This window comes from Mchenga conophoros, linkage group LG1, assembly GCF_057382185.1.
Source record: "Mchenga conophoros isolate Kocher_MC1m ecotype Shallow Benthic linkage group LG1, M_conophoros_male_GT1.1, whole genome shotgun sequence".
Classification (NCBI taxonomy): domain Eukaryota; kingdom Metazoa; phylum Chordata; class Actinopteri; order Cichliformes; family Cichlidae; genus Mchenga; species Mchenga conophoros.
In genome coordinates this window covers 33,330,556-33,402,644 of record NC_140526.1, presented here as the reverse complement: position 1 = coordinate 33,402,644, position 72,089 = coordinate 33,330,556, and the positions used below count along the sequence as shown (strand labels likewise).

Here is a 72,089-nt window from a genome sequence, read left to right as displayed (position 1 = left end):
CTTGGTTGGCAGTGAGAACTGCGTCAAGCAATGTTTCTTTGCAGAAGAATATCACAGTCCTGAAGCAACATCGTTCTGCCTCATACACAAACTGCCGCCACCGACTATAGGCAAGGCAAGGCAAGTTTATTTATATAGCACAATTCAACAATAAGGTGATTCAAAGCGACTATAGATGTCTCTTAGTGTGCATTAGCGTGCTGAGCTCTGTTAGCATTCAGCTATCAATCAACAAGTGCAACAGACCATCATACTAACATCACCATGTTTGGCGCTTTGGATGTTTTCTTTTTTTAAATTCCGAGTTAGTTTTACGCCAGATAAAACAGTCACTGCCAAAAGTCTTGGCAATCATCAAAATATTTTCTATTAAATGTGGGCCTTTGTATTATATTTGGTCAGCAGCGGCTTTCGCATGGGAACTCTGACATGGATGCCATTTTTGTCCAGACTCTGGTCAGTTTAAATTTAAATGATGAACACTGACCTTAACTAAAACAAGCGAGACCTTCAGTTCTTCAGATGTTGTTGTGTGTAGGGGCAGTTAGATTTGGATGGCTTTTTTTTTACCTTAAATCAAAATATATTTTAAGTTTTGTATTTTATATTTCTTTCTTATCTTTGTCTAGTATAAAAATTTGTTTGATCTGAAAAATTTAAATGTAACACATATGCAAAAACAAAAAACAAACAAGAAACAATAAATCAGAATGGGGGCAACTGCTTTTTTCACAGCACTGCCAGGTTGGTTATCAACATCACAGTATAACGTTCCATCTCAAGGACTCCCTGGCAAGACGCTACTTAGAGAGTATAGTTAAAAGTGGATTAGCGTGGCTCAGTGAAGATGATGAATTAATGAAGGCTTGACATCAGCTATGTGACTTGAGTAAATTTAATTGATGCAGAAAATCTGTGATGCCACAGATGTGAAACAAAACTCAGTGAAAGAGACACATCTGCTGTCATTTGTCTTTTTTTTATTTACTAATTAAAAAAGCTAACTTTTGTACTTTGATTTCTAATCAGAACATCTTTCTACCTGCTGTATATACTTATAATTCATTATGCTTCTTGTAACACTGCTTCTGTCATATTGTAGCATGTCATGAGATGCACTGACAGATAATTACAGTCCCACACACTGACACAAACCTCTATCCTAATGGGAACATACACAAGAAATTTCATTTAGTGTTTAAGTAGGAACACAAAGTCAACCAATAAAAAAGTCAAAGCACTCGCCACAATGATTCTGATGCAGAAAAGGATACAAACAGAAATGAAGGCTACAATACTACGAGGTCTGAGTGCTAATCACTGCCATTTTATCACCTTTTAATTGTGGTGCAAGAAGAAAAAGCATGTTTAACACTTTCTTTATTCACCCATTGAATAATTCACAAAACAACATACAGCGCTTTACAAGGTCACCCAATATAAGATTCATGCCAGAGTAATGATTTACCAAAACCCTTTTTTATATTTGTACAGACTGTTTAACCTGTTATCACCAAGAGGCTTTCTGAGCTTCCTGCTCAAAAATGACATGCCCAAAGTGAACGGAGTATTTCTCTGCAGTTACAAACTCTTTATGATTTTTTGCTGTGTCAAAGTTACTGAGACTGGAATCTAGAATAAGTAAGTAGATTTTTTCCTTGCCTCATTTATTTTTGGATTTTATTGCATACAGCCACTTTGAAAATATGACATTTAACTCCAGTAAACCAGTAATCACATGCAAGGATTTATGCTTTTGAAACGAAACAGTGAAAAACTACAGCACTTTTAATAAGTAGATAGCCAGGCATGATATTTGATGACAATGATATTTTAACCCTCTCGAGGCAGAGGTTGCCGATTTGCAACAGTTAAAAACTAACAATCTGATTACCCCACATACATATATTTTTTTTTTACTCAGAAGTACCACTGCAGGACTTGGTTGTGCATTAGCAACAAAAAGTTTAATTTGAGCCTGAGAGGGTTAATGCTAAAACTGAATTATTCTTGAACTTTCAAATGTAGTAAACAAATAAAAAGAGAAAAAAATGGTGAAGCACATTATTATTTTAAGTTAAGATTACAGTTTACAGTTACAGATATGTATTTGCATTCCTGAACAGAATAATTAATTTTAGTGGTTGTATTGACTAAAAGAAGTCCAGAGTTCCTGCTCAAATTTGGGTATAAAACATGAATTCAGTTCAATGAATACAGTAAATAATTTTTTGACATATTTATTACATATTTTTGTTTCCTTACTTATGTGACAAGTAATTGTATAAGGGTAAATATAATTGTTTGACAAGTGTGTTGTGTGATTACTTAATTTCTTGCAGTAATTATTACACTACTGTCATAAAAATGTAATTTGATTACAGAAGCAAGTTACAGTATCACCACCAAGTATCACCCAGCACTGTGCATAATTATACTGACATAACTGCCCCTAACACTATAAAATATTACAAATCAATAAGTGTCAAGAGAGAAGGAATTACATGTAATCGCTCATAAGGCCACTGGGCTCTCTTTACCTACCTTGATGTGCTTGTCCCTGTGTGTCTGGCCAGTTACTGCATTGCTCTGTCAACACACCAGAGGCCCTAAATAAACAAGCATGGAAAGGCTCTGTAGTGCAGAATTGCGATCAATATAATGTAGTGATATTCTGCCAGTTCAGCAACACCTTCTAGTCAAAGGCCATTTCACGAGAATCGATAGCTGTACGCTATGCTCCGGACAGGAACACAAGTACTGACAGTGAGACGTAGGAAATGATCTCTAAGAATTCTCAAAATTCTTTCAGCTTTACTTTGGAATATGTGCTAGAATCACTTACCAGCCTTTTTGACATCATTTGTCAAAAATATTGGTTTTAGTCTTGCTTTCTTAAAATTATACAGCTAAAACATCACAATTTGCAGAATGAGACTGGATAAAAAAAGAATGAGAGAAAATTTTCATGCCATAACCTTTTCTCAGTCGGTTACTCATGCATGAATAAGACAGTTTTGTCTTGTTCATGCATGAGTGTCTTGGCTCAACAGTAATGGATCCCCATCCTACTTATCCATAGTCAAGGCACGGGCAGCAATTAAGTAGTCTAAAGTGGAGAAGGCAAGGTGATGCAATTGCAGTAACATACAGGGCTATAAAACACTGTGTTTTATAGCCCTCCCGAGCTTAATGTGATGAGTGTGTTTTCTGCCTAGTTCAAAGTAGACAATCTGAAGACCATCTTAAAGATGCTGACATACAGTATGAAGCAAAACAGCATGCCCCAAACCTAATGAAGAGAAATCTGAAGACTTTATCTGATGAAACACACAGGAAATAGTAGAGTCCATGTGGAACATGAACCTTTTGAAGTTTATGAGTTCTAAAACAGTCTTGTCACTGTCTTATACAGAAGAGAGTCCAGGCTACCCAATGTATATTCATGATTCCAAATCCCTTTTCAATAATAGTGCTGATCTTTATCAGCTAAGGCATTTTTTTGCTGCTTGGCTTTTTTGAGTCACTGAACTTCAAACAGAATGCTCTTGCATACACAAACTTTCTCTTCTGTAATTACTTGCTGCCAACTATTTTTATTTCAAGGCAGGCCTTCTTTTGCTTGTAATTATATGCAGCAGGGCAGCTGCTATTATGCTTTAATTCAGTGGGGGTGGATACAGGTCATTCATTCTGCAAGCTGGCCTCACTAATGGAAACGCAGATTGCTAGAGTCAATAAGCTGAGATTTGTTTAGGATGGTAATTGTCAATAGGACGATAAGAAAAACACACACTACTGTATGGTATAAAGTATGATGATTATTAGATTGACAAGTCACTTATAATACTGCATTGGACAGAATAAAATAATTCAGAATGAAAGGAATATAACCTTTATGTATGAATGTGAGAACTTCATATTTTGAAATAACTACTTTCCTATTATTTTAAAAGTATATAAAACAGAAAGATGATTCTTTAACCCCAATCTTACCGACTGGGGTCCTTGTTTTTTTTGTCATACTTCACATGTTTATATTTGATTTTTATCCTTTTTAAACAACCATATTGATAGCTTGGCTTACTTTACAGGAAGTCAGATTTGTGGGTGTTGAACCGTTCTAGGGCTGCCCTTTGTCACTGATTCTGTTCATAATATCTTTGGAAATAATCCCTGCACCTAGAAACGTTTGGTGGTCTCTTGTCTTAGCTTTTTGCAGATGATGTGGTTCTCTTGGCTTCATTGAGCCATGACCTCCAAGTTGCACTGGGTTTGTGGCCTACTGTATAACAGCTGGGATAAGAATTAGTACCTTGAAGTCTGAGACCATGGTTCTCAAAGGGTGGAGAGCCCACTGTATGTTGGGAACGAGTCGAGTTTAAGGATCTCTGTGTTTGGTGATGAGTGCGCAGAGAGTGAAGTGGCTAATTGACACACAGGTTGATGTGGTAATGGCAGCGATGCAGAAGCTGTTTAGATTTGTTGCAGTGAGGAGAGAGCTGAGAATGAAAATAAAGTGGTTGTTCAATTACAGTTTCCAACTGCACCCTGTTGGCCCACAGCACTACAGGCCGTTATTAGTAATCTGGGTCCCAAATAATCCAGTATGGAAATCTCATTCTTGATGATGCCCATGTTTCATTTGATAAAGATTTTGATGCGCTTACTGATGTAACCCTTCCATTTTTCTGGGCTTGGGACCAGCACTATGAGTACACTGGCTTGTGGCTGAGTGTTTACAATAGGAATACAAATAAAGTAAAAAGCTGTGTAACAAAAAGGTTCAATGAATATCTAGAGTAGTTTAGGGCTTATCACCCCCCATTTTAATAGATAACACCAACTCTAAATCAATGTACACTTCATCTTTGGTCACAAAGAAATCCCTTCCAAAAGAAGCTTAAAAATGTAGGGGTGATGCACAATTAAAACACATTCAAGTCAGTATCTATTAGATTGCAAGTCTGTCATTTTGATTGTGAGTGCAAAATTCACTCTTGTCACTGTCCCTCCCCTGAAAATCAGCAAGAGACTGCTGTCTGTGCAAACAGATAAAGTTCTTGTCACGGGGCAGAGTGGCCTGTACTGAACAGGACTCAGGTGCAGGAACCCAGAGCAGAGACAGCAGATGATGTAACAATTATTTATTAGGCTTAAGTGCAAGAAACGTAGCAAGGACAAAAAAAAAAAAAACAAGACGTGGAGTTTGACGTGGCGTGGCCTGGGAAACGTGGCTAGGGCGAGGGAACGGGGCCTGAGATGCAGAGTGGAGCTGAGCAGGGAACAGTCACGCTGAAGAGAGAAGATAGTGGAGTTAGGGAGGTAGTGGAGGCAGCTCTGAAGTGGCAAGTTGTAAGAGTAGCAATTCTTACTTGCAGTAGGGGACATAGAGTGTTGAGAGGGGGGTGATGAGAATCCAGGGGAGGCTGAGTGGCGTGGAAAGGCTGACCCGAGATCCGGGGCTACAGATGGAGTGTGATGGCAGGAGGGCAGGCAGGTGAGGCACAGAGAGATTTTCAAAATGATGGCTTGGTATTCTGAGTCCAGAGGTGGAGCGTGAGCCAAGGTGAATCCACCAACTGCAGCACAAGAAAGTCTTGTTAACGAGAGACATCACCGCAAGAACTTGAAGCATAAGAGCCTTTTACCAACATGGGTTGATGACGAACTGGCAGTGAATGAACATCAACGTGTGGCTTAAATCCCTCTGACTTGATTGCCTGCAATAGGCTCCAGGCTTGCTCAAGCTGGAGGAGTTGGCCCTGCCCAGGGGCGGATCCCAGGTAAGTTCAGGAGCCTTACGGAAATTCCAGCCACCCACCGCAGACCATGACAGTTCTACGCTGATAAGGCTGTAAGAATATTGAAATATATTAATTTAATTTGCCCAAGTGTGCTGAAGCCTCATTTGCTTCATCTTAGCTATCGGACACATTTTTCTCTCAGGACTTGCCTGCTTTCACCTGCATTAAAATCATTACAGTGAGGGATCTTTTCATAGCTGGTATGGGCAGAAGAAACAATTGCAATGACAGAAACTGGATTTGAATGGTCTAAAAATGGACATGGTAAGACAGACCTGAAAAACCCAATCCTTTTAGAAATTGCATTTGGTGGCTGTAGCTCAGGTGGCAGAGCAGGTCAGCCACTAATCAGAAGGTCGGTGGTTTGATCCCAGGCTGCCTCCTGGCTGCATGCCAAATATCCTTGGGCAAGATACTAACCCCATGTTTGCCATGTTTGTCAGAGGGCCCGGAGGCACCAGTGTCCGGCAGCCTCGCCTCTGTCAGTGCGCCCCAGGGCAGCTGTGGCTACAATGTAGCTTGCCATTGCCTGTGTGTGAATGGGTGGATGACTGGATGTGTAAAGCGCTTTGGGGTCCTTAGGGACTGAGTAAAGCGCTATACAAATGCAGGCCATTTACCATTTCCATCATGGTGAAGCCATTATTTCTCCACTTTCTGGTTTCCAGGCACTACATTACAGTCAAGGTAAAAAGAAAGTTCATCCATTGTCAGTTTTATGGTTTGACATATCAGGATATACTTAATAAATAATATTTAGCAGATCCTTTGCTATACAGAGTTTGTTATTGACTCACTGACTGCTGGATGCCCAGGCCCTGTGGCTGTGAAACAAGGTCAAATGATCACCAATGTGCTTGACAGTTGGTATGAAAGTGTTTTTTGCCAGACGGGGTGCTGTGCATTAATCTACAATAGGGGTCTCAAACTTAAAGTGAGCTGTGGGCCACTGCTGGCACTGTCATCTCATTGGAGGGACTTTAGTGTTCAAGTAGTACAAAAAAAACTCCAAACAAACAAGAAAACACCCACAAATATTTCTGAAAATGTAGTTTTTTATTTGTTTTTTGTTTTTTTAATTCAACATATTGTATAACAAGGCAAAACTGAAAACATGAATGCAATTTTTTTCTCACTCTTAACTAACTGAAGCCTTTCATTGAACTACCAAATAAACACATTGGTACTCTCTTTCTGGCCAGACACGTGGCAGCACTTCTGCTATAAATTTGTTCATATTTACCAAAATAAAAATGTAGACATAAGTGCAAACATTAGTTTTTAACTGCTAGTGAAAATTGTTTTCTTTCCAAATAACTCTCTCACTGAACCAACACAGCCTATCTCTCAACATATTTGTACTCTCTGCTTATATTGCCTTCATATTAAATAATTTTTTGCTTTTAAAATATTTTTTTTTAACATTGCATTTTACAACAAACAAATCCTGCCTAACAAGAAAAGTAACTCCAATGGTCAAATTGCATTATATTTCTTCATGTTAATATAAGGGCTGCAAGTAGGGGTGATGTGGGCCACAAGTGGGCCCCGGGCCCACAGTTATTAAATTGTACTTTTCAAACATTAACACTTACAATACTAACAGCTGGTTAACATTCAGATTGCTGGTGTATATTTTTTTTTATTTTGTGTTCCTCAGTCATATGTTATGCTTGAGGGTATGACATAAGAACACCTACACAAAGAGAAACCTTACTACAAAGGCTTACAACAGAATTATAACAGCAGAGGAAACCAGAACTTGATTAGAAAGGTAACACTTTTATTTTCTGAAACTATGTTTGTGTACTTTGTACCTTAACCCTTTAGAGCCGATCGGAGCGGGAACGCTCTGTTATGCGTAACTATTTTTAAATCCCGGTAGCACTGCAACCACGTAAGCTAGCACAAAAATTTTTTTTGCATATGAAACCGGAGGAGTTGTACTTACATATTGTGCCATCAGCTTGTCCTAGGTCACGGTTTCCTTCCACATAAAGCTTTGCAAAAACTGCATAAAAAGCGCTTGCAGGAACAAAAACATAATATTCCAGAAACACGCTTTGCCGGTCCGATCAGCTGTTCAAAACACTTCCTACGTTGGAATAGACGTCAGCGCGAACTTTTGCATTTCCGCCATTACCTGGCCGAAACCGGAAGTGACGTCATTTTCGCGGAAATGTAGTCTTTTTTGCGATCAGGGCCTCAGGGCCTATACTGCTCTTTTTAAAAGTTATCTTTGACTTTATGACTTTCTGTGTCGTTTCTGGGATGCTTAGGACTCATATTGCACTGCTGGAAATAGTTTATTTTGATGCATATGCTGCTTTTTTTGCAAATTTGCAGTATAATATTTATTTTCGTTTTTCCTGCAGTGTATAAAAAGTGGTGTATTTCAAAAATAAAACTATGAAGACACTCAAAATAAATTTCCTGTGGTGGGAAACTATTTTGTGCAACTTTTTTGTATTTACAGTTTTGAGGGATAAGCCTCTTAAATTTCTCTAACTACAAATATATGTTAAAAAATCAAAAACGATTTTCAATTTTTTTGTAGTTTATTGCACTTTTTTGCAATTTATGTAATTACTATGCACTTAATGAATACATATTATTAAAATCTGGGCTATAATGGTTGTATTGATGTATAGCAACTTGAAATGCTCCCAAAAACGGCTCCACAGCATGTAAAAATATAATATAAGCTCTGGCGGACTTGGTTCTATGGTAGGTCTTAAAGGGTTAAATGTAACCAAATCCTAAGTGATCCACTGGTGACCTGGTGGATTTTAGGAACCTTTCAACACTGGCTCATTGTAGTTATTAAAATAGGCTCTAACAATAAATATTTTAAATGGGGCACAGCCTTTGACATGGTAAAATGGACATGGTAAGACAGCCATCAGAATTTCATGATCTAAATATCAATTTTTGCATCAGCCTTCAAGTTAGGAAAACTCAACAAATGATTATATGTGTATGATTTTGTTTAAAGTTATTACAAACAGGTATAGACCAAACTGAAAAAATATAATATTTTCATACTAAAGAAGCTTTTCCATTGTCAGCTCATGATTATAAAAGATTCACTAGGTCTCATAAAAAGATCCTTTATCTTTATTACAAATGAGACAATCTGTTCTCAACAAAGTCCTAATCAGTTCATCTGCTCTTAACACTGGTCTAATCATAGCTAAATCTAATGATGGCATGCCCAGGAGCACGCCATCCCCATGAAACTAGAAAACGATTGTCTAATGCACTGCGGGAACAGAGAGAATAATTACCCAGAGGTTACTGCTTCACAGTTGGAAACAGAGTTTGTCTGATGACATGTAATTTAACCTGTTACCCTGCAATCTGAAAACCATAAAACTGCCATACAAAAAAAGAATAACAAAGAATATCACATTAATGTTCCATTGGCTTTGTCAGCCCGAGACTTAAATGAAACTGGAAAATTACTTTTTTATTTGGGAGTTATTTTGGAAGGATGTAAAAGGGCAGTGGTTTCCAAAGTGTGGGGGGCACGCCTCCTAGGGGGGCACAGAGCCATTGCTGGGGGGTTGCAGTATAAATTAAAAAAAGAGTGCTTGGACACTGATAGCATAATGGACAGTTTTTTGACGGGGCTCCCACACAAACACAAAGCAGAAGATGAAACTTAGCAAAATATGCTTCCAAATCAATTTACAGAGGTTTAGATCAAATTTAACCATAATGGTGTACCATAATGGTGTATTTAGTTGCACATAAAAATTTGACTTTGGATTAATTTTTAGTCATCCTGTAAAAATGTCCTGATAAATAACTATAGGAATATTTTCCAATAATAGTAATTTAGAAAACATCCCAGAAACCTCTGAATACATAAACAGTATTCAGAGCAATTGGTTTAGAGATAGATATATTTATTTATGGCATATATGCATATTTTAGATTGTATGATGAAAATAAATATATAAGAGATAGATGTAGATGCAGGAGTAAGTATTTTCTTCATCCTGGTACTTTTTGAACTGGAAATGGCTCTCAGTATTTTAATGCTCATTTGGGTTTTTTTTAAGTGTAGTAAAGCTTGATATTAAGTATCTGGCCATGTAGTTTTTATCTACAAACATTTGTAAAAGAATCTTAAAAATGCTCATTATAATGGTACTGTAACAGGATGCCACCAGTGAATCAGTCAATATGTGAAGTTTTTTTCCTTTCTAGATATGCCACAGTCAACTGTAAGTGGTATTATTGCAAGGTGCGAGTGTTTGGTAGATGCCAAGAGAACATACTTTCCTGACTGCATTGTGCCAGCAGTAACGTTTGATGGAGGAGGGATAATGCTATTGGACTGTTTTTCTAGTGTAGGCCTGGAACTCCTGATGCTTCAGCTTACCAAGACTGCTCCAAAGTTGTAATAAGATATTTTCTATTTCACCATGACTCTGTCCCCTTTGCTGCACATTCACAGGCATGGCTGGATGAGTTTGGTATGGAAAAACTTGATTGGCCCAAAGCTGGGCCCTGATCTCAATCCTGTTGAGGAGCTTTGGGAAGAACTAGACTGGAGACTGCGAGCCAGGCCCTCTCATCCAACAGCAGTGTCTGACCTCACAGATGCTCTTCTGGATAAATGGGCAACAACTCCAACATACACACTCCAAAATCTTCCAGAAAGCCTTCCAAGAACAGTGGAAGCTGTTATAGCTGCTGAGGGGGAAACCAACTCCACATTAATACCTCTGGATTTAGACTCCTGTAGGTGTAATGTGTAGGTGGCCAGATACTTCTGTCAATATAATGTAAACATTATGTACTAAATACATGTTACAGAAATTTACAGGAATCTAAACATAAAAAAGATTTAGGGATTTAGAGAGAATGGCCTCTGTGCCTGTTTTGTCAGATGAAAATGGAAGTTATTTTTGCTACAAATCTGTGTATTAGATATTATGACCTTTTCTCCATTTGTATTCCAATATTGTTTTAATACTGGGATGGGCTAAAGGATTTATTTACATCAGTGTGTGACAAGCCAAGTGGGTTCATAAAGAACTTACTGATCAGAGACCAGTATGTATATTGCCTTTTAAAACACAAGACTGTGTATCAGAGGGGATGTGGAAATATGTAAACATTGTCTATTGGCTATTCTGATATTTTTTTTAATGTTTCATTTTAGTTAGTACACTACAGGTAAGACATGGGAGTTCCAGCTGAGAATATCAAATTGTACTTTGAAATGACCAGCAGCTGTTTTTCCTGGCTTTCTTGTGAAAGCCAACGGTACTTGTAAAGACAGAATCACTCCAGCTAAGAACAGGACAGATCCTTTGTCTTGTGATGGTGAAGAGCAGCCAAAAGCTACCCTCCCCCTCCCTTTTCTTCTGTCCCTATCTCCCTCTCCCTTCATCGTGCACTGTTATTTTTGCAGGTGCATCTGCAGTGATCTATTTTTCTCTTCACATCTTTTAATGATTCATGCTTTGGGGTTTCTCGCCCCCTCATTCTAAAAGCTTAGTGAACGGAGAGAGAGACAGAGAAGGAGAGAGAAAGAAAGGGGTGGGGGACTGATCAGAAGAATAACTGAGCAATCATAAGGGTATGAACAAAGCATAGGATTAGAAACACAAAGAATAAAGAGGGACCAAAATATTGTTTTAAAAGAGTGGCAGAAAAGAGGCATGTATTGTAGGAGAAATGATGAAATATGTGTTTTATTGTAAGGCATTTTCTGAAAATAGTTACTCAGCATGGAGCTGTTTGTCTGATATGACCAGTCTGTGATACATCAAGAAAGAGAAAAAAAGAAATTTCAGCACAAATAACTCAGTCAGTAAATGTATTCGTCATGTCTTTTTTGTGGTAGATCAATTATAGAAGGAAATGGGGAATTTCTTTGTCCAGTGCCTTTGTACTTGAAGAATATTAAGGTTTGAAAATGCAGCTGATATTGAATGTGCAATGTCAGTAGAAGAATTTAGCAAATTATTGCTAGAATTATTGTGGTCTAATCTGCCTGGGTTTCTGTTTCAAAGGTGTCATTTCTGTAATCATTTTAAATTGCAAACAAAAATGTTTATGAGGAAACATGACTGATGATTATGCTATCTAATAAAATGGAAATGTTCAGTGTATAAGTGCCAAAATGTGTTTATAATAGATGAATTAGTAAAATGACATTATATTCCTTATTGTTAATCCATTATATGATAATGGCAGGCATTTTTTTAATGGAATATTGGATTGTCCAACTTTTTTTACTTTAACATCACGTCCATCTAATTACTATGATCATGATTTTAGTTAATTGCCTTTTACAAATGTACACCTGGGTTCATTGATGGAAATCCTGTCTTCAGTCATCAAATGGTAAAGGTCGAGGTCCCTGTTACCTGATAACAAACAATTCTGTATATAAATGAATAAAAAGTGGACAGTTTCACTGGTCACAGAATTTCATGAACTGTCTTCAGATTTTGGCAAACATCAACTTTAACGTACTAAAACATTTTAGATTTTAGTGAACAAAAATCATGGTCACTAAACCTTCGTGAAAATTTCCTTTGTCAGAATGGATGCAACTGTGAGGACACAATTCTAGTACTTATCCAAATGCACCTGCTGATAGTGACATTTAGCAATGACAGTAAACCATTAGGTAAACTCCCCTTAAAAGAAATACAGGTGTTCCACAGGGATCCATTCTTGGAACAGTTTTTTTTTCACCCTTTATATAAACAATATTATCTCTTCCACTTACGCTATAATGTACTTTTTTGTTTTAAACTCTTGATAAAACGAAGTACATGGTATTCAAAAGGTCATATATCCAGTTGGAAGTCCATACCAGATGTGTCATGGTCTTAAAATTGAAAGTATTTTTCTCTGTATAACTACTTTAAAGTTTATCTGGATGCTGACTTCTTTTAAGTTCCATGTGGAATACTAATGAAAACAAAATCTGAATGCAAATTATGTTTCCCTTCAGCTAGTCATAAGATCAATGTACACTTTATTATTCTGTCTGCTCTCTGTTATGGTCATACTGGCTATATGCATGTTTCTTCATCCACCTTGAAATCTGTCAACCCTGCTAATCGCAAAGTACCACATTTTCTCACAGGTGATTCTTTCCAAATGCAAAATTGTTTCTTATATATTAAAATGACATGATCCTCCTTAGCAATTAGAAGAAAGAAGAAATTTATGTTTATTTATAAGGCTGTACTTCAAAAACCGACCAAATACCTCTTCTCCCTTGTTACACATAAACACAGTACTTACAATATCTAGTCAGGATGCTGATGATCAGTGATGGGAATAACGGCGTTACAAGGAACGGCGTTACTAATGGCGTTACTTTTTTCAGTAACGAGTAATCTAACTAATTACTACTTCTATTGTTACAACGCCGTTACCGTTACTAACAAGAAAATGCGGTGCGGTCATGTTACTATTTTTCAACAACCAGACATTGAAGCTGTCTTCAGCATACTGCACCTTACCGCATCAGTTGTACAAAAGTAGCTGTCTATGAAAGTAATCTGGGCGCTACAGCTGTAAGCAGCTGTGCGCTCTCCCGCGGACGGCAATCACTATCTGCCCGACGATCACTTTTTGGTACAACACCTGGAGCTAAGGGGTAAAACAATCGCATGAGTGCTGCTGTTTGACTGAGGAAGAATATAGCAGTCGTGGTAAGCCAAAAGACTTTTGGACTGCCTCGAAGAGATTCTGGCAAACCGTCAGGCGTCTCAGGACGGGAAAGCGGTGCTCTACCTGCACTGTGTATAGTGCTGGTGGAGCGCTGCTGACGTCGACTGAGAAAATTGTCAGGCGGTGGAAGGAATACTTCGAGGACCTCCTTAATCCCACTGACACGTCTTCCGAGGAGGAAGCAGAGTCTGGGGATGAGGGGAATGACCCGCCAATTTCCGGGGGCAAGGTCACTGAGGCAGTTAAACAACTCCTTGGTGGCAGAGCCCCTGGTGTTGATGAGGTCCGCCCCGATTTCCTGAAGGCTCTGGACGTTGTAGGGCTGTCCTGGTTGACACACCTCTGCAATGTTGCGTGGAGATCAGGGGCAGTACCTGTGGACTGGCAGACCGGGGTGGTGGTCCCCATCTTTAAGAAGGGGGACTGGAGGGTGTGTTCCAACTACAGGGGGATCACACTCCTCAGCCTCCCTTGGAAAGTCTACGCCAGGGTGCTGGAAAGGAGAGTTCGTCCGCTAGTCGAACCTCGGATACAGGAGGAACAATGCGGTTTTCGTCCTGGTCGCGGAACACTGGACCAGCTCTTTATCCTCTCGAGGATACTTCAGCGTGCATGGGAGTTTGCCCAACCAGTCTACATGTGTTTTGTGGACTTGGAGAAGGCATTCGACCGTGTCCCTCGGGGTGTCCTGTGGGAGGTGTTGCGGGAGTATGGGGTGTCTGGCCCATTGCACTGGAACGGTTCGCAGCCGAGTGTGAAGCAGCGGGAATGAGGATCAGCACCTCCAAATCTGAGGCCATGGTTCTCAGCCGGAAAAGGGTGGATTGCCCACTCCGGGTCGGGGATGAGTTCCTGCCCCAAGTGGAGGAGTTCAAGTATCTCGGGGTCTTGTTCGCGAGTGATGGGAGAAGGGAGCCGGAGATCGACAGACGGATTGGGACTGCAGCTGCAGTAATGCAGACGCTGCACCGGTCCGTCGTGGTGAAGAGGGAGCTCAGTGTAAAAGCGAAGCTCTCAATTTACCGGTCGATCTACGTCCCTACCCTCACCTATGGCCACGAGCTGTGGGTAGTGACCGAAAGAACGAGATCGCGGATACAAGCGGCAGAAATGAGCTTCCTCCGAAGGGTGGCTGGCCTCTCCCTTAGAGATAGGGTGAGAAGTTCGGCCATCCGGGAGGGGCTCAGAGTAGAGCAGCTGCTGCTCCACATCGAAAGGAGCCAGCTGAGGTGGTTCGGGCATCTGATAAGGATGCCCCCTGGGCGAGGTGTTCCAGGCATGTCCCACCGGGAGGAGGCCCTGGGGCAGACCCAGAACACACTGGAGAGATTATATCTCTCGGCTGGCCTGGGAAAGCCTTGGTGTTCCCCCGGATAAGCTGGAGGAGGTGGCTGGGGAGAGGGAGGTCTGGGCCTCTTTGCTTAGGCTGCTGCCCCCGCGACCCGGCCTCGGATAAAGCGGATGAAGATGGATGGATGGACGTAGATCGACCAGTAAATTGAGAGCTTCGCTTTTACACTGAGCTCCCTCTTCACCACGACGGACCGGTGCAGCGTCTGCATTACTGTAGCTGCAGCCCCAATCCGTCTGTCGATCTCCGGCTCCTTTCTCCCATCACAGGCGAACACGTCCCCGAGATACTTGAACTCCTCCACTTGGGGCAGGAACTCATCCCCAACCCGGAGTGGGCAATCCACCCTTTTCCGGCTGAGAACCATGGCCTCAGATTTAGAGGTGCTGATCCTCATTCCCGCTGCTTCAAACTCTGCTGCAAACCGTTCCAATGCGAGCTGGAGGCCCTCACCCGATTAAGCCAACAGAACCACATCATGCGCAAAAATCAGAGATGAGATTCTGAGGCCACCAAAGCGAAAGCCCTCCGCCACTTGGCTGCACCTAGAAATCCTGTCCATAAAAATTATGAACAGAACCGGAGACAAAGGGCAGCCCTGGCGGAGCCCATCACTCACCGGGAACGAGTCCGACTTATTGCCGGCAATGCGAACCAAGCTCTTGCAACGGTTGTATAGGGATCAAATGGCCCATAGCAATGGGCCAGACACCCCATACTCCCGCAACACCTCCCACAGGACACCCCGAGGGACACGGTCGAATGCCTTCTCCAAGTCCACAAAACACATGTAGACTGGTTGGGCAAACTCCCATGCACGCTGAAGTATCCTCGAGAGGATAAAGAGCTGGTCCAGTGTCCCGCGACCAGGACGAAAACCGCATTGTTCCTCCAATTTTCTCAGTCGACATCAGCAGCGCTCTGCTAGCACTATACACAGTGCAGGTAGAGCACCGCTTTCCCCTCCTGAGATGCCTGACGGTTTGCCAGAATCTCTTCGAGGCAGTCCAAAAGTCTTTTTCCATGGCCTCTCCGAACTCCTCCCACACCTGAGTTTTTGCTTCAGCCACTGCACGAGCCGCATTCCGCTTGGCCTGTCGATACCTGTCGGCTCCCTCCGGAGTCCCACAGGCTAACCAAGCCCGATAGGACTCCTTCTTCAGCCTGGTGGCTCCTTTCACCTCTGGTGTCCACCATTTGGTTCGGGGATTACCACCACGGCAGGCACCAACCACCTTGCGGCCGCAGCTCAATGCAGCAGCTTCGGCAATGGAGACGCTGAACATGGTCCATTCGGACTCAATGTCCCCAGTCTCCCTCGGAATGCTGTTGAAGCTCTGCTGGAGGTGTGCGTTGAAGATCTTGCGGACTGGGGCCTCTGCTAGACGTTCCCAGCACACCCTCACTACGCGTTTAGGTGCACCAGGTCCGTCCAGCGTCCTCCCCCGCCACCTGATCCAACTCACCACCAGGTGGTGATCAGTTGACAGCTCAGCCCCTCTCTTTAACCGAGTGTCCAGAACATATGGTCGCAGGTCTGGTGATACGATTACAAAATCGATCATCCCCAAATCCAAAGTGTAAATTATAAATGGCTAATAATAGCATATTTCAATAGACATATTCTTATAATGATGTGTTTGCTGTTGTATCCTTAAACTCTGTGCTTATAGTTAGAAATCTTGAAATGAGCAAGTTACCAATATGGATGACATATCTATGATGTGATCATCATTAACCCTTTAAAGCCGGTCGGAGCGGGCACGGTCTGTTTTGCGTAACTATTTTTAAATCCCGGTAGCTCTGCAACCACGTAAGCTAGCGCAATAATTTTTTTTGCATATGAAACCAGAGGAGTTGTACTTACATCTTATGCCATCAGCTTGTCCTAGGTCACAGTTTCCTTCCACATATAGCTTTGCAAAAACTGCATAAAAAGCACTTGCAGCAACAAAAACATAATATTCCAGAAACACGCTTTGCCGATCCGATCAGCTGTTCATAACACTTCCTACGTTGGAATAGACGTCAGCACGAACTTTTGCATGTCCGCCATTACCTGCCCGAAACCGGAAGTGACGTCATTTTCGCGGAAATGTAGTTTTTTTTTTACCATCAGGGCCTCAGGGCCTATACTGGTGTTTTTAAAAGTTATCTTTGACTTTATGACTTTCTGTGTCGTTTCTGGGATGCTGAGGACTCATATTGCACTGCTGGAAATAGTTTATTTTGATGCATATGCTGCTTTTTTGCAAATTCGCAGTATAATATTTATTTTCGTTTTTCCCGCAGTATATAAAAATTGGTGTATTTCAAAAATAAAACTATGAAGACACTCAAAATAAATTTCCTGTGGTAGGAAACTATTTTGTGCAACTTTTTTGTATTTACAGTTTTGAGGGATAAGCCTCTTAAATTTCTCTAACTAGAAATATATGTTAAAAAAGTAAAAATGATTTTCAATTTTTTTGTAGTTTATTGCACTTTTTTGCAATTTATGTAATTACTATGCACTTAATGAATACATATTATTAAAATCTGGGTTATAATTGTTGTATTGGTGTATAGCAACTTGAAATGCTCCCAAAAATGGCACCACACCATGTAAAAATATAATAATATAAGCTCTGGCGGACTTGGTTCTATGGTAGGTCTTAAAGGGTTAAAGACAGCGGCTGGAGTTTGTTTTTTTTTCTCCATGTTCCACAGATTCAAATTTACCTCAGTGTGCAGAGCATAAACCCAGTTATTCAGATACTCAGTCACACATATGAACATAAAACGGCTTTGCTGATCTACTTTTTTAAATTTTTGTTGAAACTGCCAAAAAAGGTGTTTATTTCACTTTACGCTTATTATTGATGTCATGGGTTTTATACAGGACTAGATTGCATTTGAAAGTTTTCCCAATATTTTGTCTAACCCATTACCATACATTATGTGCAGCTTCCTGTAGACAAGTCTCTGATGAGAAAGACTCTTGGGAATCTCAAGTCACAAGCTGTAAAATTGCATAATGCATTAGAGCATAGCGTACAGGGTCAGTTATTTTCCTTGAACAGCCTTCTCACCCTACATATGCCTACATAATGCTTCGAGAATATACTCCCTTTTAAGCTTTTATTTTAAAGCAAAGTCGCTTGTCCGAAAAGACGAATGTGCTACAACTCCTTGGCTGCATGCTTTTTCAGAGCAGTCATAGTCATTCTGAAAGTTGAGAGCACATTGGTTACACTTGGAGGAGCAATTTATTTCAAGGTTCATATGAGGAGGTTAAGCTAGTTCTGTGTATGAATAAGCAGCCCAGTCAGACAGACTCAAGCTTGGCTGCACTTACTGAGGAGCCATTTTCATTTTCTATCTTTCATACAGCCTTTTCCTGGCCATAAATACACTATGTCCAAACCTTTAGAATACTCAAATGTGGGGCGCATGCACACACACACACAAAACAGGACAATCTTATAATGTGAGCCAGACCAAAATGTCTCCCTTTCCCTTTATGCCCCTGTTCAACTCTCTCCCTTCATCTTCTCCTGAATTATGCTGAAAGAAGGTGCAATATAAAGCCCAGAGAGTGAGAGTATATGACAGAATGATTTGGTTCATTTATTCATGGAAACAACATCAAAGCTTATACATGAAAGATAAAATACCTTCCATGTGGATTATTTAATGTAAAAAGCAAACATTTAGTGAGTCTAAGTGGAAAGACAGCATAATACGTATAATGTATAATTAGGTAAAGAACCATCACAGAATTCCAGTCACAAACATTGCATTTTTATTCGTATCTGCCAGTATAACACTGCCTATTTCTAATTAAAATATCTAAATCCAGTGAAAAGGACATTTGTCTGCACAGTAGTCTGTTGCATTATTGGTTTTTCTGAACAAATATAGCAGATATTTATGATAGACTGAGGTCTGGCGTGTACAGTGCTGCTGCTCTATGAATCATTGGTCAGTTGCTGCTCCAAACCAGAGAGCATGAAAATAGCCCTGATGAGAGACGAGAGGAAATGGAAATAGTTTACCAGCAAACACAACACTTCTGACTTTGAAAATAAAACTGAATGTACCTTCAGTGACTGAATTTCTTAGTAATCTTAGTTTATCTGACACGCCATCAGATATTCTTAGAACAAATAGTTTTTAGTATGTATATATGAATTCAATGTCATATTTTTATACGATGTTATGCCACTTTTCCAAGGTTGAATATCACAAATCCTTTTTTGAAAGTCTCTGAAGAAACAAAATATATGAATCTAAGGAGCTTGGAACGAAAAGCCTCTGGACAGTGGGTTTACCCGAAACCATGGCTGATTGTGGGCTACACCCATTTTCACACCTTGGCTCGTGTGATTATGTAGAAGATTAATAACGGGGTCCGTGACCCTCTTGGGGATATTCCCACAGGGCTTAAAATCTGGGACTCTCCACCAGTTGCTCTTAGAATTGAAGAAGCTTCTCGGATGAGAGGTGAAACGTCTTCAAGGAATATTAAAGAAGCCCACAAGCTTTTTTTTAAGCTCCTAAGAATACAATGACCTGGATGACTGAAAAACCTTCACAGACAAAATATATGAATGCTTTCAGATTCAGAGATAGGGATTAAGATGGAAATTTTTTACAGTTTGAGTTGTTTTGATGCATGCTCAATCATCCAGGTAAGTAAATCTCCAAAAGTTGATTCTGCTCATCTGGACGTAGCATTTTGTGGGTGAAAATCAAATCTCGGGACGTACCACATTTCACGGATCACATTAACTCGGTGGACCAACACATCAAATTCACCAGGGAGGATATGAAAAGTGGCAGGTTAGCCTTCTTAGACTGTGAGATTTCCATCAGTAATGGGTGGAAATCTAAAAGCTGACGTGTACCGTAAACCTACACATACGGATCAGTATTTAAGGTTCAACTTTCATCATCCACTGGAGCACAAACTGGGTGTCATCAGGACGCTACAACACAGATCGAACGCCATCCCCACTGACACACCGGCCAGGGAGGCAGAAGAACAGCACATGAAGAAGGCCCTGAGTAAATGTGGTTATCCCAGCTGGACTTTTGTCAAAGCTGGAAAAGGGCTGTTTCTTAAAGTTTGTATCTGTCTTGTGTGAAACTTGTATGAAAAGCATACAATAGTGAAAACACATATAAGATCCCTTGAAAAATTATATAAATGAAACTTGTATGTTTTGGATACTTACTAAAACAATATATGAAAGTAATGAGAAAGTGGCCACTTTCATGAGTAAATCATATAAGCCTTATATGATTCACTATATGAAGTAGACCACATCTTATACAAGTCTCTTATAAGTTTTTTCTATTACTTTTCCATATGGGACTGCAGTCAGCTGAGACTGAAGAAGTCACTTGGATGAGTGACGAAATGTTTCTCCCACAAAATGCTACGTCCAGAATCAACTTTTGGAGTTAGCGTTGTTGTTTTTGGTTTTATTTACTGTTTAATAGTTTAGGAAATACCTATTCTGTAATCTAAAGTAATAATTTTGTTTAAAATAAGCCCTTTCACACTGTTAACCAGATGTTATACAGTCACTGGGAAACAAAGGCAAACATCTTCTGCTTCATATACAACGGGCTGCTCTGTTTTCTTGCTTGCATGTGTGTTGAGTCAACAATGGCAACTGTCTTTTATCCTGTCTTCCTTCTCTCACCCCAACCGGTCGCAGCAGATGGCCGCCCCTCCCTGAGCCTGGTTCTGTCGGAGGTTTCTTCCTGTTAAAAGGGAGTTTTTCCTTCCCACTGTCGCCAAAGTGCTTGCTCATAGGGGGTCATATGATTGTTGGGTTTTTCTCTGTATCTATGAAGCGCCTTGAGGTGACTTATGTTGTGATTTGGCGTTATATAAATAAAATGGAATTGAAAATTGAATTGAATATAAATATTTTACCTCCACATGTCTTTGGTACACCTCCTTAAATCACAAAACCTGCATTATCATGATTCTGGTGATGTGTTGTTGAACTAGGAAAATGCTCAGTGTTGTCAAAATATTTCAATGTGCCTTTTAATGCCCTAAGCTTGCCTACAGCCACTGACAACAACAAGTGGGTGTGTTGACAGCAGCATCTGGCACTTTATGTCTGTCCAGGTCACATAGGTTGAATGTCTTGACAGCACAGACATGTGCATTTCCTGGGATTTCTTTTGCTTTGCTGCAGATGACAGGTAATACAAACTGACATTACTTTAGTTAAAGACACACTTTTTGGCAAATATATTATTTTATTTATTTGAAGAGTCTTGAATTCCGCTTACCCTTGAGACAGTGACATCAATAGAAAAATGCCATCATTAGATTAAAAAAGCCAAAAACAAAGCAATGGTTGCTGAAGTCTTTCTTTGGTTAGGAAAGAAACCTCTTCACCACATGTAGCACTGTCACAGTCCACAATCTTCATAATTATAAATAGAGACACTTTTCAACATGGTGCAAACCACTGGTTACATCCATAGTTCTGAAAAATAAATGAAAAAATAAAAATTATACGTAATAAATAAATTGTACAGATGAAACCAAGATTCTCTTGTAGCACAGTTATGGCAGAGCATCTCATCTGGGTCAGAGCATGCTATGACAGCCAAGGAATTAAGACTTCAGGCAGCTAGAGACAGTTATAACAAAAATTTAAATGAAAAAGAAGTCCATGTATGAAACCTTCTTATCTTGATTTGATTGGAGAGACCTGCATGTGGTAGGCTCAAAATTGAGCCACAGGTGGTATAATCAGAACTGGGACCTTGGGTATCTGGAATTAAGAACGTTTAAGGACATCTGCATGTTTTCATGTCATTTAGTTAACAAAAAAAAGTCCATGTGAAAGACAAAAAAAACCTTCAGACCAAAAACAAGACAAGACAAAACCTAATGCTGTTGGTGAATAATTAACTAAAAAATGATACATTGTATACAGTTGCATTGAGAGCCATACTTCTTAAAAGCTTATAGTCAGACTCAGTCTGTAGGCCCAGGTGCACTGTTTGCCTCTACCTGAGCAAATGGATCTCACATACAGTACAATATTGCCTGGTATTACTCCTGAAAGCTGAGTGACAGAGTGACAGAGAGAGAAACCAGCAGCAGAACATTCAAAGGACAAACAGTCAAGGCTTGATTTGCTAAGAATAAGAAAAGCAGTGACGCCCGTCCAGCTTGCAGCACCGCTGCTTTCATTTTTAGCTGTACCTTTTTTGTCAGTAGAATAAGCTTTAAATGCAGAAAGTATGATGTGGTATGTGACCCCTTTAGGATCGAGTGTGTGAGCATTTAATACTGTAACAAGTAGTGTAATAAATTATTTTCTTTGAGATGTTTATAAAAAAACGTAATGCTTTAAATTTTATTACTTCATAAAAGTAACTTTTTCGTGTAATTGAGGTCGACATAACGCACGTGTAGCCATACTTTCTCCTTTATTGCACATAATTGCTGAAATAGCGTAAAGACTGGTTATATAGAGATAATTTAATTCACATCTGCAGCTAAAATATCAAGATGAACTTTGATCAGACTATGGAACTTGGTTTTTGTTGTTGTTCTTTTTGGTAGTTTTTTAATTCTCAAGTCACAAATCAATCAATCATGTCAGAACTCTAACTCTTGTTTTCTGTTTTTAATCTGTGACTGTAGTTATTTTTATTTATTACAAGTGTTAATCTACAAGCAAAGCAAACAAAAAAACCCATTACTAACAACTTTTCATTTCATGTATCACATGCATGTGAGGGTTGAGGCTGCTCTAGTAACTCAATACAAGCTCCGAAAAAGTTGTGTGACCTAGAATGTAATTCTGACATTTGTAAGTCTACTATTTGGATTTATCTGTGTCATTAAAAAGACAAACTACACAACTGAAAACTGTAAATTGCAGCAATGACAATGTGAAAGTTTGCAAAGACATTAAGAGAGACCTGACGTCTATCTCATGAGGTCCCAATGACTCCAGTCATCCCTCTTGCAAGTGGTGTGTCTGATTCTGTTTAAATAGACCTAATAAGAACAACAAAAACTCATCAGCAAAAATCATTCTGTGCTTTGAATGAAAGAACAAAAAAGGGAAGCTAGATAGGATTAAAAAAAAAAAAGAAGCAAAATAGTGTTAAATGGAGCAGATAAAACTCAGTATATTACCTGCTTAATAACTAAATGCTGCGAAACATGACTACCACTTTTTTTATTTACTTTGACATTAGTTAACTCAGCTAAAACAGTATCCTAATGTGTTTAGTTCTACTGGCTGTCATGTGAACAAGTCAAGTGAACAAAGGGGTCGGTGTCATAACTCGAGCAGTCAACTCGCTAGTCTTATCTTGTTTTACCTGTCATGAGTAACATTGTGGTGTCATATTATTTAGAACATAATGGTGATGAATGCTGGTTGGAGAGTCCCGCCCTGTGATTTTTTGCCTAGGGTGCCAACTGACTGCCTACACTGTGCATTTTGCTCCATAAAGCTAACCTCTATTCAGACCCTGACATTTGAAGAGATCCAGAAAAATTATGTCATAATTGTTTAACCTTTTCTGTTTATTTAAAAAATATTATCAACAACTCACCTGCTGCATAAGGTACAAGCACACTAAACAGTGCCTTTTACCATATTAGAATAAACTGCAGTCATATGCATATACAGTACATCGTTGGATTTTTTTTTAAAGGAAATTGGCAATAATTTAAGATAAGGTCTAAGGGATTTAAGTGTTTGCTAATTCACAAAGAGATAAACTGAAAAATGCAATTTTCTCTTTTGCACTTCAAGCAGGGTGGAAACTCTATGATGATGCCTGCGCTACAAGGCTTCCCGGAAGGGAGGGCAAATTAAAACACAAATTGCTCAGGGGAGGCTGGAGGTTGGACCACAGTTGTGGTTTGAGATAGTAAACGGGGGTATGAAAGTGGTGCCTTCTGCAGACAACCAGCAAATCAGAGCCACTTGCTTTGAGGAAATCTTCTCACTCACAACAGCCTCAAGGCCATGCGGTAGGTTTAACACTGCTGGTAGACCCAAAACACAAACGATAATAAACACACAGCCACATAAACATAAACATCTGTAAACAGACATTCACTCACAGCAGTCACTTCCAAATGGGTTGTTTGTCACTGCATGTAACTAAAGTTAGATTTTTTTGTTTTTTACAGTTGCTAATTACAGTAATTCTCCTTCACTTTGATATTTAGGTGTTTTTTTAATTATCTTACCAAGTTTAACTGGAAGGGTAATACCTATTGATTGATTCTGTGGAGATAGTGCTACGCCTAAAACAACAGATCAATGGTGAGCAGGGATAGATGTTGGGAGAAGGCTACACTAAAAAATAAGAAATATGATAATTGTAACTCTCAAGTTGTTTTTTTTTTTTTTTTTTATATTTTGTTGTTGCATTTTTCATCTGGTTAGTGGGCACATGAATGGATGGTTAGTGGGCACATGAATGGATGGTTAGTGGGCACATGAATGGACCCGTGTGCCACTGACTGTTGGAAACACCCTCATATCATTTTCCATGACTGCTGGGTTAAACAAAAAGTCTCGGTTTTGAACTATGTTATCTAAAAAAATGCCTTGAAGTCAGTGAATGATAACATACATTTTAGTTTGGAGAAACAGCATAATAATTAAAGGATAATTAAAGGAAATTATGATATAAGCTTTAAGCGATTGCAATCAGCTCTTTAAGTGATTAATAATCAGCAATTCACTTAAAATAACCTTAGGCCCTAGAAAAGATCAAAATCATCTTTGACATCATGAGTTCTGATGATTTTGTTACATGTAGAGCATATGTAAGGTTTATTCAATCTTAAATTAAAAGGACACAAAGAAAATGTAGTTAAAGCCATTAATCTCCACGAGCTCGGGATTTTGTGTCTCCAGCTGGAAGCAATTGTGTTGTGCCTGCTGGCCAAAGGACAGCACCAAGTCACAAGCTGTTAAGTGATGTCAGTGGATTGTTCTCATATTAAATTTCTTATCTGCTGCATTAGCTTTTCTTCCCTTTATCCTCCTACAGCTGGTATATGCCTGTCCAGCAATGAAAGGCATATACAGGGAGGGATGATTAGACTACCTTGTTTTATTTTGACCTTTATGAACAGAAGCACTTAAAAACAGAGAAAAAGATGCTGCCTTATTGATTGAAAACAATTTATGTAAATGTCAGACAAATTCTTGCGTTTGACATGTACAAATATGTGTGTGTGATTTAAAACAAAAGTGGTTTTTAGATGTGTTTGTTTTTCTTGTTAGATTCTATCCATATGCTTTAGACTGATAAGGAATTAGTCATTAATTTCTACATTTTTGGCAACTCCAACAATAAACCAAGTCCCAGTGCTATTTTGCACTTGAAATCTTTAGCCGGTCTTATGCTTTCAGTATGTTTATAACTTTTGTCATTTTTGTAATATTTCTCAAGCACAAGGGAAAATAGTACTCTTTGTACTCCGAACATGTTTGTTTTTTGGGCCATTTTCTGCAGTCACTATGATTATGTTCTTGCTCCTGACAAACTATGCTACTGGGAAGAGGACAGAGACGAGAACTTAAATATCATTGTTCCTAACATTAGAAACAAAAACTAAAGTAAATGTGAATACACTTGAGAGTTTGATGACAGCGGACTGGGATATAGAAAATACATTTTTAAAAAGATACAGTGACCTGTGCTTGTTTAATTTTTTTTTTACTTTCTTTTCTTTTGCCTGTTTTATTTTTAACACTTTGAAACACCCTTTCTTTCACTCTTCGGTGCATTTTACTTGAGCTGTGGGGGTTTTTTTTGACATTCTCTGGGTACATTTCTTCAAGGGAGAACCATTTCGAGACACTTAGTGCAGTACATCAAATAAATGTCAGGTTTTGGTGTCAGTCCCTCAGACCATGCAGTATTCTCCAGAAAAGCCCTTTTGCACCCAGTTTAAACAGTCATATTTTAAACAGAAACCCGAATAAACCCAACTGCAATGCAGCTCCAGTCTTTTTTTTTCAGTACATGCATGACTCTCACTCTTTCAAAGCTGGATACACTCCCACCTTTCTCTGTGTCATTGTCTCCTTTAACACTGAGAAGCTGATAGTAGAGTGATTTAGTCAACTTTGAAAAATCTAGGAAATCATTTACAAATGGATGAAACTGTCTGAGAAAAAAATACTTCTTTGCAAAATGTGCATTTATGCACATCACAAAGTATGCATATTGCATTTTCATTATTTTCAAAATGTTTCCCCATACACTGAAAAAAATATGTTGTTGGATTTACTTAATTCAATGGTGGACATTTGTTGCACACAGATGTTTTGCTTTGGCAGCAACTTAAACAATTGAGTTAAATTAACACAATTTATTCATGTTCAATAAACCTGTGCAATTTGTGTTGATAAAATGTGACTTAAACATGTTTTGATGAAGTAATTTGAGCTCTTGAACTATTTTAATCCTTCACAATTTTCTCACTTTATCCCAACACCATTCAATAACTTTTACCCAATACTACTTGGTCACTTAAATACTACATGTTATCTTCAAATTACATTTTGCTATTATATTCTAGTATCAAATACACAATTTTCAAATGGAGGCCTTATAACAGATTGTATTGTTCTCTTCCAAGATGGTTGCTGGCATCCACCAGTAACCTTTCAAAACAAAATGTCTAATTTCACTGCATTGACAGTAGGTAAAGAATTAAACTGACATTACTCCACTACTGAATCTATATAAACCAACAGTTAAATAATGTCAGTTCTTCCGTGTTCTCTGGAATCAATCACAGCAAAGAAATTAGACTCTTTCTTTTGAAAAATGTTGGGAAAGAACAATACAAAACATTCTATTTAAGGCCTCTGACGTCAAGATTCAGTTAAACAACAATTATAACTAAACAATTTGAGGTAATGTTAGTTTCCATTAACATTAAATTAGGTTACTGAATTGGCAAACACCTTCCTATTAACATTACCCATGTTACCCCAATAACTAAAGAAATTAGCACTTGCAGGTCAAAACCTTTATTCAAGAGATGCAAAAATAACATTGATACAGTGACTGTCAAAAATTACGGCACTGATCATACTGTGACATCTTGGTTCAAAACAGCACACTTAGAAATATTCAACGTTCTTTACTTCAACTGAATGAAACTGAAAATACCATTTCACACGGCCCATATGGGATATTTAGACTGTATAACTGTTCACGCTACATCTCTTCACTAGTAAAAGAAAGAAAAAATACAAAGAGAAATTTAAAAATGCTGCCAAACAGACAGAGAACTTGTACAGAGCAAAAGGAAAAACAAACAACAACAACAACAACAAAAAAACGGCTCGTCTTCATGGCAGTTGCAGTGTATATAAAAATGAACCCTGCGATCTGTTCCTGGAATTGAGCTTCAAAAATGCAGCAGAACAAGTGTGAGATTTAAATGTCTTCTCACCTAGAGCTGGTCACCTCACATGCATAACAGTGAGCTTCGTTGCAGGAGCAGTTTTGTCTTAGTTGTGAGCTTTTCTTGAGAGCTGAGTTGCTTCCAACTCCATTACCACCCTTTGAATCACCTCAAAAGTGTAGCAGAGTTGTGATGGGTAACTCATATTGAAGGAATAAAAAAGGTCCAAACAGCATGGCTACTGCAAAGGTCACGTTATCCAGATCTTGAAGAACTACTATACCCTCGATGATGATGCCAACGTCAGAAAAGTCATTGCCTGGTGCATCCTCTGGAGACAGATGTTCATTGTGGTTTTCTCAATCTGTGCAGTGGCCTCAGTCAAGTCCTGGTTAAACACAAAACATTTCTTTAAGATTCCTTTTTAAACTCATCTCTTTTGAATCTACCAGTTCTAATGTTAGGGTAATTTAAACCAATGCAAGCAACATAGTAAATAGCTATAGCCAAAGAGTGGCCTGCCATGCTGCCATTCATGGTCTAACAGAGTTTCTAAGAGAGGGTGAAAAACATAATTTCAAATGCTTTACATTAGTTTTTCTTAGAAAGACACCGGCCCATCAGAAATCCAGGTTTTGTCACTCAGAAGATGTTAGAATTTAGACTTTCAGCCCCACAATTTGGTTAGCTGTTGGTCTTTTTTTTTTTTTCAAACAAAAGCTAAATATTGGTGGGATTTTCCTTTGTTCACTAGAATGACAAATTTAAAGTTTTTTCACACTGATGTGACCCCTAATACAGGGGTGGGGCCTCAAGGGCCGGCGGCCGAGTTCACTACCAGGCCTCATGTGAACTTCAAATTATTAAAGAGGACTACTGGTCCTAACTGGTCCAATGAGGATCAAGTGGATAACTAAATGCATTTTAAAATGTTGCAAAGCCACAATCTACTCATAAAACACTCACCATGAACTCCTGCACCAAGATGTTGCAATTGTCTTTCACACAGATGTGGAGCACTTTGATGAGACTCCCTTTGAGCATTAATGTCATCCTAAAGTATTATAACAAAGAAAACAGAGATTTGTGAACTTTTCAGTAGCACAGAAGAAAATGATCCCAGACAAAAACTTAAACCAGTCAACATGCAACACCAGCATCTACAAAGCAATATCAAAAGTTCCTGTTTGACATCAACTTTATGGATATATAGTTTCCAGAACATTTATTTTTTTAAAAAGATCAATTTTTCTCAGTGGGCCAGTAAATGCATGACGAAAATTATGGCATCCTTTCGGTGGAATCAGTACTCACAGGTAATAGTTGACTGTTTCAATGGATGCAGCATAAAAATCTTTTACTGACCTAATGCAATACATATACACTTTGTAGTTAAAGAATTTTAAAGTTCTTACTGTCATCATGGCAGCTACATCCTTTAGCTTTGTGCCCTGTTCCCCCGATCACTTTGCAAACACTTTCAGCAGACTGTCAGAGAGAAACTCAGCTCCGTCAGAAACCTGTAAAGGCATGGTTGGGATGCACTGGAATGCTGCATTTCATCTGAAATGACATAAAATTATTTTGAAATAACAGCAGGCACTGTGCTTGGCTAATAATCAGTAATGCTTTGTTGAATAAAAACTGTGTTTCCAGATCTTATGGGATTAAAAAAATCCAAAGATGTTTATTTCTGATTTGCAACCCAAGAACCCACAAGTTACAACCTCATTTTAGTTCAAGTGTGCATTAATGTGAGTCCAGTAATCACCTTTCTGACAATACATACAGGTATAAGTCAAACCTATGGCAGATTTTGGATTTCTCAGTTGTATTAATAGGGTGGTCTATTTGAGTATGCATGCACCTAATAATTATAAAAAACCTATTATAATTAAGTTACAGAAACCTTAAGCGAAAATAGAATATACTTTCTTACCATAACACCTTGAACCCACAATCCATCAGCTGACTCCTGGTGAAATGCAGAATAGAGGTAATCTCTCAATGTGCATCAACAAAAACAAAAACAAAAACAAAAGGGCAGCAGGTGAGGGCAGGAGGGGTAGGGATGTAAGCTAGCATAATACCGCTGATGATATTAGCTAAAGCTGTTCAATGTCCAAAATCTCACTAACACCACGGTGCAGTAAATACACAATGTAACTGAAGAGTCAGTTGACAAATCTATTCACACAGAAAACCAAATTATGTTATGAGTGCCTCGTAATTAGGTTTAATGTGATATTACGGCTCTTGTGCCAAAGACAAATTCAAATGAAAAAGCGCCAATTCTTTGATAACAGATAAAACAGCAAATAAGCTAACGGCTCTTTTTTAGCATGTTACATGGCGGCACTTTAGACGTTTAACTACATTTGGCTGAAATATGGTAAATATTAATTCAAAAAATCAAGACATACCAAAAAACGTAGAGTTGGCTGCTCGACTTGACTGAGATGGATGCATTTTTTAAACCACGATCCAAAGCCCGCGAGATGAAATCACGCGTGGTTTCACGAGATTTAACGTTGCTATCTTATTGACTTACTTCACCTGAACATGATATAAACAATTTAATACACCCTTTCTGCATATCATGTAGTTTTTACACTATATAGTTACATTTATCTTTAAAACATGAGGCAATTGTGTTAAATACATGCAAGATGCTTACATAAATCCAAGAGATGGCCAGTCCCTTTTTTTCAGTGTAATCTGGATGTAATTATTTCACTGAGTCTAAGTGTATAATGAATCCTGGCTGCTGCTTCAGCAACATTAGAATTTCTTAGATGCAGGGCATCTGAGTTAATCACAGAACAATCCATGTTTGTCCAGCATGTCCCCAACAACAGCTACATCTGGGGGCGGTGCTGTCATGCATTGCTAAACTCATCAGCCTGCCATGTGTATGCATGTGCCAGCTGTTGTGATAATTACCCTAAATTGCAGATTTATGACTCTGCTTACCAGCTGTGGTAGCTTGCTGGTTGTAGCCAGCTCTTCTCTAATTTGGAGTGAAAGATTGGATTTTTGCTAAGATGAATGGATTTTGTTTTCATTCTTTTAGGACACTTTAACTATTTTTTTTAACAGACCAGAAAATATTTTTTCGCATGTACTCGGAAATTAGAGGGTCCAAAAAACCCTCTCACCTTTGTCTGCAACAAAGGTGCTGGATAATGTGGAGATTGTACAGCAGTCTCTGAAAATGACTTCTCTATGAGCCTTGTTCCGAGGAAGCCCTGTCACGTTGAAACAATACATTTATCAGTGCGTGTCATCAAAGTTTGAAGTTCTTAAACATGGGCAGTGGTACAATATAACACTGCAACCTAACACTAAGACACATATGATGCATGTACAAATGTACATGTTTGAAAAGTGATGCAATCCTGAACTTGTTACTATGAAGTATTGTATGGCTGCATTAAAAAGTATGTCAGATTTTGTGAACACATCATCGTACCAGCCAGCAATGCATGACAGATTTGTGAACAACAAGCCCTGAATCACCAGTGACAAGTGCCCTTTTTAAAGGATCCTTCAGGTTTGGAAACAATCAAGACCTGAGGAAGGTGAAACTTTGGAAATCCAAGAATTCCTACAGGAGGACACCAAACTCAAGCAGAACAACACACTGGATGTTGGGAATGAAAAGAAAAAAGTCCCTTCATTTAAGGTGACAGTCATTTAACCCCCTTTGAGGAAACACTTGGTGACTGTGGTGACTTTACCCTCTGCAACCAAAAATGGGAGTATATGACGTGGTCTTTAAGATGCAGAGGCCTTACTCCTATCTAGACAGTAAGGGCTGTACACTGAGTGCCTTAAACATGCTACAACCACTGGTACTGAGGGAGAAGCTAAAGGAAACATCAGTATACATGTAAACCTTCTCATGGATTACTGACTACCTGACCGGCAGATCACAGTATGTGAGACAGGGGCAACAGCTTGTCTGATTTGGTGATGTGCCGTACAGGAGGGCCACAGGGGGGCTGTGCAGTATCCATTCCTGTTCACCTCAGATTTGAAGTGCAACTCCAGGTCACGCCGCCTACAGAAATAGACTGATGATCTGCAGTGGTGGGATGTATTTGCAATGTGGAGAAGGAGCAGTGCAGAACACATATGGGCGATTTTGTGGAGTGGTCTAGGTGGAATCATCTGCTCCTGAATGTGAGTAAGACAAGACTGATGGTAATCACATACAAGAAAACCTACAGAGCTGGTTATGTGTAACCCTCAGCTCCATTGCCACGAGGACATATACAGGTAATCTTTCACTAGATCACACCTGAAAAAGTTAACCAACTCTTCATTTTTAACAATTTATTACCATTTAAAATTCTATTTTGCTTTGGTAATTTTGAAATATTTTATTTTAATCAGATTTTTATTACTTTTTAAATTATTATTATTAGTTAGCCCTGCGACAGTCTGGCGACCTGTCCAGGGTGCACCCCGCCTCTCGCCCAATGACAGCTGGGATAGGCTCCAGCACCCCCCGCGACCCTGAAAAGGATAAGCGGAAGCAAATGGATGGATGGATGGATTATTATTATTATTATTATTGCTACAGATTATTAATAAAGCCTGGTTCAATCCCACAAGAAAACACAAATCCCTTTGGAGTTGTGTCAGGGAGTGCAGTCAGTGTGAAAAAATCTGCCAAGTCAAACATGCATAGGTACCCGCTGTGGCAACCCCTCGTGAATAACTGAACAGCAAAAAGTAGCTTCCGTTATTATTACATTTCATCTACTGTAGCAAAACAGTATCCCAAATATGTGATAAATGAGACATTTCTTCTTCTTCACTTCAATATATGTTACATTATAAGAGACAACATGATTATGCTGGTTATACCTAAGTGAATTAGTTGGTAACATCAAATAACTGCCCTTTTCCTCTTCTTTTCTAAAGCAAGAGATGTTATTTCACAGCCTCAGGTTCAGGCTTCCCTTCAAAATTGAACATAGAAAATCTTCCTTCCACAGAATCACACGTAGACCTTTCTATTCTGGATCTACACTATCAACCTGCAAATCTGGAGCTATGCACAAGAATATAGTGCATCATCCAACCACTAAAGCATGAAATGTGGCAGTAAGAAACATGACTTCAGTTATTACAGGCGAAGAGTCAACAATGTGCACCCTACTACTGCCCAGGGATGTTTGAACATTGAGTAACTCCACCATCTGCTTCAGTCTCTCTTTTTCTATCTCTCTCTGCTTTTCTCTCACTTGCACTCACACACAAACACACACACCCTTTCTTCAAGACCATCGCTCCTTGGGGAGCATATGCGACGCAGCGATCCAACACTAATTCTGCTGCCTGTCCTCAGTATAATCCAATCTGCTCTACTGGGGAAAGAGAAGAAGGGGTATAAAGGGAAGAGGACCCACAAACAAATAAACAACTATAGTCTTTCTGACAACAGTATGACTGAACTGTCACTTCCACACGTATTTGCTTTGATTTATTTTGACCAGATGGGTCATGCCATGTGTAATGACATTGTCTATTTAAACATAATCTATGGGCCTGTGCCCCATTTTTTTCTGAGACTTTAACTGTTGTTAAAGCAAAACAAAACAAAAAAAACAGAATAACTGATTGAAATGGCTTCTTCCTGCATGTCCCTCCAGAGATTTTTGGAGTGTAATCGTTTTAAAATTCATGCTGCTCAACTTCCACGAGAAGAGCGTGAATATTTCAACCTCTGCAAATGAGGACTCGGCGTCGAATTCCTTGATGATAGTGATTATGACAGGGTAATTAGTGAGATGGTTACATGATGATGAACGTCATTATTGTGCCCTCATCAAAGCCAGCCAGTCACAACCTGTGGAGCTAATAAACACGATAAAAGAAAAAAGAGTGAGAGCCTGTCTTTTAGTGTATATAAAGCGGCGACATGCTTGTATAATGTGGCATGTCATGCAAGTACATTCACAAGATAATGTGTCTTAGCTGAATTAAAGATTAAAGGATCGAAGCTGTTACACGAGAAGGCAAGGCTTTGTGATTTTCATTTAGAAATAAAATATGTATACAGTTAAGCAAATTATAATTCATAGTACCCAGGTTAACCATAGTGAGGGTAGCTTGCATGCTGTGCAGATTGTTGATACTGAAAATAGGGATGAAACACTGAATGCAGATAGCATCAGAGTTAGTCAGGGCCATTTCAATACCTGAGCTTTAAGTTCAGGGTATTTACATTTTGTGTTTAAAATAGAAGCTTTTTACACACTTACACATAAACCGAATGCTAATATAGAAATGTCAGGCCAATGAAATTACTAGCCTAAGGAGGGGTTCAGTGAAATTAGCAAGAAGAAGAGTTCACACATTTCTATAGCAGCCAAACTAGAATGCCAAGAGGCAGATTTTACACTATACATTTTTCCCTTCTTCTCTAACAGTTTCATTAACTGACTCTGACTTCCATTCTGTGCTTTGCAGTCTCCCACATCTCTCTTTTGCCTTGAAAATTTAAGTCATGCAGCAAGCAGATTCCTGAAAAGCAGGGGGTGGCAGGGGAGTGAGAGAAATACCTCCAAGGATTAGTAACTAATCCAGGCTTTGGTCTGGGAGGCGCTAGCCTCTGCCTCCTGTCCTTTAAAACACTGGGAGCTCTGTCAGCAGGGTCACCGCTAATGGGTGGGGGGCTTCAGGGGTTTACAAGGAAGGAGTGATAGGGGTGCTTGTTAGCAGGCCAAGGCAATATTAGCTGCTTGTGATAGTTAGTGAGACTGTGGGTGTATTGGACTGGATGCGAGAAAGAATAGGTGGTTTAATCTGAGAGTTCAGGTTATCAGTCAAAAAAACAATACAAAACAAAAAACCCCAGCCATGTCTGCTTTCAAATTGAGACAGAAACTGTGTCGTCGTTGTTACTTTTTCATGTGAGAAGGATAAATAATTTGGGAGTTTAAAGTGACTACATTTTCCAGGCAACAAATTCTGTTACTCAGTGACTGCTGCCTGTCCATGCACACTGGAATTAGATGTCACAACATATGAATGACTTGATCAGAGATATGATAACTACTGTCGCACTTCGGTGCATCTTCTGTACAACCACTGAATTACCCGTGTGGTGATCCATTCATCTAGAAGGAACAGAGAGTGCAGTGCATAAGCCTGTGAAAATGAGAAAATTCATTTTAAATAATTCACAAACATATATATATATATATTTTTTTTTTTTTTCTTTGTTTTAAGTTAACAACTGATAGCTGAATAAAACTACCTAAACTACTACTTTTTCAGGCATTCACACTGGAATACACATATCTGACCTGCATTTACTGTAGCCCAGAAAAACTGAGATCACACTGTGCTCTGGATCATATAAAATGAAGTCCCTGATACTAACAAGAACACCAAACCACCAAGAACAGAAAGAACAATGCAAATGGGGCATTGCATTTTGCAATCACTTTAAGAATGTCTTAAATCTCCCACCTGACAAACTGTGATGCTAAGGGAAAATTAAGACAGATCCCCCAAGGAAGGCATACCATGAAAGATACAACTATGAATTCTAGTTTTAAGTGGCATGTCCAGGCGAGCAGTTAAAGGACTTTATTATGCTGCACTCAGGTTAATTATGGAGTTCCACAGGGTTCAGTGCTAGGACCAATTCTGTTTACACTATACATGCTTCCCTTAGGCAGCATCATTAGAAGACATAGCATACATTTTCACTACTATGCAGATGACACGCAGCTCTGTGTCACGGTTTGCCGGAGCAAGCCGTGTGGAATATTTAACGGACCCAAGATGCAGACTGCTTAAGTGGAGGATGAGCTTTATTTACAACCGGATAAGAACAACAAAAGGGGTGCCGAGAAACAGAACGGTAAAAACTCTAAACTGGGAAAACTAAACTAAACACAAAACCAGAACACTAACGAGGGTACCTTGCAGGGAGAATGACCAGGAAGCTGGAGGAATAAACACAGAATGGCGGCGAGGAAAATAACGCAGACGAACCAGCAACTACCATGACAGAAGACACAACTTAAATACACCCAGAGAACACAGGGAGATTACACGCAGGTGGGGAACACAGCTGGGAGTGATTATCGTGACGAGACTAGGGAGGCAAACTGAAAACACTCACATAAGACGCAGACCTTCACAATAAAACAGGAAACACATACACGCAATGACATAACACACCAACTAAACACAGACTGGGGACACAGAACATAGGAACATGAACAGAAGAATACAAACACCCAAGGTAACCAAAACCACAGAATACTAATAGACTAAACATAAACACGGAGTCGCAGACTCCGGACCATGACAATCTGTCCATGAAGCCAGATAACACACACCAATTAGTTAAACTGCAGGAATGTCTTAAAGACATAAAGACCTGGATGGCCGCTAACTTTCTGCTTCTTAATTAAGATAAAACTGAGGTTATTGTACTCGGCCCTGAAAATCTTAGAAATATGGTATCTAACCAGATTCTTACTCTGGATGGCATTACCTTGGCCTCCAGTAACGCTGTGAGGAACCTTGGAGTCATTTTTGACCAGGATATGTCCTTCAACGCACATATTAAACATATGTTAAATATATATTAAATATGTAAGACTGCGTTCTTCCATTTGCGCAACATCTCTAAAGTTAGAAATATCCTGTCACTCAGTGACGTTGAAAAACTAGTTCATGCATTTATTACTTCCAGGCTGGACTACTGTAATTCATTATTATCAGGATGTCCAAAAAACTTGCTGAAAAGCCTTCAGTTAATCCAAAATGCTGCAGCAAGAGTCCTGACAGGGACTAGAGAGAGAGAGCATATTTCTCCTGTTTTGGCATCCTTCATTGGCTTCCTGTTAAATCCAGAATTGAATTCAAAAATCCTGCTCCTCACATACAAGGTCTTAAATAATCAGGCCCCATCTTATCTTAATGACCTTGTAGTACCATATCACCCTATTAGAGCACTTCCCTCTCACACTGCAGGCCTACTTGTTGTTCCTAGAGCATTTAAAAGTAGAATGGGAGGGAGAGCCTTCAGTTTTCAGGCCCCTCTTCTGTGCAACCAGCTTCCAGTTTGGATTCAGGAGACAGACACTATCTCTACTTTCAAGATTAGGCTTAAAACCTTCCTTTTTGCTAAAGCATATAGTTAGGGCTGGAGCAGGTGACCCTGAATTCTCCCTTAGTTATGCTGCAACAGACGTAGGCTGCCGGGGGATTCCCATGATGCATTGAGTTTTTCTTTTCCAGTCACCTTTCTCACTCACTATGTATTAACAGACCTCTCTGCATTGAATCATATCTGTTATTAACCTCTGTCTCTCTTCCACAGCATGTCTTTATCCTGTCTTCCTTCTCTCACCCCAACCGGTCGCAGCAGATGGCCGCCCCTCCCTGAGCCTGGTTCTGCTGGAGGTTTCTTCCTGTTAAAAGGGAGTTTTTCCTTCCCACTGTTGCCAAAGTGCTTGCTCATAGGGGGTCATATGATTGTTGGGTTTTTCTCTGTATCTATGAAGCGCCTTGAGGCGACTTTTGTTGTGATTTGGCGCTATATAAATAAAATCGAATTGAATTGAATTGCAAATCTTAATAATCACTGAACTACTGCAAATCTTGTTGTATTTATGTTTACTTTTATGTTCATTTTGCCATTAATTGAATCTGGGGTGGTTTGATTTTCCCGTTTTTTTGTGATATACGACATCTGTCCAGTCAGTCTATTCTAGATTTTCTTGTTGGGATTTGACCTAAAAAAAATTCTACATTGTTAAATTATTATATTTTAGTTTTGAAGTAATTCAGTATTTTAACCTCAGTATAGTCAGACAAACAGACATCAGACAAACTGGATGTTGGGTTGAAATTTGATTCAGTGAGACGTGACTTCATATAATGACAAAATGTTTGGATGTACACAATGTGCAACTTTAGCTTCCTATCTGATCTGTCACTCTACTGGGTTATAAAATCTGAAAAATATTAAAAATATATACATTTCATTTATTTCTCTTCCCTAAAGGCATTTATAACCAAAATTCTCATGCTGGGGTTGACTTAGAAGAGCGATCCTTGACTCAGAAGGCTTTTTCGCTGCTGTGTTACGTTTACATGCTGCACACTTAGACTGAAGAATGTCTTGTTTTCTCTACATTGTTTGTATCTTCAAAAGAGTCACCGCTCACCACCCACTCTGTTCTGTCACCGCACATAATTCCATGATGGATGTGTGTGGACAAGCAGAGGATGATGTGAAGTGTCTTTCTGTTAGAAACTGTCAATCACACAGAGATGAACTAAACTGGGAATGAGGGGCAAGTCTTTGGTTTGAAAGTCTGTCTGATATTCTAATTAAAAATGGACAAAAAATAGATGGGCTGCTCATTACTTAACATGCAGCAAAGGATAAAAATAACCAGATAATCTAGGTTTATTTGTTTCTTTAATGGTTAAGATGGATATGGACGATTCATTGATATGCAAAACCCACAAGATATCAAGCTTATCTTTATTCAGCTAATGAATTTCAACAGTAGTCATGATTTTTCTTTTTTATTGTTGCAGAAATAAACCATGCATGTCAGTTCTGTATAGACCTTAAAGATTCATCTAAGATTAGAAGGAAACTGTCTTTACGTTGCTTTTAAAAGTATGATTCTAAAACAAAATCCTCAGAGGAAACGGGCTGTCTCGTCTTGTTTTGCTGCTCCATTTCCCTTGTTGCGTTAAAGCAGCAGCACACAAGGTGATTACAAAACTGGTGTTCTTTAAGTAAATTGATGCTCTGCTGAAGTGACAACAACTTGTGAACTGAGATGACTGAATTCCAGAAACAAATAATCTCAGTGCTACAGCTACATTAATGCACCACATGTTTGCTATCCTCCTCCTTATATAGAGATTAAGCTCATATGGGAGGTTCAATGCAATGTAATGCACTGAACAATAGTAGACAAAATGAATAACAATAGTACAAGCATGCATACTGTAGATAGATAGATGTAGATAGATGTGGCAGAAACTTTCCTGGAAACAACAATAGAGAGGGAGGAAGAAGTATCAGAAATAAACGAGGTGAGCCTTCGAAGCCTGTGCACTAGAGGGCTTATTCCTGAAAATTCTTGACATAGCAAGCTGTACCAAGGATGGAGAAAAACTCGCTGAGAGAAAATTCCACATCGTGATGTGCTGAAACCTCTACTTTGCCCGTCTCAAGTCGTCAGCCTAAACTAGCTTTAAAGGCATTGCTCCATTAGTCTATTGTATAAGATGTGAGTAGGAGTTAATATGAGTTCTCTGAGGAAAAGAGGCCATCATAAACCCCTGCTGACATGCCAAGCTATTTTTATTTCCCTCTCCAATTGTACGAGTGTTCAGCACAGCATGAGCTTTACAAGCCACCGTCAAAAAAAGCATGAAAAAAAGAAAGAAAAATGATTGGGAGGGTGAAAGAAGACAAAGAAGAAGAAAGAAGACACTGAAAAAATAAAGGAAAAAGTGTTGTCAAGTCTATACACACACACACACACACACACACACACACACACACACACATATATTTTATATATATATATATATATATATATATATATATATATATAGTGATGAATGAATGAGAAAAACTTGCTTAAAAATTAATTCAAATTTCTAGCAACTGCATCAGTGCTCGTTGTCTTGCTGGAAAATGAGAAAGAGTTTGGATGCAGCAGAGTTCCTGCGTGACCCACAGGCAGCATTTCTGCCTAGCAGGGTGAGCTGTCCCCAGGGTAGACTTCATCTTTCAAAACTCTGCCAGAGACATTGGAGAGAGGGAAAGGATGACGGGCAGAGGAGGTCTTCAGCTACCAAAGAGTGATGGGTGATGTCAGAAGGGTGCAGTCAAGCACATGCAGCCCCTGGCTCTGCTGGGACAGTGTCTACGTCTCGGTGGCAAGATGTGCCTTGCATATCATCCAAAGAGATCACCACTTTCTCTCTATGTTCAGACGCCTAAGAAACTTTGCTGACTCACAGAAGAACTCAGTCTTTTAAATGTCAGTATGCAACTGTCTACACTATATTTTTAAATGTATATCTTTCACTGGTCTGTGAAATGCATAGATAAAATTGCAGGGCTGCTGCTAAACCAATAGTTTACCACCTGAGGGTCAAAAACAACTATCAGTTTGAATAATAATTTAAGGGATATTAATACTTTTGAAGTTCTGCTGCATAGCCATCCAGCATGTCCTTCAAAAAATGGTTTGCAGTCTTTCAACAGAGTGACCCATCTATCTATCTCTCTGGACATAAAAGTAATACTGGCAAGAGTCTGTTCCTATGTGACGCTAACCTTCTTGTGCTCTCTGGCGGTCATCCAGAAATTATCTGTCATGTTCCTGAAAAACGTACTTGTTGCTTGGTTCCCGAGTTTGACTCCTGTGAAACGAACTTTTATTATTAAAAAAATAAACTCGTCATTGGCCTCTGAATCCTGTGTTTGAGTCTTCAAATCTCTGGCATTATGACAATGACAATGACCCTGAAAACAGGCTGTAAATAGACTGATTCCTCCATATTGTTTTTTTTTTTACTTTGCTTGAGCACTCCAAGCACTTTATACCACGAGCCTCATTCAAACAAACATTTATATGAATACATTTTCTGTGCCTGAGTGCTTTCTATCCAACATTCACAGATGATCGCAGATTAATGATGATTTCCCAGAGAATTTATCAGGAGCAATTAAGGGTCCAGTATCTTGCCCAAGGATATTATGACCAGTGTTGGTCAAGTTACTTAAAAAGTAATCAGTAACTAATTACTGATTACTTCCCCCAAAAAGTAATCCCGTTACTTTACTGATTGCTTGTTTTCAAAAGTAATTAATTACTTAGTTACTTAGTTACTTTTTAAAAACACGATTTACAACCTGAATAGGTGATAAAGCAATAGATCTTTCAGCCCAATCCTACTTTTTCTACATAATCCACCATACAAAATGTAATCAAATGGAAAAGTCCCTTTTTAAAACTTGTTTTATTAGTTTTAATCTTTTAATTTTATGCATCAAGCAAAAATTTAATTATATGCAACATTCCCTGACTGGAAGAAATTTGTTTAATATTTAAACCTATTTTCTGCACATTCCAGCACATAAAATCAATTTTTTGTGTGTTAACACTCACTCTTTCAAATAGATGCAAGTAAAACACAGCAGAAAATAAATAAAGTCAAAGACTCAGCGGTCCTTTTGCTCTATTTTCACCTGTAAAGCAGGAGTGGGGTAGGCGGAGGTTTATCCTGGTGCAGGTGTGCCGCAGCGGTCAGTGGAAGAATTCGCGAGTTTCTCTGTGAATTTCCCATTATGTCGTAGCGCACTTGGAGCTTGTTTGGAAGTTTAGGGGGTTTTTTCGCTGTAAAAAGAAGTTTTCTTCCCACTCACAACGGACACTAATGTTTTTGTCACTTTTTATGGAATCATGCTCATACTCTCTCCCGCACTCGATATGTTATCCATTGTTGATCTGCACACAGCTGTTGTCACGAACGTCGCACTCGCTAACATCCCTGTCATGAGACATTCTCACAAAAAATCACAGTTTTAGTAATGCAGTAACGCAGTAACGCAGCATTCCTATGGGAAAGTAACGGTAATCTAATTACCGTTTTTGCAATAGTAATCCCTTACTTTACTCGTTACTTGAAAGAAGTAATCGGATTACAGTAACTACTGTAATTACTTCCCATCTCTGATTATGACACGCCGAATAGAGCAGCCAGAGATAAAACCACTAACCTTAGAGTTAGTAGGCAACATACCACAGCCATCCAACGCTGTGTTTGAAGTGTGTTTGGAAATTCCAGCTAAACCACTTGCTTTTATATAATGGTCAGCTGTTTTGCTGATTCATCTAAACATCCTGACCTCGTCCAAAGAGGATTTTGATGCACTTCCTTCTTTGCCCCTGATGGATGACAACTATGTGGCTTTGCCACTTGAATGCAAAGATAACCTAAAAGACTAATGCAGTTTTCTCTTTTTGAAGCGTTAAGAAGGGTCTTAAATATTCAGCTTCTTTAAATAAAAGGAAATAAATCAGGTGAATTTTAATTTACACTGATGATATTTTAGAGAGAGAGAGAGAGAGAGAGAGAGAGAGAGAGAGAGAGAGAGAGAGAGAGAGAGAGAGAGAGAGAGAGAGAGAAATGTGGAGGGTAAAGGTAACAGTGGTCCCAGTGGTAACTGGAGCACTCGGTGCAGTGATTCCCAAGCTACGCGAGTAGCTCCAGCAGATCCCAGGAACAACATCCAAGATCTCTGTCCAGAAGAGCGAAGTCCTAGGAACAGCTTTTTTTTAAAGCAGGTCTTACCCAGCCTAGAATTTAAAAGACAGTATGAAACCCATCTGGTGTACCTGTGTGGTGTGGATTGATACTACAAGATAATATGGCAGCTTGAGCCTGGGGAGATAGAAAGAAAATACATTCACATACACTTAAACACACACAGAGTGACAGTGTTAAAAAAACAATGACAAAAACAATGAAAAAACTTTTTGAAATAAAGTTTCTACTCAGAAAATCCACATGCATTCAGACTGTGACATCCTGCAGTTACAGAGCAGAAGGTGACTGGAGGGAGGAAGAATTACATGTGGAGCTTTGGCAATACCACTAGAAGCCCTCTTTCTCTCTCTCCACACACACACACACACACACACACACACACACACACACACACACACACACACACACACACACACACACACACACGATATGTTTCTTAGTGCCCTCTACATGATGAAAACCGCAGATGTCTCTTATGCCCTGATGATTGCTGCAAGTGGTCCTTTTCAAGCTGGGAAACAAATGTTGCCAGGGTCACTGAATCATGAAGGTCATGTGATGCATCATTCAGTTCCCTTCTGTCACAGTGACCTAACTGCACCCCGCTTCAGTACTAAAGACAATCTGCAATAATTCGAAGTTTTTTTGTCGTTGTTGTTGGGTTTTGTTCCTAGTATTCTGTCAGAGGCAGGAGACTTTCTTCTTGGTCTGATTTCTTTCTTTCTTCTTGGTCTGAAGACTGTGTCATGGAAAATATCGCTATTAAACAGCAAAAAAGAAAAAAGAAAGGATGGATTCTGCAGGCAATGATATTCTTTGTCCTATTTTTAACTATGACATTAAGCAATTTGAGTCTGAAATGATAAGTGCACGCATCTTACTTACTTTGAATTTGAATCTGAATTAATGTCATTTATAAAAAATAATGCAATAAAACAACATTAAAAAAGGTAAGTGCTAAACTTACATAAGCCAGCCTGTCAGAGTTCACTTGTGCAGGATGTAAAATAGTAACAAAAGTGCATCCATTACTAAATCATAGCTTTCACTGCTAATGATGTACTGGTTGTAGAAGTATCCTTAAGTATGTGCTGCACATGGCAGCCCAAGGGAAATCTGTGAGATGAGGTAATACAGTTGGAAGTTGTAATTAAATAATTTTTAATATTTAAGAGAGTTTAAAAGCTACTGCTTTTGTTAACAAACCCACAGAGAATATCATCCACCTCTGCAGTGCTTTCAAACTTTAATTTTGGCTTACTGAGTTGGTTTTATTGCATCACATCACATACAGCATTAGCGACGGGCTGAAGAAAGATCATGTAATTGGTAAAGAACAAAAGATTTCTTTTTACAGAAATTGATGAAGGCTAATACAGAGATAAAAGGACAGTGATTCATACTGGACTGACATACCACCTCAGTGCTTGTTGTCTAATTAGGCCATTTCTTGTTGTTGTGAACATTATTGGTTGCTTACTGACATTCAAAGCAATATCTGTAAATACACTTGGAGGGACAGAGTAGCAGCATTGTGGTACTTTTGGCAAAATGAGAAAAGTGCAATATTTTGTGCAATTATACATAAAGATTTCCAATAACTCTAAAACAACAAATGAGTAACACATGATTTTCTGTTGAGCTATGGAGGCCTCATATTATTTAGAATTATTCCAAGACCACAGTGGCAATTGCAGCTTCTGCACTTCTTCTTGGAATCTCTTCTGTTGTTGTCATTAAATTATGTACTATTAAATAATGATGTGTGATGGAGGAATTTTACATAATCCTTCCTTAGCAATTGCAAATAGCAAGGAAACACCTTACTACACAGAAAACTGTGTCATTGTCAAATTGCACATAAATGATCAAAAGAAAAAGTATTTGCCCCATCAGTTATAGATAGATTAGTATTACTGCTGCAGATGGTTGAGCTGGACTTCATTTTAAATAGTTATTTCACAGTGTTTCATATGGTAGTGGTTTACATAGTCACTCAGCAAGTGAAATAATCCTGGTTTGGTCCCACGAGGAGACATGAATCCCTCCCTGGGAAAGGGCATCTGCTGTAAAGTTCTGCAAAATCAAATGTTCAGAGCTGTGGTGACTGCTTGTAAATGAGAGAGCAACTGTAAGTAGCATTCTGTTTAATCTTTAGTACTAAATCATATTCTAAAAAAAAAATTAATTTTTTTTAATCTCCTTGTCCTGTGTGGATGACAAATCTCTAAATAAATAGCTTTTAATTAGCAGATCTACAAATTCATTAAAAAACAAAATTCTATTCATCCAAATATAATTTATTCGAATATATAAATACATTATACTATAATTTATTATATATTTGATCTCATGTATTTAACTATTTTTTTTTAATTAAACGTATTTTTAAGACAAAAGGACTCAAAGCTGAATTAAAAGACTTGAGCCCTGTGTGACATGGTAACTGCCAATATCTACATGGGGATTCAAAATTTAATGAAAAATGAAAGTGTTGTTTTAGCGATTGTGGCTCAAGAGTTGGGAGTTCGCCTTGTAATCGGAAGGTTGCCGGTTCGAGCCCCGGCTCGGACAGTCTTGGTCGTTGTGTCCTTGGGCAAGACACTTCACCCGTTGCCTACTGGTGGTGGTCAGAGGGCCTGGTGGCGCCAGTGTTCGGCAGCTTCGCCCCAGGGTGGCTGTGGCTACAATGTAGCTTGCCATCACCAGTGTGTGAATGTGTGGATAACTGAATGTAGTGTAAAGCGCTTTGGGGTCCTTAGGGACTAGTAAAGCGGTATACAAATACAGGCCATTTACCATAGCCACACAGATGGCTAAACTTTGTTTGGTCAGTTATGTTATTGATATTATTATTATTTATATTATTGATATTTATATTATTATATTCAAAGGGCTTGAGGAGAGCCTGTTCAATTTGCCTGTTTATTAAACCTGACATGTTCACACGGTAGCCCTGAGAGGCCATTTGGACTGCAACTTAATAAAACACCAGCAATGAGGGGGGAAAAAGCTGCAAAAGCACACAAAACACAATGGAAATAGGAAAAAAGAAAACAGAAATAGAAAAAAACAAAAATGGTAATAGGAAAAAACAGATTTCCAAAAGCACAAGGGAAGTGTTTCTGGGGAGACAAAAACCCAACGGACCAGTTGCAGGAACCAATACCTGCTAGGTAAGTGTGTTTTTAATCTATCGGTTCATATAATACTGATGACGGATTTTTAGGCTAATAGTCAGGCTAACACACTTACCTCTCATCTTTTCTTTCTTCACAAAACCAATAGATCCTCCACTTCTTTTCACTGTCTCCCAGCACAATTCTTAGCATATTTTGGTCATTGAAAATCCTCTCTGTATCATCAGGAATTTTGCTAGTGCACTAAGGGAGTCACTAGAAAGCTTCACAATATAATTCCATACAAAATGCAACTCATAACTGATCTCAAAGCAGTGAAAGCAGAGCTATTGGTCTTCCGTCAAAGACCAGAAATTTCTATAATGTACATGATATTACAGTTTGACAAGCTAAAGCCTTTAATAATGGGACACAGACACATTTTCAAAACAGTGGACTGATTTCAGTGGGATTGTAGTGATGTGGGAATAATTCTGCTTCCAGAGACAATAGCACTCTGGGACCACAAGACAGCAGTACAGTGATATCCACCCTTTACAATACAGTTAAGGATGGATGCAAACGGGCACAGAAGAAGCTTTATTACAGAATGATATCTGAGATCAGAAGATATGTCTATTTTTTAGATTTTAATAGAGAAACAGAACTTGGATTGCTTCCCCCACTGACGGTACCCCACTGCAAGACTGTAAAGCCAATCTTGCTTGTTAACCTCTTAGTAATAACATTTTCTTCATGAAAAGTACTTTCCTAATGATTATTGGATGGTTGAAGTGTTTGAATCTTCTTTCTGCACAATATTTACCTGAAGAAGAAATGGGGAGAATAGTAACTGTAAAGAACATACAGTCAACAAATGATCCATCCTTATTTAACTGCACTTTAGCCAAACCCATGACCTAAGCATTCTACTAATACCACACTTGCACTGACTTACACCTAATTAAGTAAATATAGACTCATCATCGGGCAATTTCAGAATATATTTGCTCATGCATTTATGCAAGTCTCTTTTAAATGTTATAAATAGTAAAGATGCGGGTTCTTTTAACTTGACTGCATATTACGGGTAATTTCTTTCTCTGCGCACTAACTAATCATTTATATGTTGATGATTTGTTTCATGGTATGCTTAACCTAATCTAAAGTTCCTAATAAAGCTTTGATAATACATATTTAAAAATCCAAATATTTGATTCTAATTAGTAACAGCGTAAAGCATAATAAAAAATGAATTGTTAATTATTAAATGCATCAGTGTTTAAAAGGCACCAGCAAGGTGCACAGTGCTGGTGTAACACCTTGACTTTCAATTCAATTCAATTCAATTTTATTTATATAGCGCCAAATCACAACATAAGTCGCCTCAAGGTGCTTCATAGATACAGAGAAAAAAACCCAACAATCATATGACCCCCTATGAGCAAGCACTTTGGCAACAGTGGGAAGGAAAAACTCCCTTTTAACAGGAAGAAACCTCCGGCAGAACCAGGCTCAGGGAGGGGCGGCCATCTGCTGCGACCGGTTGGGGTGAGAGAAGGAAGACAGGATAAAAGACATGCTGTGGAAGAGAGACAGAGGTATGATTCAATGCAGAGAGGTCTGTTAACACATAGTGAGTGAGAAAGGTGACTGGAAAGGAAAAACTCAATGCATCATGGGAATCCCCCAGCAGCCTATGTCTATTGCAGCATAACTAAGGGAGGATTCAGGGTCACCTGCTCCAGCCCTAACTATATGCTTTAGCAAAAAGGAAAGTTTTAAGCCTAATCTTGAAAGTAGAGATAGTGTCTGTCTCCTGAATCCAAACTGGAAGCTGGTTCCACAGAAGAGGGGCCTGAAAACTGAAGGCTCTCCCTCCCATTCTACTTTTAAATACTCTAGGAACAACAAGTAGGCCTGCAGAGCAAGAGCGAAGTGCTCTAATAGGGTGATATGGTACTACAAGGTCATTAAGATAAGATGGGGCCTGATTATTTAAGACCTTGTATGTGAGGAGCAGGATTTTGAATTCAATTCTGGATTTAACAAGAAGCCAATGAAGGGAAGCCAAAACAGGAGAAATATGCTCTCTTTTTCCAGTCCCTGTCAGTACTCTTGCTGCAGCATTTTGGATTAGCTGAAGGCTTTTCAGTGAGTTTTTTGGACATCCTGATAATAATGAATTACAGTCGTCCAGCCTGGAAGTAATAAATGCATGAACTAGTTTTTCAGCATCACTGAGTGACAGGATATTTCTAACTTTAGAGATGTTCCGCAAATGGAAGAACGCAGTCTTACATATTTGTTTAATATGTGCATTGAAGGACATGTCCTGGTCAAAAATGACTCCAAGGTTCCTCACAGTGTTACTGGAGGCCAAGGTAATGCCATCCAGAGTAAGAATCTGGTTAGATACCATATTTCTAGGCTTTTCGGGGCCGAGTACAATAACCTCAGTTTTATCTGAATTAAGAAGCAGAAAGTTAGCGGCCATCCAGGTCTTTATGTCTTTAAGACATTCCTGCAGTTTAACTAATTGGTGTGTGTTATCTGGCTTCATGGACAGATAGAGCTGGGTGTCATCTGCATAGCAGTGAAAATGTATGCTATGTCTTCTAATGATACTGCCTAAGGGAAGCATGTATAATGTAAACAGAATTGGTCCTAGCACTGAACCCTGTGGAACTCCATAATTAACCTCAGTGTGTGAAGAGGACTCTCCATTTACATGAACAAACTGGAGTCTATTAGATAGATATGATACAAACCACTGCAGTGCAGTACCTGTAATACCTACAGCATGTTCTAATCGCTCTAATAGGATATTATGGTCGACAGTATCGAATGCTGCACTAAGGTCTAGCAGGACAAGCACAGAGATGAGTCCACTGTCAGAGGCCATAAGAAGATCATTTGTAACCTTCACTAAAGCTGTTTCTGTGCTGTGATGAGCTCTGAAACCTGACTGAAACTCTTCAAATAAACCATTCCTCTGCAGATGATCTGTTAGCTGTTTGACAACTACTCTTTCAAGGATTTTTGATATGAAAGGAAGGTTGGAGATTGGCCTATAATTAGCTAAGACTGCTGGGTCTAGAGATGGCTTTTTGAGTAAAGGTTTAACTACAGCTAGCTTGAAGGCCTGTGGTACATAGCCGATCATTAGAGATAGGTTGATCATATTTAAGATCGAAGAATAAATTTTTTTTGTAGGAATGGGGTCTAAAAGACACGTTGATGGCTTGGAGGAAGTAATTATTGAAGTTAACTCAGAAAGATTTCTTTGTGTTCTCTTCTCCTAAAATTGAACTTATTCAAAGCCACACCTATTTCTCAGGTGGCAGAGCAGGTCAGCCACTAATCAGAAGGTTGGTGTTTTGATCCCAGGCTGCCTTCTGGCTGCATGCCAAATATCCTTGGGCAAGATACTAACCCCATGTTTTGCCTACTGGTGGTAGTCAGAGGGCCCGGTGGTGCCAGTGTCCGGCAGCCTCGCCTCTGTCAGTGCGGCCCAGGGCAGCTGTGGCTACAATGTAGCTTGCCACCACCAGTGTGTGAATGTGTATGTGAATGGGTGGATGACTGAATGTAGTGTAAAGCACTTTGGGGTCCTTAGGGACTAAGTAAAGCGCTATACAAATACAGACCATTTACCATTTCTGAGTAAAAAAATCACATCAAGAATCAGATCAGATCTGGTTTTCCATTTTCACATCTAATAGACACCTTTATTACTGTATCTGCCCGTATTACAGTATTAGTCACGCTTTTGTGCTTCAGTACAGATGGTCCTGAATTCTGTAGCCTGGACTTAACTTACATCCAATTAGTGGCTGTCTAGTGCTCTTTAACTAATATGCATTGATAAATAGAATTAAAAAAACAACACAAAGTAATATTTAAAATTCACATATCTTAGATACATAATGTTATTACAACAGAGATGAAAGTTAATTTCATTAATGCACATTACTTGGTACATGGACTGTTACGTAGCAGCACTCAAATTAAAAGCAAAAGTAAATCCCTTTGTTTCTAAGTCTAATTATACTTAACCGAGTTAGTCATGATTCTTTGGTTTATTTGGTATCATGAAGTAAATATTATCAGATTTAATAATGCTAATAACCCACAGAGTTTAATTGCAAAACTAACCCTGTGTTTTTTCTTTATAGCATTAATTTGAGCATTTATTTTGCCTCCTTATCTATTTTCACTACAGTAAATGCTATCAACTTCAGTGAAGGAGCTTCTTTTTCTCTTGTCTCAAGTTTCTAAATATATCACCCTGTACAGCTGTTGCTGTCAGGAATGACCTGAAAACAGCTAAAAAGGGAGGTTTGACACGTGGTATATATGTAACAGGCTTTCCCTGCTAAATCCGTCTCTGTGTTTGCCAATAAAGCAACCACGACAAATTGATCTGAGAATGAGGAACTCATGAGGAAGGCTTCTATGGCTAGGGTATTAAAGCAGAATAGCACAGAAATTCAGCCTTAATTCACTTGCTGCCCTGTAACATTTAAGTACGTGAACAGTAAATGTAGAGTAGACTTTTCACTGTTTTCTTTGAACCAAAAAAAGCCCCTCTTCATTTGCTGTGTGGACTCCTTCCATATGGAAAAGAAATATTAAAAACTTATATGATTTACTCATGAAAGTGGCCACTTTCTCATTACTTTCACATATTGTTTTAGTAAGTATCCAAAACATACAAGTTTCTTTATATAATTTTTCAAGGGATCTTATATCTGTTTTCACTCTTGAATGCTTTTCATACAAGTTTCACACAAGACAGATACAAACTTTATAAGATTTATATATATCTTTTCCATATGGGCTAGTAATATGTCAGATACAAGCGACTGCATGATTAAATCATTTAAAAGTACAGAATACTTCTTTTAAACTCACACACAAAACGTCTTCTCTCCTGACATGATATATTTTATCTTGTTTCATAAGAAATCTTCAAATTTTCAATGAAGTACTGTCTTCAGTAAAATAGCCATGATAAAAATATTGTCAAAAAAAATATGTATGTTTAAGTGTATGGGCGTGTGAAGAGGCTTGAATCTAATTATGTGTCACATTACAGTATGTACAGTACGCATAGTGTTACTAGGCAGTGCTATCTTTGTCCATAGAGCTCCGTCACACAATCCTTGCATTTCAAGAACTCGACACCTGTTTTGCTACACAGACAGGGTGGAGTCACAGCTCGACTCTAACAAGATATTCAGGGCAAGGAGCGGAAGCAGAAACTTATTCTGGTTACTAAATAATGTAAAGACCAAGAATAAAAAATATTGCTTTTGTTTGTCTTGCAGGCCGGGACCCCTTTTGAAATCACTAGTGACTGATAAAAGGCCAAGGAAATGGAATTCTACACTAAGCTGATGAATTCTGGACAAAATGTTTTATTAATCTTTCTGACCAAAGTTACCATAAAAAAATGCATGACTTGACTACTTGAATTCAAAGGTGTTGCTTCTAGTAATGAACACACAGCGAAATATTATCATAAAGCTCTGTGGAGTTTTTTTGTGTGTGTATGTGTATCTTTTTTGATTCAATCTCACACCTCACTTTGAGGTGAAACGAGCCACTGTTTTCAGCGAAGCAGCTGTAGAACTGGCTACCCATTGAGCACCAAGCTAAACACAGGCAAAGGTAATGGCTGGAGCACTTTCTGGAGTTTGTCAAGAGAATCAAGAAAGGTGACCTCAAATTTCTAGTTACAAACAATATCCTGTTTTTCTTTCTGCTAGATACTTTAAAAAAAAAGCAAGTCAAGTTAGTCACCGTATCAATTAATAAGGGGGTAATACACCAGTGTCTCATTTTTATTCCTGTCCTAAATGGGAACTTCTGAGACTTGAGCATAGCCCCAGCTTACTGACTTTGTTGGTGTGGCTGGAACATAAAGGCCATTACACACTGAGTTGAACGCATTGCATTTTTGCTGGAAATGCGTTCTCAAAAAACATGCTGTGAAAAAACAAACTCAATATCAAACAATGACGATCTGGTCCTGATGTTTCTAATCAAGAACATAAAGAAACTGATATTCTGGGTCATCCGATTCTCACAAAAAGGCATCAGCGGGGAGAATTTCATGGTTTGATCCAGGAGATGTAACTGTATCACAACCAGTTTTGGGTAAGTTACTTTAAATTAGTAACTTAGTTACATTACTAGTTACTTCCACCAAAAGTAACTCAGTTACTTCAAGTTACTCGTTACTTTCAAAGTAACTAGTTACTAGGGAAAGTAACTTTGGTTTTACTCAGACTTCTCTTGTTAATGTGTTGCTAAATGGATACCCAGCAAGTTTGCCAGTCTTCTAGCTTGCTTACTTGCCACAAGTGCACTGTGCCACCTACCAAAGGAAAAAAAATGTGCATATTTCCACGAGAGAAATCCCACGCCTGGACGGTCGTTGACCGCCGCCATGATTCTAGCCTACGTCACAGCGTCATGTGCGCTTTTTACATCCAACACCAAAACTGCAGTCGTGGTGCTTTCGATTGTACTCAGAACTCAGAAATTCTGCCTTCCGAATAGGAAGATGTAGGTAACACCAGACTGCAGATGAGCTGCATACAGAGCTGGACTGGGACAAAAAAAAATCGTCCCGGGCATTTTGACTAGAGACCGGCCCACCATTATAGCAAAAATCATAAAGCCTTTGAATGAAAACAAACACTGTTGTGACTGTGATGTTCACTGTCTTGATGGTATATATGTATCAATCTATCAATCGTTTGTTGTAAGACTCAGATAATTATTTATTAAAAGCTAGGCATTTGAAATGAGAATAAGAAAGTATTTCTTTGTGCCCCCCTTTCCCTGTTAATGCCCTATCTGGCCCCTGGCAACACTTTGCTAGATCTGCCCCTGCACAGTTACCAGCTGTCAGCTGCTTAGAAAAGGATCCTGGGGTTATTTGTCTCTCAGAAACAGTTCATAACTTCCCTTCAACTCATTCATGTCACCTAAAAGGTAAACCTGTTTCTCCATCACCTGTTCAGCTCTGATGATTCAGTAAGGACATCTCCTGGTTTCATCTTCATGTTTCCCACTCACCAGATATACAAACCGATATCATGACCAACAGCTTTACAGCTGTGGCTCCAGCAAACATCAGCTGATACTAGAAAGTAATATTAAATAAATTCTAACAACAGCTGATCAAACATGCTGCTGTTGTTTAACGCGACATCCGGTGGTTTCCTCTTTCTGGCACAAAGTGGACGATAAATAAACAAGAGGAAAAAAGCCGATCAGCTGATCATTGATCAGTTTCATGATTAAAGTAGCAACAGGAGAGGGAGGGGAGAGAATGAGAGAAGAAGAGGCAGCTGTGTAGCAAAGACAGAATAACTCCAGCTTTGTGTCTTTTTCATTGTAGCTGAAGTCTGGGACAAACTGTTCCTTTTCACCTAAATACGAAACGCGTAATAATTTCTCTGAATACGAGACGATTCCGTTTTTTAGGGAACGGTTGGCAACTCTAATAATTAACCATATGAACAAAATAAAGTTCAACATCATTAACTTCATAGCACCCACCCAACTGTATAGAAACTCCGTCATGCTAGCTAGCACGCAGTACGAAAAAGTCAGCACAACGAAAATAAACTCCACCTAAACTTGGTTTATATCTGACCCAGATAGACTGCAGGTCATAACTTCTTAACTGAAGTTCAGTTCACACTCGGACGGGCGGCCGCTTCGGGTCTCTCCTCTTGCCTCCCCTTTCTCTCATCCACCTGCTGGCCTCCACCACTTGCTAATGTTACTGAATCTGTGGAAGCTCTGTGATAGCCACCACACGATGTAACGAATAACGAGCCTATCTAAATCCCAGTAACGAGTAACGCGTTCCTGATTTTGGCATAATAACTAGTTACCGTGCTCGTTACTACAATAATAACGTAGTTACTGTAACGCGTTACTTAATAAAGCGACTCTACTTACCTCTCGATTGATGCGATGACAGCAGATGAAAAAGTTCATGCCAAAATTATTTAAGGTTCAATGACACACAGCATTTTGCTTTTCAGGATAAGTGAAAACATTAAGAATCCGAGGATCCTCTCTACCTGCTGCTAAAAGTTGATATTAATTTCTTTTTTGAATAATCCCTTTATCAACACGCACTTCTTCAGCTAAATGTTATATTCTTGTAGCATAGTTGCTACAGGATTATATTAATGCTTGTCTGGCAGGATGTTTTCTGAGTAATAATTTAAAAAAATCTTTCATTCCTTTAATTAAAAAAAATAATGAAATCAAATTAGTAAAGATGAAAGCTGACTTTGGCACTTAGCAATGCAATTTCTCACCAGTCAAGAATGGGTGACTTCATTTTGACAGCAGCCTTTTTATGTCTCCATGCTAGTGACAGCCATAGCCTGAGGCATAATGTTTTTGGGTTGTTGATGTGTCGATCCATCCATATCATTCTTGTGAACACGAGATCTCTTCGATGTGTTGAGAGAATTTCCCAAAATTTTTCACAGCAGGATAAAAGGATGACATCTGAGACTCAAAGCGTCAAATGTCAAAAGTTCATTGTGAGATAATGATGCTCTAGAGTCCTAGATAATAGAGACTGTGACTATATTTCATGCTTTTGTTAGTTACTAAATTAGTAAATGTCATTCTGGGTGCTCTCCTCTTAAACTCCTTTAGTTTTTAAAGCTTAGACAGTATGAGCCTGGACAGACATGGATATAAACAGCAACTTGCTTACATCTGCATACATCTGCAATTCAGTCAGGGAATTGTGATTGTCACCTCTGTCCATATAAAACAACAAATAAACCAGTTAGTTGCTGACATTCACAAATGTTCCACACCACAGGAAGTAAGGCATTTTCAAAGTCATGGCTGAGTCAGCAAAGGTCAAATACAAATGGTAAAACGTCACAACTTCCCAGTTTACCAAAATGTCTGGGAGACATTTCCTCTCTAGGATTGTCATGCAGTGATGTCTCCATGTTTCCAGATATCAGACTTCATTTCAGTGACTACATGTTGTTTTTCTTTTTGTAAAACATTCTGTATTTGTCATATATATATATATATATATATGAATAAATCCAAATGAAAACCACAGACAGGATACAAATCAATCTATTAGAAAAATCCTCATTATATGAAATACTGTGATTTTGCACTATATCTTAATAAAAACCAGAGGCATACATGGGGTAGCGTAAACCATGAATAAAACCACTTTGATCAGGTTTTAGCAGATAGCCACAAGGTCTTCTTGTGATAATAACCACTGTGAGCTCCTTGACTTTCTTTCTATTTCAACCATTCTGTGGATCTCACCATTAGAGTGAATTAATGAGAGGTACTAAAATCAACAGACAGGAAAGTTTAAGAGCTCTCTGGAGTATGCAAACCTGAGTTGTGGGAAGAAAACACAATATAATTCTCCATAAAATAGTGGTTTGATTTAGGAAACATTAATCTATTGCACCATTCTGCTTAGCCTTAGAGAACCTTGGATGGTAAAAAGAAGAAAGCTATAAATACAAAATAAGTAGGATGAATTGAGCTCTTATTGAGGCATTTTAATGAGGGTGCATTCAAATGGGACCTAGTATATTTGCAAAAATGAAAGAATAATAACAATGGCTAAAAAACTGTCTCAATACGTATTCTAATAATGATTTTTAGATGATGAAATATAAGAGCACTGATAGCTAATAGTGTTTTTAATTCATATTCAAACAGCCGGTGCTCTCTTTGGGCCACCTTTCTAGTATTTTAGTCAGTGAGAGTTTCTTACACATGTAATTAGTTGAAAAGAACAAAAAGCAAGAAGTACGCTTAATGACATTTTCAAGATTGCAACAAAAGACAAATTATCATGGAATTGCTGGTTGATGAAGTTCAAAACAGACTAATGTGCGTTGTTATAATTAGTGTTTTAGATCAAGTTTTGTCATTTGGAACAGCCTCGAGGCCTAAGAGTTTGCCGATATGTTAACTAAGATATCAGTCTAGATAATGGCTATTGAATTCAAATGAAAAGTAGACAGCAGATACTGCTCATGCCAGCTTTTTCTCCAGAGCTGACAGGGTAGCAAAGAACATATGTTCAGAGCTGTAGACATGTCAGGGGATGTTCTCTTTTTGAGGGAAATTGACAAATCTGGCAAATGTGTAAGACAAAGCTTAAATCAAAACCTGCACAATGTTGCAGATAATGCCCCACAGCCAGTGCTCTGTTAAGCTAGGATTTATGAGAAAATACTTTGTCTTTTATATACATAGATCTGTAAGAGAAACAAATAAAGTATGCAAACAAAGAAATTACTATGTTAATCATTTGAACAAACATCGTTACTGAATATAAGATTTTCCATAAAATGCCTTCATGCCCTACATTACTGTGCTGCTAGAGCCCCGATTTACAGCCTCACTGTCTAAAATAATGTATGTTTGGTTGGATGAGAATTTATATCCTAAAGGCCAGAAATACACACACCACTCTGCCCAACTTTGGCTTCTGCCATGTAACGATATTAATATTGCACAAGGTTTCCGCACCGCGTACAGTATTTTCAGGTTTCATATTACTGAAACAAAATGTGACGCAATGTCAAAACTGAGATTTTTCTGTGTTCGCGCTATTCCCGAAGCTGTGTGAGCTTCATTTTTAGCTCAGGACTGCACACACTTGTTTGCTTGTGCGCTAATCTCATCTCAGCTTTTCAGGCCAGCCGAAGGGAGAATTTGAGCAATGGCAGCAAAGCAAGAGAGCCACAGCTGACCACAGTGACGTAAGTTGCGCTGACCGGCCTGACTGAGGCTGCTTGCACATATACACACACACACACACACACACACACACACACACACACACACACACACACACACACACACACACACACACACACACCCCCAAACCCTCTCACTCACCTATAACCACATTTCCACGGGGGAATTAACCATCAATGGCTCCTCAGTGTGAATGTGCATGTGTGAGTCTAGGAGTGTGTGTGCGAGAAAGAGAGAGAGGCAGAGAGAGTAACCTGTGCTTGCCAGTAGCAGCTGCAGCTCTTAGCTTTTAGGGGACAGGCTATCATTTCCAGTTCTTCCCCTTCACATTTCATACAAGCTGAAAGAGATTTAGTGATTGTACAGATTTAATTTTAAGTATGAAAAAAGGAGATTAACAGTGTTTTTATACCATCATTATACTGTTAGAGTTCAGCGATTTCAGGCATTTAAATATTCCCGTAACATGCTTGGTGCAACATTAAATGTATCCAGCAACAGAACACTGACAGATGCCAAATGATCTTATCTATAAAAATGAGCCAACATTATAAATATGACTCAAAGTTGGGATTAGAATTCAATCCAACCACAAAATGTGACTACCCCGAAGGATAGCGGCTCCAGTTTGCATATTATAGAGAATATTTCATTTTTTAGAATTTAATTTCAAAGCTGTTCTGCCCATTAAACCCGACTCTGGATCTCTAACTACATAATGACCTGGTTGCTACGCCTCTGTAATGCTGACCTGCTGACAACTTCAATTAAACTGCTTACATCACTTTTGCTAAAGCCCTGCTAGCCCTGCCATTTTACCAGCAATCAAATGAGAACTTGGAAAACCTGTGCAGAAAAGTTATATAAAAGCATGCCACGGTTTTCACATGATATCTGATTGCAGTCAGTTGCAGCAGCAACTGCTGTTCAAAAGTTGAATACCACGACAAATCATCCCCGAATGTGACAAAGGAGGGGTCAAAGAAGACGCCTGCTCGTCAGCACGCAGAAAGCACGTCTCCACAGTTCACTTGAGCAGTGGCGACACATTTTTAAGTGCCACGATTCACATGATTTGTTCGGCTCAGTGAGCTTTTCACAGACTATATCTCGCTAAGTGGCTGATCAGAAGCGCTTACACACACTAACAAATGCGCTCGTGTAAACAAAGACAAAAGCAAGATGTGTGAGCAGCAGATTTTAATCTCCGGCTTCCATTTGTGAAGTTTATCACTTTATTCCTGCAGACTCTTAACAAGAACCTAGCAGGGCATGTTCAGTCAGCACAGCTCGGCCAACAGCGGGCACACAAAGAAGCACATATCTTTCTGCTCTGTCATGCAGTCACACAGAGTTGGATTATTAAGGTCACATTATGAGAGGATAAGAATAAAAAGAGAGGGAGACAGAGAGAGAGAGGGATATTCCTCTAATTTCTTCCAGGGGCTTGTGAACCATATGTTCAGCCCTGGGACACAATACACAACATGAGGGACTCAGCGAGAGCCCAGAAACATACCCGACACACCAACACATGGAAAGCAGGCTGCAAACTGTGTGCGGGGGTCAGGCATGTGGAGGAAGTGCACCATTACTGGCAAACTGGCACAGTTCAATGGTAAAAACGAGGAGCCGAGTTGAGCTTAATGCAGAGCTTCGGATCACACGCGTTTGTGTTCAGCTAGATATCATTCAGCTGAAAGCCTATTGACGAACTGTCTAATGATGTTAGGGCTCTTTATTTCACAGGACGTAAATGACATGAATGACAGCAGTGCAGGTTTACTTTTCAGAAGCGTGTGCTGCTGATGCATTCTAGATCCCATTAAAGCCCATTAAGGGAGATTTACTATCACTGTGGACAGGTTAAAAACTGTCAGTCACACAACAGCTGAAAAGCTTCCTATAATGATGTTAGATTAAAAGATAGATAGCATCTGTTTTAGCACAGCAGCAGTAGTACAAGTACTAGGCGGGAGGAGCACCGAGATTTAGCTTTACAGATATTTTAACTCTTCTGTTTGGGGGCAGAACATATTTCATCTGACATCTTAATTAGTGAGCTTCAGAAATCAGTGTTAGTGTCAGGCAGTGCTACATAAAGGGTTTCCAAATTTCCAGCCTTTGTGCATAGCATGACTAACTGGCTGCTATGGTACGGTTTCAGATTTAAGATAAACCAGTCTTCTAGCTTTCTGACAGAAGGCGTATTTTCCAAAAATGTCAATCCATCTCCTTTAATTGCTCAAAGAAATCACATAAATGCACATAATTCCCGGATTCGCAGCCACTTCTAGTTTTAAAGTTTAAAATTAAAAGTATGCCAAGCACATCCAGAAGATTCAGAGGTAAAGTGAAAAACAGAGAGTGAGCACTGAAGCAAAGGAACAATCCCCTGAGATCTCTGTAAGAAAGAAAGAGGTGGATGATGGAGAAAGCACAGGCAGAGAGAGAGAGAAAAGGAGGAGGAGAGAGAGTTTGCCTCCAGTCTCGGCACAGAGGAGGATCAAAGGTTTGTGCTCTGCATCTCAATGGACATTCGGTCACCAATACTGATGAGCTCGGGCGTGTGGTGCTCCATTCACAGGGTTTATCTCTTATGGGTAAACAAGCGGTCAATGCATGCAAATAAATGAGCATCTTGACTGCACAGTTACACTTCATAGTGGTTCAAATTCAGTTTTTTAAAAAAAAAAGGTTAAATTAACCCCAAAAAAGAAAAAAAGCCCAAGAGGGTAAGGAAACGTTGGGATTTTTGACATTTTTTGGTGTTGAGGACACTACTTTGATCTTCACTCGAGGCATTTATTGCAGCAGAGGTACTGTATTGCTTTAATAAAATTTAAAACCTTTATACATCTCTCATGTTTGATCCCTGAATATATATATATATATATTTTTATCATTAGTCATGTTATAGAGTGTAACTATTACTTTATTCCTTGAAGGCAATATGTACCCGATTAAAAGTTGCAACAATAATTAACTCAGTTCCGACTGTTTTTTTGTTTTTGTTATTTGTGGCAATTGTGCCAAGTTTAAAGTACGACATGCTTTTCATATTATATTCAGTGTGTTTACCGACATCATTCTGAAAGGTGTTTACTTTGCATCTTCTTGGTGCAGCTGTGGTTTGTGCACGCACCCTTGACAGTTTCTGTGCTACACAGTCCAACACATTCATTTTTAAGCTGCTACAGTAACAGCGGGATATTTAGAAATGCAGTGCACAGCATGAAATTGTGACTGTACTTTGCACACAAACTGTGAAGACAGTTTGCCAAACTAGCCACTGCATAAGCCTGGTAAACATGACTTTGAATATGAACCAACTGTGGGAGCATTTTCGATAGCTTTGCAGTTTGTGCCGGTTGGGGGTATAAAAACCATATTTGTAGCAGCGCTAATCGCCCAAGACACCATCGATATCAAATGGGTTATAATGTGTTTAATTTTACATCAAATATTGCTGCAATGACTTTATTTATTTACTTGGAATTCTTATTCGAATTGCATTACAACCAAATATCATCAGTTTTTGCTCTCCATAAATATATAAAATCACAAAAACTTCCACTTTAAGCTGATTGCAAGGTGGAGGGAAAAGTAATGCCACATGAATTTATATGCCTGTGGTGTACTGTACTTCTTTGACCTTCTCCCCTTAAGACAACTTGATGGAAACAGCGCATTCGCTGCTTCTTTAATGATCAAACAATTCGTCCGGAATTATGGACAGCATTTATTCTTTGTACGCCATGAAATGCAGACTTTGTTAATGTGGCTGTACGCCATAAACTGCCCACGCATCCTGGTAAAATTGGAAAGGCACAAACATATCTTCCTCAGTTATGAAAGTCATATCTGTAAATAAACATAGGAGCATCATGGACTGTCTAAGGAGCCGTGCTTTCGTTTTATTGAGAAAGAATCCAGGAGCTGTTCCTGCCCAAGCAATGTTTTCTGTTTTTATAAAGTCCTACTTATCAGGTGCCATCAAAACAAGTGTGTATGTTTTAAATGATGATTTAACGCTACCAATGGAGAACAGTGCCATAAACAATTTAATTAAAGAAAGAACAGGCTGTGTAAAATTTCACACTGCAAATAATTCAGATTCAATTGACTCGACATATTAAAACATAAATAAATTGATAAATAAAAATGGGGAAAACAATGGTTCTTCATAAGAATGCTCCAGTCTCTACATAGAGTCTGCGTTTTTTTAATGTTCTTGAGAATTAGCACATATTCTCTTACAGTAATGAAGATTTCAGCATTACCTTTTATTTGTGTGTGTTTGTGTATCGCAGATGGTTGTAAATCCTCTGATGAAACGCTCGTGACCTCCAATGGGATTCTGGTCCCTTTAACTTGAGAGCCTATTAATTGTCTGCAATTATCCTTTGAAAGCGTGGCATCTGTCAGAAGTATCTCTTCTCTTCCCTCATGGATAGAAATGCCATAGTGGTAAAGGTTGACTGCGACATTCACCATTTATTGCACAGTAGGATTTGTACAGTCAATCTTTTGCCATCACAGGGCTAAAAAAATGTCTCTTGCTCTCTTTTTTTGCCAAAGAACATCTTATTTTTCTCAAAACAACATCAACTTGCATACAGACAGCTGATGAAGACGGTACCGTCTGGATTCTACTGATGGACAAAACTAAATCATGGGACATTTGTAAACTAGCCTGTTTGATTACTTTGTATTTAAAATGTGCTGTTTGTAACATTGGGGAGTCATCCATAATTCCCTTGGTGCATTCAAAATCTTTAAAGTTTAGTGCAAATTTGAGGAAACAAAAATACAGAAATCAAACAAACAAAGGACCTTATAAGGCAACAATTATAAATATATCAAAAATAGTCATTAGAGAACTATCTTTGTTACAAAAATGGTACAAAAGTTTTGTCCTGTACCAGTGAGAGGGACATATTTTTCAGTTCCTCCACTGATTTCACAGCTTTGTATCCAAGCTGGTGAAGTACTTTTTGACACACAGTCTGTGTGTATTCCACCATATCAAAAGATAGTTTTAAGCGCCAGCTCTCTGCATTAGCTGCTGAGTCCCTCACCGTACCAAACTTGTGTTTTGCTGAAGGCTCATTGCTGCCCCGAGTGTTTGCATGTATCCAGTCTTCCACATTTTTATCCATAGGCAGCCCCAGAAAGTCATAGATCTCCTTTGTCTTAAGAAGAGGATTTTTCGCTAAATCCTCATATCGAACCAACATGTATTTCCCTTTCAGCCAGTAAGGATGGGTGAGACCAGTTGAAACAGAGCTGAGAAAGTCTTGACAGACAACCGTGAGCTGACTCAAGTCAAGATTATAGGGCCTTCTCCCTGTGGCCCGCCAAATACGCCACAGACGATATGTATCCCTAAATGTCTCAATCCGTGATGACAGGATACCGCGTGGGTCTCTGACGAGCTGAATCACTTTGATATTCAGACGTGGATCTTCAACCAAAGCACGCAGATCTCCAATCTCCGGCACTCGAACAATTTTGATTGCGACATGCCGCTTCTCGCGGCAGGCCTCTGTGGCTAAGGTCATATTGAGGGTTGCACATTTCTTAACACAGTCCCCTTCCTCCACATTAACATCAGCAGGCCCAAAGGCATCACATACAGGTTGCTGGCACAATGCGCGGCTGGCACCACGACGGAACAGTTTGTCTGTGGTGTGGTTCGTAGGTGTTGGCTTGATATAGCTCTCTAAGAAATACAGGTCACAACCGTACAGGCTACGCAGAAGGTCTCGACTGGCCCCCAACATCACACGGCGATCGGCAGCATTGCGGCTATGTGATAGACGTGGAATCAGCGTGGTCTGAACGTGATAAAGAGGTTCAAACAGATAGAAAACCTCTTGGTGCTGGTTGAGCAGCTGGCCAACGAAGGAGGATCCGCTACGCGTGGTGGCCAGGACCAATATGTGCGTTTTTCGTGTGGCATTGATGGAAAAGTAAGGGTAGTCATCACAGCCTCCACCACCTGCTGTCCCCCGCTCAAAGGGAGGTTCGGTCTCCTGGCCCCCCAGGCCACAGTTTTGGGGGCTGGGCAACGGGCACAGCTGAAAAGGCTTGGAGGTGAGTGTTCGGATGGCCGTGTACTGGATGGCAATGGAGGCCAAGGCCAGCAGAATCACTGCCTTCCAGGAACATTGCATGGCTGAACCACTTCATTTAGACACAGCGGTCCATGCCAGGTCCTCCCTGTGAACAAAGAATCTTTTTATTCTAGAAAGGATTTTCTGTATGGCATTGTAAATGTGCAAAAGCCCTCTGATGTTCATCTGTCTCCTTTTTAATCAAACACAATACTACATGGCAGATCACTTAAACATACAGATTTACAGCGTGCTGTCTATAGATGTATAAGATGGTAATGTAATGAAGTATATTACAATGAAATCTAATTTGAATATCACTATTAACAGCAGTACAACCTGCACTCCAGTTGATTTCGCTATTAAATCTTATGATTATGGCTCAGACAGAATTTCTTTTAGGGCTGTTGTTTAGAGCTTCAACATGAATTATCAAATATAATCCAACCCTTTTTCTTTTTGCATATGTAGCATAATTAAGGAAACTGTAACCTTTTGGTCCTAGAACCACAAAGAAAATACTGCTTGCGATGTGCTTATTTGACCCAACGATGACTCATTCCTAATCCTTCCGTTTGCCTCCTCTTTCTTGCTGCAGTTTAATTTTTGAAAATGAAAAAGTTTTTTTTAAAAGGTCTGAACTCATTATTTTCATTCCAGTTCTATCTGTTCCCAAAACACACAAAGCAGTCTGAAAGCCCAGACTACAGTATTTATATATGATGATCTTCTCTTTGTTTAAATAGCATTAAAAAAACAGCTTGTTCGAGTTGTGTATTTGTTGTTATTGGTTTATAAAAGTTATAGTCTTATAATAAGGCACACAACTCACTTCACCAAGTACTGCAGCACTTCCCATGCATCCTCCCTAATCTCTGTGTCTGTTCTATCATATCTGCATCTAATTCCCGGACCTTGTTTGGTCTGATTGGAGAATCTAAGCATTGCCCTTGTTGGAAAAGACAAAACAGTCTTATATAGCCAGCACAGACATAACAATACTTTCAAGATTTACTGCCAATGTCATGTCAAGGGGAACTGGTGATAGAACTGAAAGTAATACTGAATGTATTAATAAGAATCTGTCACATTAAGGTTTTACCTTTTAAGATACATTGTGATGGACTTGTGCATTGGCATGGGGAACTTAAACAGAAATAAAGACTAACCATCACCACTTCAGAAGCCATGCATGCATGAGAGTCTTGCCTCAGAAGCAGGATGTGGAGGAAAGACATTAAAATAGCAAGTCGAATTAAAATCACCCCCCCCCCCCATTAAATGAAAAATAAGACGTATGTTATTCCAATGCACTGACACACTAGAGCTCTCTGCTTGTGTGCAGGGGCTGGAAATAATGACAGCTTACTGTTATACTCTTAACTGTAAAAAACTGCTTTCTCTGACCACCGATTTCAACATGACACGACTCATGCTTGCAGAGAGCACCGGCGCTTTCTTTTCATAGACATTTTAAATTTTAAAAAAGGGCCCAGTACACTGCAGCGGGAACAGGTTTGGCTTACTGAGATTTTCTGCGATGCAGACATCCTTACCAACGCTGCGCGATAAGGACAATATAGAACAAAACAGCCATCCCACCCAGCCCCAAGTGTTCAAAAATAACCATAGGTGTAAAAGAAATGTCGTGTTAATGTTCAGATTTTAGCGAGATAAAGTAATATTATGGAGTGCGTTCACACTTGTTTCCTTATACCTTGTTGGTAGTTGTAGTATTCTCATGATGTTCTGTGTGCCAATGGATCCCGGCTGGTTTCCATTAGTCCTCAAAACGTTTTCCACTGTGCGCTTCTTCTCGGTCAGGGGAGCATAAATGCGCCACTCACAAGCGTATATTCCATCCAACGCTGGAGCGTCGCTTTTAAGTTGAATGACTGGCTTCAGATAAACAAGAACAAACTGGGAGGGAAAAGTGCTGGATTAACGCTAAGGCGGCTGTGGTGTTTCTAAGAAGCCAGGCGGTGAAGACAACCGGGCTCTCCTTAAATGATGCGCAGAGGCTGAGTGTGTGAGGTACACAAGGACCGACTGTCTGGACCACCCCAAACCCCTCCCCTTTCCACCTGCCTCTCTCTTTCGCTCTCTCTCTCTCTCCCTAACACACACATGCACACACCCAACCTTATAGACGCAACACACACAATCGCCTTTCACGCCGCCAAATTGGTAGCAAGTTCATTATGATTCTATCAGCCATGTCATTTAAATTATATATGTAATAGACTGGTTTTATCATGATATTCATCATGAGTCAGAGTTAGGTACACAATGAAACTGTGGTGTTGGAATTCAGTCGATTTTTTGTAAACTGGTGTAATGCAAACAATGTTAAACCAATTAAAAGGGCGAATCACTTTATTACCAAATAAAGAAATACTACCTATCAAAGCTTTTCTGAAAAAAATGATGCGTGTGATTGACTTGTTATGCCTGCAGCTGCCAGAAGGGGGAGCTCTGGCCAAGATGCCTCATTCTCAAAGCAGCTGCTGAAAGAGCATCATGGTGTTGGTGCAACTTTAATAAATTATCCCCTATTTCAGGAATGAAATGAGTATTTATGTTCTTAAACTATTGGAAACATACTGGCTGAATATTAGGAATGTTTTGAAAACTTTATTTAGGTTTTTGTGACTGCTAGCATGTTGTTAAACAGCTAACTAAGCCAAGTCCTCCGCTGGGTCGTAGCACAGAATGTCATAGGCAATAATATGTACAAAACATACTCTGTGCTTTTTGATTGTTTTGTGTTCAGACACACATAAAGGGTGCAAGGTTTCCAATGTGTGTGTGCCTGAATGGGGCTTATTATCTTTTACTATTTTTCTATGTAATTGATGTGTTTTTAGTTTGTTTATAATAGCTTTTTTTAAGAAAAAGGGGGGGAAATAGAAAGAATAAGTTGACATTATTTTAAAGTTTCATGATCTTATCTTTATTTATAGACTATTTTCATACGTTTTTACTTGCTATATTTGATTTCACCTAAATAAAAGTAAAAAAGGGTACATGACACCATACACTGTATGATGTTTACTTATTTCCGACAGAGAAAGTTAAAGGAAAGAAAAAAAGATTACTATTGTCCTGGAGCTGCAGAATTAAATGTGCAACACTGTTAAAATGTTCCAAAGTGAGAGAACTTTTGTATGTGTGTAAATATTTCTAAACATAACCTTTGTCAACAAAGCTGCTGAAAAACAGGCATTGTGTCTGAGGATCTTCATGGATTTATTCCATTTTCAGGGTCTAATAAATGCAAATATTTGATTAGCATGGAATTACATATTTGAACCTTGTCTTTTGTTCTTGAGCTTTATGGAACTCCTCAGGTTTGTTTAGTTCACTTATTGTTATTTTGTTGAGCTTTGTTGAGCTGAGAACTTTTCCTGCTGGTGCTCAGAAAATAACAAGCTGAACATCCTTAAAACAAACAAACTCATCATGTACTCCAGGAGGCAAAGACAGGTCCGCTCTTCTCTCTTTATAAATGGAAAACAGGTGGAATCTCTTTTCACCTTCAGGTTTCTGGGCACCCACATTTCTGATGATCCCACTTGGACTTACAACACCAATCCCCTGGTAAAGAAGCAACTGTCCTGAGGAAGAATAACGTGGACCAGAAGCTGCTGCTGGCCTTCTACTCAGTGGAGAGCATGCTCTACTGCCTGGGTGATTGGTACACAGGGGCCACTACTGAGAACAGGAAGGCTACAGAAAGGGTAATTAACATCGCCCCCCAAATCATTGGGTGCCCTCTGCCACCCCTGGAGGCTATCGCCAGATCCTCCTGTTTCAGGAAATCCAGGGCCATAATAGGTGACCCCTTGCACCCCACCCACCACCTGTTTGACCCGCTGCCCTCTGGTCGGTGCCTCGGATCAATCAGGTCCAACACCTTCAGACTCACTAACAGCTTCTTCCCCTGGGCCATTTGGACTGTTAACAAATACTATTCCCCCACACCCCACCAGTGCCAACCCACCTCACCAGTCTGAGCCATGGTCTGAGTAACTCCTATCACTCATATGGACTATTCAGACCAAACCTTTTCTTTCCACTGCTTCCAAGCACTTATAATGTGTGCCTTTCTCTTACGTTTTCATATATCCCTCTTGTTTGTATGCATTTCTCTTGTTTGCTATTTATTCCTGCCACCTTAATATTTTATTCCAGCACAGTTGGTGTGCAGCACCCACAATTTTGCTACACATGTACAATGACAATAAAGGGCTTTTCTATTCTATTCTATTCTATTCTATTCTACATGTCAAATTCTCGCTAAAATTATTTATGAAAAAAGAAGTTTGCCTTTGACATAAACTTGTCACATCAGCGTTACTGCCTGGGGCTCTGTGATTTTGCAAAGCTCTGTCTCCAGGGTATCTGCATTCCACTTGATAAAGAACTGGGTGTGGTGATAATGAACATGATATGAGTTTAAAAAGAGCACAGTGGGTGTTAAAAGGAAGCAGATCTGAAAAACTGTGAAAGAAACATTGAAAATAATAATGAAAAAAAAAGTGAATATTGTTAATGAAAGGACTTCAGGAAGGAGGCTACTGCCACCCAATTAAAAATGAGGGCACTTTTTGAAAGTTTGCTGCCTGAATGTTCAACACTATGTCTGGGACAAAGTATTCCTCCCCATTACTGACCAAGTTTTATAAGCACCTACAGGGAACATCCACTGGATAATTTCACTGCTACTGTTGTTGTGAAATGTCCAAATTCACAAGTTTACTTTGGGGTTTTCCAGTCTGCACAGTGACCAGTTATTTGGCTTTTACAAAAAAGACTGTGTGTGTTAATAGTGTAGACTGTCTTTATGTACAATTTGACTTGAATGAGAATTTAATGTCATAAATCTTGGTAATATTAGAAGCTGTTTTGTTTTTGTTTGTTTTTTTTAACTTCATGTTACCTCAAAGTGGGTCAGTGAGGGATGGAGCCTAAACCAGCATTAGGTGAGATGCCATTGCCAGGTCATCACAGGGATAATGTAGAATATCAGTGTTATGGTCACATTCACACATTACATGGACCAGTCTTCAATTAGGGGTTGACCTTTACATGAACATTTCTGTTAAACACACAGTCTTTAGACAGTCTTGAGATTTTTGCATAACAATTATAAAATATTCATTATCAGTTGCTTGGATCTATGGTAAATGGCCTGTATTTATATAGCGCTTTACTAGTCCCTAAGGACCCCAAAGCGCTTTACATATCCAGTCATCCACCCATTCACACACTGGTGGTGGCAAGCTACATTGTAGCCACAGCTGCCCTGGGCCGCACTGACAGAGGCGAGGCTGCCGGACACTGGCGCCACCGGGCCCTCTGACCACCACCAGTAGGCAACGGGTGAAGTGTCTTGCCCAAGGACACAACGACTGAGACCGTCCAAGCCGGGGCTCGAACCAGCAACCTTCCGATTACAAGGCAAACTCCCAACTCTTGAGCCACGATCGCCAGGATCTAAGCATCTAAATATCATCTAAGCATGAACAGAACAGAAATAAAATATCTATTTTATATTTTCCTTTTCAAAATAAAATCAAACACATGCACATAAACGTGGAACACAAGTCCAGCAATTGTGATCCAGTAATGGCAACACGGCAGACAAGGCTGGACTACATCATGAGGGGACCATCTTTAAGTAATAAAACTATATTTTATTTATGGTTCTAGTAAACACACTATTGGGATCATGGCTCGAGGGGAATTGGTTTCACATTTTGCTGAAAGATGACACTGAGGTAATTAAAATATCTAAAGTGGCATTGTGCCAGAGACACAAAGATTTACCCTGAGATGCTGGAGACCTTAGATGTTAATGAGCTGTCACTGCAGATATCTTCCAAATTAAATTTTTACATAGATGTGAAAAAGATGAAAAAAAAATGCCTTCATTCATAAACTGCACAAAAGGTTGATTAACAGCGACTCCTGAAATGACAGATATAAGTTTTTGTCCACTTTGAATGGAAGAAGATGTGACAGTGGCACAAGTTAAACACGGGACTTCCGCTGTGTTGGACCACTACTGGAAATCAGAATTTAGGTTAAAATATATTAATTCACTGTAATTATGTTAATAAGGGACACACACACACACACACACACACACACACAAACAAAACTTTAATCAAGCAATCTAACAATGTGCGTCTTCTTTTTCTGATGAGGTTAGGCCGTGTCAAAGCAACATTTTCATTTTTTATTTTAAACTACAGTGAGAATTACACACATTACAAATCTCCAACTTTTATGACTTCTGATTTTTCAGGTATTTGTGGTAATATACGTATATATTTTTAATTTAATTATCCAGTGAACAGATTCAGTAAAGTGTGTGCATTTAATTCATCAAAAATGAAACAACCACATTTGAAAAATAAAACCTATACACGGTTTAGCTTAACATAGCTCCATCAATTGCATTTACATGAGAAAGCTCTGAATCCTTTACTATAATAAAAAAAAACAAAAATGAAAATTTAAATACAGAAAAACTTAATATATATTTCTAATTAACGTAAACAGACTGTATTGAAATGAAATCCCATGATATGGTAGTAGGTTAGTAGTATATTATATTATCAAAAAATGCATGGGAATATGAATTCCATATGTTAGTACCGTAATTGTCGGGCTATAAGCCGCTACTTTTTGCACAAGCTTTGAACCCTGCGGCTTTTAGTCAGGTGCGGCTTTTCTATGGATTTTCCATGATTTTTGTGATATCGTAAGACGATTTGTTTTGTTTGTTCCGCTGTTGTACGGCACTACGTTGCCTGGCGGAAGGATCGGGGTTCAAGAGTGGTATGTTAGTCACATGTCCGTCCGCCAGGCAACGTAGTGCCGTACGAAGTAGCGCGAAAAACAAACTTCAAAGTAGCGCTACGCATTCAGCGGGAGGCGTGGATGACGAGCGGCGATAAACTTGCGAAAAGCAAGTTATGCCCAACTCCACCGGTGGATTCTAACAGCGTGGAAAAGATCCACGATCACCAACGGATTTTGAAGGGCTGGACTGCTGCATGATGGAGAGGAGGACACCGCCACGGCCCTTCTGAGGGTGTTCGACTCTGACACTGACAACGAGGATTTCTTTGGTTTTGAAAGTGACAACGAAGGAGAGAAGCGGAGAGTGGATGACGAAGCCATCCTGAGCCTGTTCGTTTCCGACATTGGAGAAGAGGACTTTGGTGGTTTTAGAGCGCAGGAAGAAGAGAAAGATGGTGAATGACTGACTTTTCTTCTTGTTAAAGCCGTGTCACTGCACCTGAGCCTAAAAGGTAGTCCGAATCTATTTTTCTGGTGTGCTGTAGGTTACTGTTATGTACTACATGTGCAAATATGTACCCATAACTTGTTTTTCAAAATATTAATAAAAGGGGTGTGTCTCCAAACAGCCATCTCTTTCCTGACAATTCCCTTTGTGCATATTCTCTTACATATGATGAGTCAACATTGAAACACCTGCGGCTTTTAGTCAGGTGCGGCTAATGTATGTACAAAACAGGATTTTCCCCTGATTTTAGCTTGTGCGGCTAATATTCAGGTGCGCTTTGTAGTCCGGGAAATACGGTATATACAAAATAGTTTGTGCAGAAACTTTGCATTTGATCCTGTTTTATCCTTTAGAATAAAACAAGAAATTTACATACTTTGTATTTATTTATGTTGGCAAAAACACTCATCTTCCCTAATGGTTACAACTATTTACCATCTGAAGCAATCATTTGCTCCAGCAGGTCTTTGATTTCGTCTCTCTCTGTGCATGTTTGTGGTCACATTTATTTGCCCTTTATTGGATGCTCTGTAAAGCTTTTCTTGTATTGTCTCAATCTTATAGATGAAAGCCCCCTGCATGTGCTTAAATCTGTGCACAGGGAGGCGAGGGAAGCAGCAGCTATACAGCTCTGATTCCATGGCTGTCCCCTTAGCGTCCATGTCAATGAACTCAGCTTGTGGAAGCCTTGTCATAGGGGACTCACTCCCACACTGAAGCTGTACAGCTGCTGCAGAGCGATAGCCTTTCCGCACATTATCACGTGAGGCTATTCTTCTTGAGCACACTATGAAAGGATTTGTAACAGATTCATAACACGCCAGGCTAAATAATGTGTGAATGGGGGGTACTGGCTTTGTTCTTCTCTCCATCATCTTTATGCCAGTATGCACGTAGTGACAGAAGCTTGGTTTTGGTGCCTGCCATTTTTCATTCACAACTTGGAGCTCTGTGCACGAGGATTTCAAGGGATTGTCTTGGTCTCATATACAAAATAGGGGGAGGCAGATCACACAGCATCTTGAAGTTTGAAAAAAACAAAACCTGTGGACTACTTCTATTGATACAGCATCTCACAACTATTTTTATTTGATACAACACTGCTTTTTGTGTTTTCTGCATTTATTATAGTTGATATTTTTATCCTTCTCAACACACAGAGATGCCAATTGGTGTAAAAAAACCAAACCAAAACAACAACAAAAAAAACCCCCTCAAACCAGAAGTTTACATTTTAGAGTAGCAACATTTCCCCCAACAGCATCATAATGATCTTCTGAGACAGCCACTCATAAGGAACACAGTCATTAATTGAGCTGTACATAATCTATAAAATTGAATTAAACTGAAAACTCAAGCCCCATCAGTTTTTACTCATACTGTCCCACCTGTGCTGTTACGTACGCTATAAAACTTAGTGCATACATTGTGTCCAAAATTCTTTCCAATCTCTGATTCGAGCAATGTGAAATGTTGACCTAATAACAAAACTTAACCTTGAAAACAATTAATGAAACAGTAATAAGGAACCTAATAAATTATAGTGCTGAAGATCAAGCAATATGATTCAGAGACACAGATAACTGTAGCTTCCTTAGCTTTGTGAGGTGTTACCGAGATCAAGAATTAATTTCATCTTGGACTTTATCACAAGCCAATCGTAGGGGGAAAAAAGAGCACTGATTTGTGTTTGAGTCATTCAGTCATGCTTGTCAGATTCATTTGAGTGAGCAAAAAAGCAAGCTGAGGGAGCATTGGTGATCTGTGAATGCACACAAACCAGCAGGCTGAGTGCAACCCCACTGCATAACCATACCACTTTGTTCTCCAACCTCTACTCCTACATCTGTCTACCCGCATGTCCATCTGTGCCAACAGCATCATTTCAGGTGTTCTCACCTCACTGTATAGCTTTGCTTAACATATATATGTGTGCAATTTTGCCTGCTCACCAGTTTAGACACTAAAAATGTAACTAACTGTCAGAATCATGAATTAAATACATGCACATTGCACCTGGAAAGTATTCACAGACCTTTTTCATTTCACTTGTTTTGCATTTTGTCATGTTACAGCCTTATTCCAGAATGGATTAAATTGATTTTTCACCTCAAAATTTTACTCACAATAACCCAGTCCATTTGGGAATAAGGCTTTATTATGAAATACATGAAATCAGTACTAAATAAGTGCATCCGGAAAGTCATACTTTCTGGATGCACTATATTTAAATCTGAAGCACTTATAATTTGAACGAAGATGTCTCATTACAATCTTAAAATAGCCTCTGTAGAATAATAGACTGATAATGTTTTGTACTATCATTATAATTTTAGTCATTCTTCCCATTGTAGCCTAATGCTGTTCCAGAGTTGATTATTATTTTTTTCAGTGCTTGTAACTGTGGTTTCCAATTACACTTTCACCTAATTACATGGCTGCTTGAGACTCGGATGATGCAATTACTGTGTGTTTCAGAAATCTGGATGGAATGTTTTAATTGCTATATGTGTAAGTGAAGTGAGTTCTTTCTTTCCTCCTTTTGATACAAATCTTTTGAAATGAAAGCTCTAAGTGCCTACTGTGCAATTAGACAAACTTTACACAAATTATATTGTGGCTTGGTAGATTTTCTTACTTACTACAGCATGTTGCCAAAGTTGGTCATCCCTATTTATGCTGATTGATTGAATAAGTAAATGACCTGAAAAAGGCTCCTCCAGCACCAGTGGCACTATTTTATGTTCTTCAGGCTGCTTGAAATTCCAACTAGGCAGTTGTCCCTCAGGATGAGCTTTATTCAGTGTAAACCCACAGAGCTGTGGCTGTCGTTCTCCTGTGCTGGATCTTTTGTCAAAGGTCTATTTAATCAAATAGAAACCATATATCCCATCTCTCCATGCATCCATTTGTAGTGATAAGCTACTACATAGCCTTAGCAAAAATAAAAATCTTAGATTTGAAACATACACACCATGACTGTGCAGGAGCACACATTTAACTACAATGTGACTTTGCTTATTTGAAAGCTGCTCTCTGCCTCTTTCAGGTAATGATGTAAATCACAC

General features: G+C 39.2%; 1 protein-coding gene and 1 long non-coding RNA gene across 3 annotated transcripts; both read right to left on the bottom strand.

The window, feature by feature from the left end:
* Positions 1-26,319: 26,319 nt before the first annotated feature.
* LOC146583668 (uncharacterized) lies at positions 26,320-30,017 on the bottom strand. 2 transcript variants are annotated; one of them, XR_014892616.1, is made up of 6 exons: positions 29,979-30,017; positions 29,725-29,857; positions 29,241-29,276; positions 28,717-28,864; positions 28,268-28,355; positions 26,320-27,689 (listed from the first exon to the last, which is right to left on the bottom strand). It is a non-coding gene; the product is annotated as an uncharacterized LOC146583668 (long non-coding RNA). The 2 variants fall into 2 exon arrangements; XR_014892615.1 differs by having other exon boundaries at positions 26,324-27,689; positions 29,725-30,008.
* Positions 30,018-59,627: 29,610 nt separating this feature from the next.
* Positions 59,628-63,744, bottom strand: chst1 (carbohydrate (keratan sulfate Gal-6) sulfotransferase 1). Its single transcript, XM_085275752.1, has 2 exons — positions 63,418-63,744; positions 59,628-61,806 (listed from the first exon to the last, which is right to left on the bottom strand). Exon 2 carries the CDS (start codon positions 61,758-61,760, stop codon positions 60,474-60,476), a length of 1,287 nt encoding a protein of 428 aa, XP_085131878.1. The 5' UTR covers positions 61,761-61,806; positions 63,418-63,744; the 3' UTR covers positions 59,628-60,473.
* Positions 63,745-72,089: the final 8,345 nt, after the last annotated feature.

What these genes read in the sequence shown, in the direction of transcription:
- chst1 (XM_085275752.1), bottom strand. Translation starts at nt 61,760, where the DNA reads ATGCAATGTTCCTGGAAGGCAGTGATTCTGCTGGCCTTGGCCTCCATT.